Source organism: Nerophis ophidion, linkage group LG06 (assembly GCF_033978795.1).
Source record: "Nerophis ophidion isolate RoL-2023_Sa linkage group LG06, RoL_Noph_v1.0, whole genome shotgun sequence".
Lineage (NCBI taxonomy): Eukaryota > Metazoa > Chordata > Actinopteri > Syngnathiformes > Syngnathidae > Nerophis > Nerophis ophidion.
This window is the reverse complement of record NC_084616.1, coordinates 17,683,670-17,755,758: the sequence shown is the minus strand read 5'-3', so window position 1 is coordinate 17,755,758 and position 72,089 is coordinate 17,683,670. Positions and strand designations below refer to the sequence as shown.

Sequence of the window (72,089 nt, the reverse complement as noted above, 5' to 3'; positions counted from 1 at the left end):
ATGGTAACAATAAAAAAGGTTATAGAACAAATTTCAGAACCTCTGACACATGTCAGAAACCTATCATTTCTAACCGGCAAATTTCCAGACAAAATGAAAATTGCGAAAGTCTTACTAATTTATAAGAATGGAGACATACACCAATTTACGAACTACAGACCGGTTTCACTACTTCCACAATTCTCCAAAATATTGGGAAAACTATTCAATACCCGATTAGGTATATTTATCAACAAAAGTGGATTGCTCGTAGAGAACCAATATGGATTTCGAGCAAATATCTCAACATTGATAGCATTAATCAAAAAAACAGGAAATTACAAATGCAATAGACGGCCACAGTATTCATGGACTTAACGAAGGCATTTGACACAATAAATCATGATATTTGAATAAAAAATGTTTAACGATATGGAATCAAAGGATTGGACTTGAACTTGGTAAGAAGCTATTTAACCAACAGGAAGCAATATCAATCAATCAATCAATGTTGACTTATATAGCCCTAAATCACTAGTGTCTCAAAGAGCTGCACAAACCACAACACAAACCACTACGACATCCTCGGTAGGCCCACATAAGGGCAAGGAAAACTCACACCCAGTGGGACGTCGGTGACAATGATGACTATGAGAACCTTGGAGAGGACGAAAGCAATGGATGTCGAGCGGGTCTAACATGATACTTTGAAAGTTCAATCCATAATGGATCCAACACAGCCGCGAGAGTCCAGTCCAAAGCGGATCCAACACAGCAGCGAGAGTCTCGTTCACAGCGGGGCCAGCAGGAAACCATCCCAAGCGGAAGCGGATCAGCAGCGCAGAGATGTCCCCAACCGATACACAGGCGAGCAGTACATGGCCACCGGATCGGACCGGACCCCCTCCACAAGGGAGAGTGGGACATAGGAGAAAAAGAAAAGAAACGGCAGATCAACTGCTCTAAAAAGGGAGTCTATTTAAAGGCTAGAGTATACAAATGAGTTTTAAGGTGAGACTTAAATGCTTCTACTGAGGTGGCATCTCGAACTGTTACCGGGAGGGCATTCCAGAGTACTGGAGCCCGAATTGAAAACGCTCTATAGCCCGCAGACTTTTTTTGGGCTTTGGGAATCACTAATAATCCGGAGTCCTTTGAACGCAGATTTCTTGCCGGGACATATGGTACAATACAACCGGCAAGATAGGATGGAGCTAGACCGTGTAGTATTTTATACGTAAGTAGTAAAACCTTAAAGTCACATCTTAAGTGCACAGGAAGCCAGTGCAGGTGAGCCAGTACAGGCGTAATGTGATCAAACTTTCTTGTTCTTGTCAAAAGTCTAGCAGCCGCATTTTGTACCAACTGTAATCTTTTAATGCTAGACATGGGGAGACCCGAAAATGATACGTTACAGTAATCGAGGCGAGACGTAACAAACACATGGATAATGATCTCAGCGTCTTTAGTGGACAGAATGGATCGGATTTTAGCGATATTACGGAGATGAAAGAAGGCCGTTTTAGTAACGCTTTTAATGTGTGGCTCAAAGGAGAGAGTTGGGTCGAGGATAATACCCAGATTCTTTACCGAGTCGCCTTGTTTAATTGTTTGGTTGTCAAATGTTAAAGTTGTATTTTTAAATAGAGGTCGGTGTCTAGCAGGACCAATAATCAGCATTTCCGTTTTTTTGGCGTTGAGTTGCAAAAAGTTAGCGGACATCCATTGTTTAATTTCATTAAGACACGCCTCCAGCTGACTACAGTTCGGCATGTTGGTCAGCTTTAGGGGCATGTAGAGTTGGATGTGAAGATGGGTGAAAATATGTCAACACAGCTACATATATCTTGTGGTGTACCCCAGAGATCAATACTGGGACCAAGATTGTTTAATCTTTGTATAAACGACATTTTTAAAGTTACAAAGGACTTTAAAGTTAGTTGTATTTGCAAACGACACAACTGCTTTCTGTTCAGAAGAGAACACACAGAAGCCAATACAAATAATAACAGAAAAAATGAACAAATCAAAAAGATGGTTCGACAAAAACAAACTATCTTTGAACCTCAGTAAAACTAAAAAAACGTTATTCGGTAACAGTAGAAAAGAGCATCGTACACGAATACAAATAGACGGGAGTAGATATTGAAAGGGTAATAGAAACCATTTAATTAACCATTCATTTACCATTAATTAATTAACATGGACCCCGACTTAAACAAGATGAAAAACTTATTCCGGTGTTAACATTTACTGGTCAATTTTACAGAATATGTACTGAACTGTGCAATCTACTAATAAAAGTTTAATCAATCAAAACTACCACATTGCAAAGGACATACACTATTTGATTTCCTATTATGCAGCTCATTCTTATTTGACACTTTTTGAAATATATTGTGTGACATCATGCACTAAAGTGCACTTTATTTGTTTTAAACTAGTGTAGTGGCGTTCTGTACAAAAAGTGCACTTTAATTTAGTGTTGTTTTGATATGTCATCTTAGTGACATGCAGAAAAGTGCACTAAAAGCTTGTTTTAAAGGCCAACTGAAACCTACTACAACTGACCACGCAGTCTGATAGTTTATATATCAATAATGAAATCTTAACATTGCAACACATGCCAATACGGCCGGTTTAGTTTACTAAATTGCAATTTTAAATTTCCTGTTGAAAACGTCGCAGAATGATGACGTGCTTGTGACGTTATTGGTTGGAGCGGACATTTCAGCCCAGCACCACTCACGGCTAAAAGTCGTCTCTTTTCATCGTATTTTTGGAAATCTGTGTTGCTGAGTCTTTTGCAATTTGTTCAATTAATAATGAAGACTATAAAGAAGAATGCTGTTGGTGGAAAACGGTGGATTGCAACTGCCTTTAGCAACCGAAACACAGCCGGTGTTACTTTGTTTGTTGTGAAACTTTAACACAGCGCGGTCAAGCGAACATGTTTCTCTACCACATGTCAACCAATTGTGATATTAAGTCGGCTCTTACCGGAGATTGAGTGGATTATGCAACCTCCTCCTGCAGCTGTCTAAAAGGCAGCTGTGATCTTGGCTCCTTCATTGGCTTCTCTCAGAGACACTGGCGTTCACTGCAGCCCTCCGACTTTCAGGTATGACTTTATAATCTCACTAAAACACTATTAACACAGTAAGCAGATAATGGATTTTCCAAAATTATCCTAGTAAATGTGTCTAATAACATCTGAATCGCTCACACTGCCGCCGCCCGGAGCCGTTGCTTTTTTTTTTTGTGATTCACTCTAACTTTCCTCATCCACAAATCTTTCATCTTTGCTTAAATTAATGGGGAAATCGACGTTTTCACGGTCCGAATAACTCTTGCTGCTGGTGGCTATGATTGTAATCAATGTGAGGATGTGAGGAGCCCTACAACCCGTGACGTCACGCGCACATCGTCTGCTACTTCCGGTAAAGGCAAGGCTTTTTTATTAGCGACCAAAAGTTGCGAACTTTATCGTGGATGTTCTCTACTAAATCCTTTCAGCAAAAATATGGCAATATCGCGAAATGATCAAGTATGACACATAGAATGGACCTGCTATCCCAGTTTAAATAAGAACGTCTCATTTCAGTAGGCCTTTATAATTTCTCTGACAATCTTGCACTTTCTGTTTTGGAAATGACATGAAGCTGAGATAGGCGCCAGCGCCTCCCGCGACCCCAAAAGGTAATAAGCGGTAGAAAATGGATGGATGGATGGATGAATGTTTGTGCCACTGCTTAATAACTGTTTAATAAATACAGTTTTGGTCAAATGACTTAGTTGTTATTTCCCTCTCTGCATGAAAGTTTAAAATGAGCATATATTTTAATGTAGACACCTAGAATCATCATAATGCTGTGATTGTATGTATCAAGTGTTAATTCAAGGCTAATGCAAAATATTGACATATATATCGTGTATCGCGATATGACCTAAAAATATCGACATATTAAAAAAGGCCGTATCGCCCAGCCCTAATATGTATTTGTAAACACTCTGAATTGGGGGTAGGATTAAAAAAAAAGCTTTGTTTCTTCCTACTTCTTTTCAACACATGATGTTAAGTGAAATGACATGAAATTGTGTGGCATGTTATACTGTAAGTGAGTCCATTTCGAAATAAAGTAAAGAATGAAAAGAAAGAATGCTAACTAGCGAATGCTTATGAGCGAATGCTAACGAGCGAATGCTAACGAGCTAATGCGGTTTATGCTGTCAGCCGCAAGAAGAAACAATTTGTATTCTTACGGAACAATTTCTTCAGCTACACGCTGGGAGTCTTCGGCTTCGACATTACCGAACAAGTAGGAACGAAGCTGATCGATTTGGGTGAAGAATAGTGCAGAATTAATCTCCATCTTTAAGCCTTTTTTTCTTCTTCTCTCCGCTAAGGTAGAAGTTTGCCCAGAGTTTTGTCTGTCAGGTAAGCCTACGTCACCTTTTACCTTTTATTTTTCTTTGTGGTTTGGATAGTACAGGAAAATGATAAAGAAACTTTAAAACTTCACAACGAAATGAAGCAAACACGTCTATTATGAACATAGCCGACATTTAGAAGGCATGTGACTCAATACGTTTGTGTGAACTTGCAGCTACTTGCTCAATGTGTTGACTGCTTCTATCTTGTCTCTTTCAGAGGGAGTGACTACTTGTAGGATGTCTGGAGATAAGGAGGATCAAAACATACTTTTATATCTCTTTCTATGTGCTAAAATGGAGCAATTAGACAACCATAAAAAGGTATTTCTGAATTTTAACAAACAACACATCCATCCATCCATTTCCTACTGCTTAAAAACAGAAATTACTCTAACACGTCTTCGCCACGCCATCTTTGTTGTAGTTTTTAACTTCAATATGTAATCTACTGACAGATATAAGTTAGAACTATACGCTACTTTGTATTAGGAATGTTTTAGTTTTTATCTTCCATATGGAGTCTACTGTGTACTTTGTTCGTACACGTATTCTTACTTATATTTAAGTACTTTTGTTCTTACATGTACTCTTCCATCTACTTAAGTACTTTTGTCCTTACACGTATTCTCCCATCTACTTAAGTACTTTTGTTCTTAGATGTATTCTTCCATTTACTAAAGTACTTTTATTGCTACATGTAATTTAACATCTACTTAAGTACTGTTGTTCATACATGTATTCTCCCATCTACTTAAGTACTTTGGTTCTAACACGTATTCTCCCATCTACTTAAGTACTTTTGTTCTTAGATGTATTCTTCCATTTACTAAAGTACTTTTATTGCTACATGTAATTTAACATCTACTTAAGTACTGTTGTTCTTACATGTATTCTCCCATCTACTTAAGTACTTTGGTTCTAACACGTATTCCCCCATTTTCTGAAGTACTTTTATTCCTACATGTACTTCTCCATCTACTTGAGTACTTTTGTTCTTACATGTATTCTTCCATTAGTTAAGTACTTTTGTTCATACACATATTCTTCCACCTACTTAAGTACTTTTGTTCTTACATGTATCCTCCCATCTACTAAAGTACTTTTCTCTAACATGTATTTTTCCAACCAATGAAGTACTTTTGATCTTACATGTATTCTTTCATTCACTTAAGTACTTTTGTTCTTACACCTATTCTCCCATCTACTTAAGTACCTTTGTTCTTACATGTATTCTCCCATCTACTTAAGTACTTTGGTTCTAACACATATTCCCCCATTTTCTGAAGTACTTTTATTCCTACATGTACTTCTCCATCTACTTGAGTACTTTTGTTCTTACATGTATTCTTCCATTAGTTAAGTACTTTTGTTCATACACATATTCTTCCACCTACTTAAGTACTTTTGTTCTTACATGTATCCTCCCATCTACTAAAGTACTTTTCTCTAACATGTATTTTTCCAACCAATGAAGTACTTTTGTTCTTACATGTATTCTTTCATTCACTTAAGTACTTTTGTTCTTACACCTATTCTCCCATCTACTTAAGTACCTTTGTTCTTACATGTATTCTCCCATCTACTTAAGTACTTTGGTTCTAACACGTATTCCCCCATTTTCTGAAGTACTTTTATTCCTACATGTACTTCTCCATCTACTTGAGTACTTTTTTTTCTTACATGTATTCTTTCATTACTTAAGTACTTTTGTTCATACACATATTCTTCCATCTACTTAAGTACTTTTGTTCTTACATGTATCCTCCCATCTACTAAAGTACTTTTCTCTAACATGTATTTTTCCATCCAATGAAGTACTTTTGTTCTTACATGTATTCTTTCATTCACTTAAGTACTTTTGTTCTTACACGTATTCTCCCATTTACTAAAGTACTTTTGTTCTTACACATATTCCCCCATTTACGAAAGTACTTTTATTCCTACATGTACTTTTCCATCTACTTAAGTACTTTTGTTCTTACATGTATTCTCCCATCTACTTAAGTACTTTTGTTCTTACACATATTCTTCCATCTACTAAAGTACTTTTGTTCTTACATGTATCCTCCCATCTGCTAAAGTACTTTTATTCTAAGATGTATTTTTCCATCCTATTAAGTACTTTTGTTCTTACGTGTATTCTTCCTTGCACTTAAGTACTTTTGTTCTTACATGTATTCTCACATCTACTTAAGTACTTTTGTTCTTACACATAGTCTCCCTTTTACTTAAGTACTTTAATTCCTACATGTACTCTTCCATCTACTTAATTACTTTTGTTCGTACACATATTTTTCCGTCTACTTAAGTACTTTTGTTCTTACACACATTTTCCCATCTACTTAAGTACTTTTGTTCGTACACATATTCTCCCACCTAGTAAAGTACTTTTATTCTTACATGTACTCTTCCATCCACTTAATTACTTTTGTTCTTACATGTATTCTTCCACCCACTTAAGTACTTTTGTTCTAACACATATTCCCCATCTACTTAAGTACTTCTGTTACTGTAATAGGGACGGCGTGGCGCAGTGGGAGAGTGACCGTGCGCAACCCGAGGGTCACTGGTTCAAATCCCATCTAGTACCAACCTCGTCACGTCCGTTGTGTCCTGAGCAAGACACTTCACCCTTGCTCCTGATGGGTGCTGGTTGGCGCCTTGCATGGCAGCTCGCTACATCAGTGTGTGAATGTGTGTGTGAATGGGTAAATGTGGAAGTAGTGTCAAAGCGCTTTGAGTACCTTGAAGGTAGAAAAGCGCTATACAAGTACAACCCATTTATCATTTATTTATAACAGGTATTCCCCCATTTACTAAAGTACTTTTATTCCTACATGTACTTTTCCATCTACTTAAGCACATTTGTTCTTACAATTATTCTCCCATCTACTTAAGTACTTTTGTTCGTACACATATTCTTCCATCTACTTAAGTACTTTTGTTCTTACACATATTCTCCCATTTACATAAGTACTTTTATTCCTACATGTACTCTTCCATCTACTTAAGTACTTTGTTCTTACATGTATTCTTCCATCCACTTAAGTACTTGTGTTCTTACATGTATTCTCCCATCTACTTAAGTACTTGTGTTCTTACATGTATCCTCCCATCTACTTAAGCACTTTTGTGTTTACACGCATCCTCACATCACTTAAGTACTTTGTTTTTTGCGCACCTCTGAAGTGGGAATAAATCCAGTGCTTCTGGAAGGTGAAAAAATTATATTGCAATTGAAATTTGAAAGCAGTGTACACCACACGTTAAACAATGGTAGACATCTACCACTTTTTATGGGCATTTTAGAAGCAGTCCAAAGCACCTCTACAGCGAAACACACTTTTCTTTTGCCTTTTTTTTAAATCAATTAGTACTGAACGTGCGCTCACTTACTATTCAGCCCCTTTAAGTCCTCTCGCAGCTATAAATTCTGTTGCTGAATATGTTTTTATTTGTCGCAATCCAAATTGGTGACTCACATGTATGACAGAGGATTGTGGTGTGTCCATGGTGTGTGTGTGATCCCACAGCCGTGTGTGGAACTGTCACTTTGCACGTCCCTCTCACCTGCTAAATAAAACGCAAAATAGTGTTGGCAAAACAGTGATGAGTGTTAATAAATCACAATGCGTGTGCTAAATAATTACATTAGCATCTTCTCCCCCCAGTATTATGGCTGTTTTAATGATCAGCGTATATATTACTGAAGATCAAAAGTAATGGTTTACTGATTGTCTCTGACAAGGAATGAACCTCCATGTGTGAGTATTTGCTATCCGGAAGGGACGAGGAACCATTGGGAAAAAGTGGAAGCGCGGACAGGCTCTAGTTCTCGTGCTGCAGAAAGGCCGGGCGAGACCCCTGCGGTTTTCTTGGCCCAGGAGGGATTTGTGTGGCGTGTGAGGCGCTAACCTGAGGAGACAGAGTGCAACGAGTCATGTGCTTGTCTCGGGACCAGTGTTTGTACTGGGCAGGGGCAGGGGGGCACAGGGGAAGCAGGGGGGCGCAGGGTCAGAGGAAAAGCCAAGAAGGGGGGCTGCAGGTGAGGGGGATTAACTGCGGCTCGAGGCCTGCAGAAACTAAATACAAATCTGTCAAGATAATCCCCACAAATAGAAAACAGAGCTGCCCTCCATTCACAAGCTCCGGAGTTTAGCAGATCTACACCCCCAACGTTGGACTACTCTGGTTCTCACCAGCGTTTGATCAGTTTCATAATGCTAGGAGAACTTGGAGACCCTGATGATTGACAGGCCAGGACACACGGAACACCATGAAAGTTGAGCGATTGTTATCACCTCCATCCTGCACGCTGATACGAAAGTGAGGACACAGGTGTCTGAGTGATGTCATCCCGCCAGGCTAGAGCGAAGGATTAGTGATACCGGGGCTAGAGACTGAGAGCCATGAATCACTCTGGTGCTCCTGCACACCATGTTAGTCTGCAGAGTGATCTAATAGAAGGATCATGTTGTCATGGAACTCATTTGTTACACTCCTTGTGGAAATCCCCTCAGGAAAAGCATCAATTCCATCTCCAAAACTGAAAGTAAGCATTCCAAAAACTCTTAGCAATATGTTTTCATTTAGCCTGGTTGGTGTGTTTGATCCCAGATCTTTACACAGCAAATGAAGGATTAGACCAGCAGATTCAAGGGAAGTGGTTCTGAAAGCTGTATTAGATACTGGAACCACATTTGTTCAAAGCCTAAATGGCATATTAGAAGTGTTTGATAAACTCTTGCAGCCTGCGTCACAGCTGGGTTTCATGTGTTCACCAGGCCCCGGGACTGCAGCACACTGGAGTGGAAACATGTGCCAGGAAGCAGGGTCACAGCACAAACTTAGACACAAACTTCCATCCTTTCCTTTGAATCACCTGGTACCTTTTGAGACTCTCCACTGGAGTGGAAACATGTGCCAGGAAGCTGGGTCACAGCACAGACTCAGACACAAACTTCCATTCCTTCTTTTAAAAACCTTGTACCTTCTAAGACTCTCCATTGAATCCCCTTGTACAATCTGAGACTATCAACTTGTACCTTCTGAGACTCCACTGGAGTACAAACATGTGCTAGGAAGCAACGCCACAGCACAAATTCAGACACAAACTTCCATCCTTTCCTTTGAATCACCTGGTACCTTCTGAGACTCTCCACTGGAGTGGAAACATGTGCCAGGAAGCAGGGTCACAGAACAAACTCAGACACAAACTTCCTTCCATTCCTATGAAAACGTAGACCTTCTGAGACTATCCATTGAATCCCTTTGTACCATCTTGATACTCTCCACTGGAGAAGAAACGTGCCAAGAAGCAATGTCACAGCACAAACTCAGACACAAAGTTCCATCCTTTCCTTTGAATCAACTTGTACCTTCTAAAACTCTCAATTTGATCAACTTGTACCTCCTGAGACTCTCCTTTGAATCAACTTTTACCTTCTGAGACTCTTCATTGGAGTATAAACATGTGCCAGGAAGCAGGGTCACAGGACAAACTCAGACACAAACTTCCATTATTTCCTTTGATTCACCTGGTACCTTCTGAGACTCTCCATTGTATCAATGTGTGCCTTCTGAGACTCTCCACTGGAAAAGAAACATGTGCCAGAAAGCAACGTCAAAGCACAAATTCAGACACAGACGTTTATCCTTTCCTTGGAATCACCTTGTACCTTCTGAGACTTTCCATTGTACCAACTTGTACCTTCTGAGACTCTCCACTGGAGTACAAACATGTATTAGGAAGCAACGCTACAGCACAAACTCAGACACAAACTTCCATCCTTTCCTTTGAATCACCTGGTACCTTCTGAGACTCTCCACTGGAGAAGAATCATGTACCAGAAAGCAGGGTCACAGCACAAACTCAGACACAAACTTCCATTATTTCCTTTGATTGACCTGGTACCTTCTGAGACTCTCCATTGTATAAATGTGTGCCTTCTGAGACTCTCCACTGGAAAAGAAACGTGTGCCAGAAAGCAACGTCAAAGCACAAATTCAGACACAGACGTCCATCGTTTCCTTGGAATCACCTTGTACCTTCTGAGACTTTCCATTGTACCAACTTGTACCTTCTGAGACTCTCCACTGGAGTACAAACGTGTATTAGGAAGCAACGCTACAGCACAAACTCATACACAAACTTCCATCCTTTCCTTTGAATCATCTGGTACCTTCTAATACTCTCCACTGGAAAAGAACCATGTACCAGAAAGCTGGTTCACAGCACAAACTCAGAGACAAACTTCCATTATTTCCTTTGAATCACCTGGTACCTTCTGAGACTCTCCATTGTATCAACTTGCAACTTCTGAGACTCTCCACTGGAAAAGAAACATGTGCCAGGAAGTAATGTCCAAGCACAAATTCAGACACAAACATCCATCCTTTCCTTGGAATCACCTTGTACCTTCTGAGACTCTCCATTGTATGAACTTGTACCTTCTGAGACTCTCCACTGGAGTACAAACATGTACCAGGAAGCAACGCCACAGCACAACTCAGACACAAACGTCCATCCTTTCTTTTGAATCAACTGGTACCTTCTGAGACTCTCCACAGGAGAAGAAGAATGTACCAGAAAGCTGGTTCACAGCGCAAACTCAGACACAAACTTCCATTATTTCCTGTGATTCACCTGGTACCTTCCTAGACTCTCCATTGTATGAACGTGTACCTTCTGAGACTCTCTACTGGAGTACAAACATGTGCCAGGAAGCAACGTCACAGAACAAACTCAGACACAAATGTCCATCTTTTCCCTTGAATCAACTAATACCTTATGAGACTCTCAATTGGATCAACTTGTACCTACGGGGACTTTCCTTTGTATAAATGTGTACCTTCTTAGATACTCCCCTGGAGTACAAACGTGTGCCAGGAAGCAACATCAAAGCACAAACTCAGACCCAAACTTCCATCCTTTCCTTTGAATCCACTTGTTCCATCTGTGACTCTCCATTGCATCAACTTGTACCCTTCTGAGACTCTCCACTGCATCAACTTGTACCTTCTGAGACTCTCCATTGCTTCAACTTGTACCTTCTGAGTCTCTCCATTGCATCAACTTGTACCTTCCCAGACTCTCCACTGGAGTGGAAACGTGCCAGGAAGCAACATCACAGCACAAACTCAAACACAAACCTACATCCTTTCCTTTGAATCACCCTGTACCATCTGAGACTTTCCCCTGGTCCTCTTCAGCCGCTCTGCAGGTCTTCAAAGGACTGCTGCCCACTGCTCTCTGAAGCAACACATTCAACAAATATTACTCTGGCCTCTAAGGCCTTCAATGGGCACCATGAAGGAAATGTTGTTTTTCCAAGAAAGTTCAGGCTTTGGTGCAACATGCAAGTGCAGCGGGCAGGACCAAGTGCAAACATATCGACTTGCGGGAAACGAAAGGCCAAATAAGTGAAAACACACATTCTGGTTTCATGCAGAAACAAGGTCAGCTGTCACTAATCAAGATCAGAAGATGTGTGCTGACTCAGGATCAGTCTCAACTTTGTCTTTTCACTTTGTTGATTCTTTTACTTCTGCTTTGGGTCCACTTGTCAGAGAGTCGCAGTGAGACTCTAATCCGCATTTAGTGCCGAGGTCAGCAGGCTTGGAGAGACACAAACAAAGAGGGCTCTGTTCTTTTTGTCTCCTCCACCATTGTCCTCTCTGGGCCGGCAGAACTAAGCCCAGGACCGATGCGCTCCCAGGTTCCTTGGACGAGCAGACATGGCTGTGACTTTGCAGAAGTACAATCTGTGTACATGTAGTACTTCTAATGGAAGATTACAAGTTGTAAAGTATTCTAGGACTGTGTACATGTAGTACTTCTAATGGAAGATTACGTAGCGTAAAGTATTCTAGGACTGTGTACATGTAGTCTAGGACTGTGTACATGTAGTACTTCTAATTGAAGATTACATGTTGTAACATATTCTAGGACTGTGTACATGTAGTACTTCTAATGGAAGATTACACGTGGTAACGTATTATAGGACTGTCTACATGTAGTACTTCTAATGGAAGAGTACATGTCGTAAAGTAGTATAGGACTGTGTACATGTAGTACTTCTAATGGAGGAGTACATGTCGTAAAGTATTATAGGACTGTGTACATGTAGTACTTCTAATGGAGGATTACATGTCGTAAAGTATTATAGGACTGTGTACATGTAGTACTTCTAATGGAAGATTACACATCGTAAAGTATTACAGGACTGGGTGCATGTAGTACTTCTAATGGAAGATGACATGTCGTAAAGAATTCTAGGACTGCGTACATGGAGTATTACTAAATGATTACATGCCTTAAAATTCACAGTTATAGGAATAAGTACACAGTATGTATCCGCTGCACCTTAAAGTCATGCATCAATGTAGCATCTGCTGTGCCTTCAAGTCATGCATCAGTGTTGCATCTGCTGTGCCTTGAAGTCGTGCATAAATGTTGCATCTGCTGCTTTTTTAAGTCATGCATCCATGTTGCATATGATGCTCCTTTGTGTCATGCATCCATGTTGCATCTGCTGCTCCTTCAAGGCATGCACACATGTTGCATCTGCTGCTCCGTTGTGTCATGCATCCATGTTGTATCTGCTGCTACTTCATGTCATGCTTCTATTTTGCATCTGCTGCGCCTTCAAGTCATGCATCAATCTTGCATCTGCTGCTCCTTTAAGTCATGCTCACATCTTGCATCAGCTGCTTCTTTAAGTCTTGCATCCATGTTGCATCTGCCACTCCTTAGTGTCATGCATCCATGTTGCATCTGCTGCTCATTTGTGTCATGCGTCCGTGTGGCATCTGTTGCTCCTTCATGTCATGCATCTATGTTGCATATGCTATTCCTTCAAGTCATGCATCCATGTTGCATCTGCTGCGTCTTCAAGCCATGCATCGATGTTGCATCTGCTGCTCCTTTGTGTCGTGCATCCATGTTGTATCTGCTGCTACTTTGTCTCATGCATCCATGTTGCATCTGCTGCTCATTTAAGTCATGCATCCATGTTGCATCTGATGCTCCTTTGTGTCATGCATCAATGTTGCATCTGCTGTGCCTTCAAGTCATGCATCAATGTTGCATCTGCTGTTCCTTCAAGTCATGCACACATGTTGCGTCTACTGCTCATTTGTGTCATGCATCCAAGTTGCACCTGCTGCTCCTTTGTGTCGTGCATCCAAGTTGCATCTGCTGCTCCTTTGTGTCATGCATCCAAGTTGCATCTGCTGCTCCTTAAAGTCATGTTCCATCTGCTGCTCCTTCATGTTATGCACACATCTTGCATCTGCTGCTCCTTTTTGTCGTGCATCCATGTTGCATCTGCTGCTCCTTCAAGTCATGCATCCAAGTTGCATCTGCCGCTCCTTCATGTTATGCACACATCTTGCACCTGCTGCTCCTTTGTGTCGTGCATCCATGTTGCATCTGCTGCTCCTTCAAGTCATGCATCCAAGTTGCATCTGCTGCTCCTTCAAGGCATGCATCCATGCTGCATCTGCCATGTCTTCAAGTCATTCATCCATGTTGCATCTGCTGCGCCTTCAAGTCATGCATCCATGTTGCTTCTGCGAATCCGTTGTCATCCACTTCCTGCCACAGCAGAAAAGAGAGTCATAACCTTGTTTACAGCTACCTTTGAAAAGGTAATAAGACAACTTTACTATGTTAATTTTGTATGGCTGTAAACCATATATATGTGTGTGTGTGTGTGTGTGTGTGTGAGTGTGTGTCATCAAACAAAAACAAAATCCCATTTAACTCCATTCCTTCTTCTCTCTCTCTCTCGCTTTCTCTCAGGCTCCCTCTCTCTTTCACTCTCTCACATCCCACCCGCTCTCTCTCTACCCATCCCTCACTCTCTCTCTCACTCTCTCTCTCTGGTTGTCGCTCTCTCTCTCTCTCCCGCTCCTCCCTTCCCAGAGGTTACAGGAGGCAGCATTGAACAGGACTCAAGTTGCGAGTGCGCACCAAGTAAGGGAAGTCGTGCGCAGTAAAGTCGGCAGCAAAGTAAGCGTGTGCACTTGACAGGTGGCGCGAGATCCCTTTGAGAAGAAGTTGATGTTTGGTTGGAGACCCTGCTTCAACAAGATGGCAGCCAGTTGAGGCGAGTGAAGCAAGACCAGGTCTGAAGACATTTGAGTCCGCCATGGCAGGCCTTGCTGAGAAATGTGCTGCAGCTTTGCTCCTGCTGTGGACCTCCTGCGTGGCGGCGGACATGTCCTTCAGTAACTTCTCGCTGGACAACGAATTCCACTCCAGCTTCATCTACCGCCGCTTGAGGAGTCAGGAGCGCAGGGAGATCCAGCGGGAGATCTTGTCCATCCTGGGACTGCCGCACCGGCCTCGACCTCACCTGCTCGGCAAGCACAACTCTGCTCCCATGTTCATGCTGGACTTGTACCGGTCCATGTCCTCGGGGGGGGACCAGGACGGCTTCTCGTATCCTCACAGGCCCGTCTTCACCACGCAGGGCCCGCCCATCGCCAGTTTCCAAGACAACAACTTCCTGAACGACGCTGACATGGTGATGAGCTTTGTCAACCTAGGTAAATACGACTTATCACTTACAGAACCTACACCAGGGGTGTCAAACTCAAATACAGAGTGAACAAACTGAACAAAGCCGCGGGCCAAAGTTGAACAACTTAACCTTTTAATAGGGACCCAAACAAGTTTTGCATTGAATATTGAACAAGCAAGGCTTATATAACTTTATACTGACATGCAAAATCGAGTTTTCTTGGTAGCGGGGGTGTATATTGTAGCGTAGCGGAAGAGTTAGTGCTGCAAGGGGGTGTGGGTATTTGTTCTGTTGTGTTTATGTTGTGTTACGGTGCGGATGGTCTCTCGAAATGTGTTTGTCATTCTTGTTTGGTGTGGGTTCACAGTGTGGTGTAACAGTGTTAAAGTTGTTTATACGGCCATCCTCAGTGTAACTTGTATGGCTGTTGACCAAGTATGCATTGCATTCACTTTTGTGTATGTAGAAGCCACATATATTACGTGACTGGGCCGACACGCTTTTTGTATGGAGGAAAAGCGGACGTGACGACAGGTTGTAGAGGATGCTAAAAGCAGTATCTTTAAGGCACGCCCCCAATATTGTTGTCCGGGTGAAAATTCGGGAGAATGGTTGCTCCGGGAGATTTTCGGGGGGGGCACTGAAATTCGTGATTCTCCTGGAAAGATCGGGAGGGTTGGCAAGTATGAGAATTAGCGTTGAATGCAGTGATACAACGGCACCGCTACTGTATAATACCAGCGGGCCAGCTCTAATGTTAATTTATTATTGCCTCAAGGGCCAAATGAAATTACACGGCGGGCCAAATTTAGCCCGCGGGCCAGAGTTTGACACCAATGACCTTCACGTAAAACCTGCCGGCACACACAACTACGCACTACACAAGTAGAACTTTATCTCCGAGTCGCCCGTTAAAATGCATGCACTCGTTTGTCTAGACCAGTGGTTCTCAAATGGGGGTACACGTACCCCTGGGGGTACTCTAAGGTATGCCAAGGGGTACGTGAGATTTTTTTAAAATATTCTAAAAATAACAACAATTCAAAAATCCTTTATAAATATATCTATTGAATAATACTTTTACAAAATATGAATGTAAGTTCATAAACTGTACAAAAAAATGCAACAATGCAATATTCAGTAATGACAACTAGATTTTTTGTGGACATATTCCATAAATATTGATGTTAAAGATTTCTTTTTTTGTGAAGAAATGTTTAGAATTAAGTTCATGAATCCAGATGGATCTCTATTACAATCCCAAAAGAGGGCACTTTGAGTTGATGATTACTTCTATGTGTGGAAATCTTTATTTATAATTGAATCACTTGTTTATTTTTCAACAAGTTTTTAGTCATTTTTATATCTTTTTTCTAAATAGTTCAAGAAAGACCACTACAAATGAGCAATATTTTGTACTGTTATACAATTTAAAAAATCAGAAACTGATGGCATAGTGCTGTATTTCACTTCATCATCTCTTTTTTTCAACCAAAAATGCTTTGCTCTGATCAGGGGGTACTTGAATTAAAAAAATATTCACATGGGGTACATCACTGAAAAAAAGGTTGAGAACCACTGGTCTAGACTTTTTGAATCCAACTGGAACTTCATTTGATGCAACTTTTTTTTCCACTGCTAAATAACATCATTCAAACATAGACTTACAAACATTACTTCCTCACAATAACATCTGAAAACAACTGAAAAAATTGGTATTAATATTATCTGTGACTGAGCAGGAAGGGGCTGGGATTATGCAAGTTGCTAGGACAGGGGTAGGGAACCTATGGCTCTAGAGCCAGATGTGGTTCTTTTGATGACTGCATCTGGCTTTCTGATAAATCTGAGCCGACGTTGCTTAACGCGATAAGTAATGAATAATTCCACTTGTAATCACAGTGTTAAAAATAATGTTAAAATTATAAAACATTCTCATGCATTTTTAATCCATCCATCCTTTTTTCTACCGCACCTGTTCAAGAAGTTGCGTTAATGATAAGAAGTTATTTTTTTATTATTGGTTAGTGTGGGGCTTGCCCTCCTGGGGGGTTTTCAGACCACCAAACACCGACATGAGAGTCTGTTTCAGGGTTACAATTTTTTTTTTTTTTAATTAAATAAGTCTCTTAGTTGCTTTCCAGCAATAGTATTTCCAGCCCAAACCAGTCTCTTCTCCTGGCTGTTGCTTATAACAGAGCGCAGAGCGACAAGTGATTAGATAACAAGGCCCCGGTGAGCCATCTACGCACCTGTCGCTGCAGGCCCGCAGGCCACACCCTCTCAACAGTTAGCTTCAGAATAACAATGTTATTACAAAGAATAAGAGACCTGTTATACTCTAAAATGTTGTTCTTACTTAAAAATGCACGTGTTTAGTTGTGTTCAGTGTTAAAAACATTTTTTATATGGCCCTTACGGAAATATATTTTAAAATATTTGGCTTTTTGGCTCTCTCAGCCAAAAAGGTTCCCGACCCCTGTGCTAGGAGAAAAAAAAGTCCATTCACTTCCAAGTCACGATTTTTATTCATAGAGATTCTGAACTGATTGATAAACAAAACTAAGTTTGGTATGCCATCTCCACAGCTACAAAACCCCAAAACCAGTGAAGTTGGAACGTTGTGTAAATGGTAAATAAAAACAGAATACAATGATTTGCAAATCCTTTTCAACTTATATTCAATTGAATAGACTGCAAAGACAAGATATGTAATGTTCACACTGAGAACGTTAATATTTTCTTTGCAAATAATCATTAACTTGGAATTTAATGGCAGCAACACATTGCAAAAAAGTTGTCACAGGGGCATTTTTACCACTGTTACATGGCCTTTCCTTTTAACAACACTCAGTAAATGTTTGGGAACCGAGGAGACACAATTTTGATGTAAAATTTTTTCCCATTCTTGCTTGATGTACAGCATAAGTTGTTCAACAGTCCGGAGTCTCCGTTGTGGTATTTTATGCTTCATTTTTTGACACATATTTTTAATGGGAGACAGGTCTGGACTACAGGCAGGCCAGTCAAATATCTGCACTCTTTTACTGTGAAGCCACATTGTTGTTGTGGGTTGGCATTGTCTTGCTAAAATAAGCAGGGGCGTCCATGATAACGTTGCTTGGATGGCAATATATGTTGCTCCAAAACCTGTATGTACCTTCCAGCATTAATGGTGCCTTCACAGACGTGTAAGTTACCCATACCTTGGGCAGTAATACACCCCCATACCGCACAGATGCTGGCTTTTCTACTTTGTGCCTAGAACAATCCGGATGGTTCTTTTCCTCTTTGGTCCGGAGGACACAACGTCCACAATTTCCAAAAACAATTTGAAATGTGGACTCGTCAGACCACAAAATAATTTTACACTTTGCATCAGTCCATCTTAGATGAGCTCAGGCCCAGCAAAGCCGGCGGTGTTTCTGGGTGTTGTTGATAAATGGCTTTTGCTTTGCATAGAATATTTTTAACTTGCACTTACAGATGTAACAACCAACTGCAGTTACTTACAGTGTTTTTTTTAAGTGTTCCTAAGCTCATGTGGTGTTATGCTTTACACACTGATGGCACTTTTTGATGCAGTACCGCCTGAGGGATCAAAGGTCACGGCCTTGCCGCTTACGTGCAGTGATTTCTCCAGATTCTCTGAACCTTTTGATGATATTACGAACCATCCATCCATCCATCCATCCATTTTCTACCGCTTATTCCTCTTTGGGGGCCGAGGGCCTATCTCAGCTACCGTAGATGGTAAATTCCTTGCAATAGCTCATTGAAAAAATGTGGTTCTTATACTGTTGGACAATTTGCTCAGGCATTTGTTCATCCTTGTTTGTGAATGACTGAGCATTTCATGGAAGCTGATTTTATACCCAATCATGGCACCCACCTGTTCCCATTTAGCCTGTTCACCTGTGGGATGTTCCAAATAAGTGTTTGACGAGCATTCCTCGACTCTCTCAGTCTTTTTTGCCACTTGTGCCAGCTTGTTTGAAACATGTTGCAGGAATCAAATTCCAAATGAGCTAATATTAATAAAAAATAACAAAGTTTACCATTTTAAACATTAAGTATCTTGTCTTTGCAGTTTATTCAATTGAATATAAGTTGAAAAGGATTTGCAAATTATTGTATTTTGTTTTCATGTACCATTTACACAACGTGCCAACTTCACTGGTTTTGGGTTTTGTAAAATGAATCTTGCTGTGACGTTTCTGATGATATTAATTTGAAATGTAGCAAACTTCTCCTGGCTGCAGACAAATTTGAGCCGCGAGGCCAGCTTGGTTGACTAAAATGTTACACAACGATTGTGTTTGCACGAAAAATGAGATTGGAGTTTGCAAGATGATTGTTGGAAGGTGTTGGCAGCAGACAGGGAGGTGACACGGTTTCCTGCGCTGTGTAATTAGTGTGGGATCTGCTGCATCGCAACTATTTTGGACGTCACACTCCTGGACTTTACCACAAAGACTCACAAAGTCAAAGTGTTCTGACAAGCAAGAAGGGAAATGTTTGCTTTCTGAGTGATGCTTAAACTAACGTTTCAATCACAATTATTGGTTAGGACTATTTTGGCAGTATGATATGAACTCTATGTTAGTTTAGTTCAGGTTAGCTGCCTCTTGCTGTGCCTGATTTTAAACAATTTTCTTAGTTTAGTCCAGGTTAGCTGCCTCATGTCATGCCTGATTTAAAACTCATTTACGTTAGTTTAGTTCAGGTTAGCTGATTTAAAACTATTTTATGTTAGTTTAGACCAGGTTAGCTGCCTAATGCTGTGTCTGCATAAAAATATTTTATGTTAGTTTAGTCCAGGTTAGCTGCATCATGTCGTGCCTGATTTAAAACTATTTTATGTTAGTTTAGACCAGGTTAGCTGCCTCATGCTGTGTCTGCATAAAAACTATTTTATGTTAGTTTAGTACAGGTTAGCTGCCTCATGCCGTGCCTGATTAAAAGCAATTTTATGATATTTTAGTTCAGGTTAGCTGCCTCATGCCGTGTCTGATTTTAGAGTATTTTTTTAGTTTAGTCCAGGTTAGTTGCCTCATGTCGTGCCGGATTTAAAACTATTTTATGTTAGTTTAGTCCAGCTTAGCTGCCTCATGCCGTGTCTGCATAAAAACTATTTTATGTTAGTTTAGTACAGGTTAGCTACCTCATGCCGTTCCTGATTAAAAGCAATTTTATGTTAGTTTAGTTCAGGTTAGCTGCCTCATGCCGTGCCTGATTTTAGATGTTTTCTTAGTTTAGTCCAGGTTAGTTGCCTTGTGTCGAGCCGGATTTAAAACTATTTTATGTTAGTTTAGTCCAGGTTAGCTGCCTTATGCCGTGTCTGCATAAAAAATATTTTATGTTAGTTAAGTACAGGGTAGCTGCCTCATGCCGTGCCTGATTAAAAACTATTTTATGTTAGTTTAGTTCAGGTTAGGTGCATCTTGCCGTGCCTGATTTAAAACTATATTATATTAGTTTAGTTCATGTTGGATGCCCTAATGCCTTGCCTGATTTATAACTATTTTATCTTAGTTTAGTCCAGGTTAGCTGCCTCATTCTGGGCTGGATTTAAAACTATTTAATGTTAGTTCAGTCCAGGTTAGCTGCATCATGCCGTGCCTGATTTAAAATTATTTTATGTTTATTTAGTCCAGGTTAGCTGCCTCATGTAGTACCTGATTAAAAATAATTGTATGTTAGTTTAGTTCAGGTTAGCTGCCTCATGCCATGCCTGATTAAAAACTATTTTATGTTATTTTTGTCCAGGTTAGCGGCCTCATGCCGTGCCTGATTAAAAACAATTTTGTGTTACTTTAGTTCAGGTTAGATGCTGCATGCCGTGCCTGATTAAAAACAATTTTATGTTACTTTAGTTCAGGTTAGATGCCGCATGCCGTGCCCGATTTAAAACTATTTTTTACGTTAGTTTAGTCCAGGTTAGCTGCCTCATGCCGTGCCTGGTTAAAAACTATTTTGTTAGTTTATTTCAGGTAAGCTGCCTAATACTGTGCCTGATTTAAAACTATTTTATGTTTGTTTAGTCCAGGTTAGTTGTCTCATGCCATGCCTGATTTAAAACATGTTTATCTTATTTTGGTCCAGATTAGCTGCCTCATGTTGTGCTTGATTTAAAACTATCCATCCATCCATTGTCTACCGCTTATTCCCCTTGGGATTGAGGAGGGCGCTGGTGCTTATCTCAGTTACAATTGGGCGGAAGGCGGGGTACATCCTGGACAAGTCGCCACCTATCACTGGGCCAACCCAGATAGACAGACAATAAATATGCCCAATTAAAATATCAATCAATCAATCAATGTTTATTTATGTAGCCCCAAATCACAAATGTCTCAAAGGACTGCACAAATCATTACGACTACAACATCCTCGGAAGAACCCACAAAAGGGCAAGGAAAACTCACACCCAATATGTTCTGTTACTTTAGTGAAGGTCAGGCGCCTTATGTGATGCTTGATTAAAATCTACTACATTACTTTAGTCAAGGTTAGTTGCCTCATGTGATGCCTGATTTAAATATGTTACTTAAATTAAGGTTAGGTGGATTATGTGATGCCTGATTAAAATCTATTACGTGACTTTAGTCAAGGGTAGGTGCCTCATGTGATGCCTGATTAAAATATATTCTGTTACTTTAGTTAAGGTTAGGTGCCTTATGTGATGCCTGATTAAAATCTATTACGTTACTTTAGTTAAGGTTAGGTGCCTCATGTGATGCCTGATTAAAATATATTCTGTTATTTTAGTTAAGGTGCCTCATGCGATGCCGGATTAAAATATATTCTGTTACTTTAGTTAAGGTTAGGTGCCTTATGTGATGCCTGATTAAAATCTATTACATTACTTTAGTCAAGGTTAGTTGCCTCTTGTGATGCTTGATTAAAATATATTATGTTGCTTTAGTCAAGATTAGGTGCCTAATGTGATGCCTGATTAAAATCTGCAGGTCGTTTATTTGCCACTGCTTAGCTGAAAAGACTCAAATGGTTTTACATTTATTCTCAAAATTCCTTTCTTTCCACATTATTGTGGTTGTCTTTTATTTTCGTTTATTTAGGTGGTGTGAGAGCAGAACGAGTGTGGTTTTTATTTCAAAACACTTCCTACAAGTCTGTGCCAATGTGCATTAGCCGCTTGCCGTGCAAGTCTCAACGTGTAAGCTTTTTATAAAGCAAACATGTTTTTTTTACCGGCAGTATCGTCCTCAAAACATCCTTGTAGATTGTTATCAGAGGAAATATTTTTAACGTGTGTGGCCAACTGGGGTGCATTCTGGCTTTGGCGCAGACCTCCATCCAAGACCGACTTTGGCACAGACTCCCATTCAGGACCGTCCTCTCACTGAGTCACCTCAGAATGACAAAATGTCTGACAGCACGCCTTCACAATGCTCACAACACAGCAACACCTTGCATGCTAAACATTAAATAGAAAAAACACATGTTCATAGTTCATGTATCAATAAATATTAAATACACACATCTGGTATTCATAGTTCATGTATCATTAAATATTAACAACACACTTCTAGTATTTATAGTTCGTGTATTAATAAATATTAAATACACACTTCTAGTATTCATAGTTTGTGTATCAATAAATATTGAATATACACTTCTAGTATTTATAGTTCATGTATCAATAAATATCAAATATACACTTCTAGTATTTATAGTTCATGTACCAATAAATATTAAATACACACTTCTAGTATTCATAGTTTGTGTATAAATAAATATTAAATACACACTTCTAGTATTTATAGTTCATGTATCAATAAATATTAAATACACATTTCTAGTATTCATAGTTCATGTATCAATAAATTATTCACGGCATTATTGTGAAGACTTTAAAAGCACAATACTGTAGTATCTATAATAATGTTATTTCCCTACCTATTTTATATTATATTATATTAATGTGATATTTTAATACATTATATTATAATGTATTATATGATATGATATATGATATTACGTTATCTTATATTATATTATGTGGTATTATATTATTTTATAATCTATTATATTTTGTTATAATGTATTATATTATATATTGTATTCTGTGATATTATATTATATGATGTGATATTGTATTATACTATATTATAGTATATTTCATTATATTGTTTGATGTTGTATTATATTATAATGTATTTTATTATATTGTGTGATATTATATTATTTTATATTATACTATATTATAATATATTGTGTAATATGATTTGATATCATAATATATTATGTGATAATATATGATATTATATTATGGGATATTATATTATATAATATTTTGCTATATAATATTATATCACATGATATTGTATTATATTATATTATGTGATATTATATTATATTATTTTATGTGATTTTATACTATTTTATATTATATAATGTGATATTATATGATTATATATTATATTATATTTTATTGTATTATGTGCTATTATATGATTGAGGATTTTATGATGAGTCAAACATTAAATAGGGTTAACTAACCTCACAAACTTAGTCTTGTTTGATTGACTTTTTTTATTTCCATTGTTCTCCTAAAGTTATTGTTGTTGTTGTGGTTGTTGTTGTTGTTGTTGTTGTTGTTGTTGTTGTTGTTGTCAAGGGCACATTTAGCGCAGCGTTGTGATTGACTCCTGTGTTTGCAAGACCTTGGGAAGTTGCAATGAGAACAAATCCGTTGAAGAAGAATCTGCTTTCTTGAATCATTTGGTCAAAGATGATGTCGTCGTTAAGTTGAGTTCCTCATCTTTTGTGTATTTGCTTTCCTTTAAGTCTGAGGTCGTGTCTTTAGTGTCATGGAGTCAGGAACTTTTTTTCTGTTAGGTAATCAGTGCCAGATGTGATTGACTTCACCAAGAAGAACGTCATGCGAAGGAGAGGAGCACCTTTCACAAGCCTGTTGTGACGGAGAGGGAGGAGTCACTTTTACCTGCTGCGTTACCACGGCAACCTACCAGGCCCCGTCTCTCCACCCCAGGAGCCTCCGTGCTCGTTGGTGTTGAATGAAGGAAGATTAAAAACAGTCATGAAGGACTTGTAGTTCTTTTTAGTAGCTTTTCCTTCAGTCCCAGGTAGATCTGCTTTGCCTTCGGCCCCAGGTGGATCTGCTTTTCCTTCAATCCTAGGTGGATCTGCCTTTCCTTCAGTCCCAGGTGGATCTGCTTCTCCTTCAATCCTAGGTGGATCTGCCTTTCCTTCAGTCCCAGGTGGATCTGCTTTCCCTTCAGTCCCAGGTGGCTCTGCTTGTCTTTCAGTCCCAGGTGGATCTGTTTTTCCTTCAGTCCCAGGTGGATCTGCCTTTTTTTTCCGTGCCAGGTGGATCGGCTTTCCCTTCGGTCCCAGGTGGATCTACTTTTCCTTCAGTCGCAGGTGGATCTACTTTTCTTTCGGTTGCAGGTGGACCTGCTTTCCCTTTAGTACAAGGTGGATCTGCTTTTCTTTCAGTCGCAGGTGGTTCTGTTTTTCCTTCAGTCCTAGGTGGATCTGCTTTTTCTTCAGTCCCAGGTGGATCTACTTTTCCTTTAGTTCCAGGTGGATCTTCTTTTCCTTCAGTCCCAGGTAAATCTGCTTTTCCTTCAGTCCCAGGTAAATCTGCTTTTCCTTTAGTGGATTTGATTTTCCTTCCAACCCAGGTGGATCTGCTTTTCCTTCAGTGCCCTTTGGATCTGCTTTTCAATCAGTCCTAGGTGGATCTGCCTTTCATTCGGTCCCAGGTGGATCTGCTTTTCATTCGGTCCCAGGTGGATCTGCTTTTCCTTCGGTCGCAGGTGGATCGGCTTTCCCTTCGGTCCCAGGTGGATCTGCTTTTTCTTCAGTCCCATGTGGATCTGATTTTTCTTCAGTCCCAGGTGGATCTACTTTTCTTTCGGTTGCAGGTGGACCTACTTTCCTTTCAGTCCCAGGTGGATCTACTTTTCCTTCAGTCCCAGGCGGATCCAATTTTTCTTCAGTCCCAGGTGGTTCTGTTTTTCCTTCAGTCCTAGGTGGATCTGCTTTTTCTTCAGTCCCAGGTGGATCTACTTTTCCTTTGGTCCCAGTTGGACTTGCTTTCCTTTCGGTCCCAGGTAGATCTGCTTTTCCTTCAGTCCCAGGTGGATCTTATTTTCCTTCAGTCCCAGGTGGATCTTTTTTTCCTTCAGTCCCAGGTAAATCTGCTTTTCCTTCAGTGGATTTAATTTTCCTTCCGTCCCAGGTGGATCTGCTTTTCCTTCAGTCCTAGGTGGATCTGCCTTTCCTTCGGTCCCAGGTGGATCTGCTTTTCATTCGGTCCCAGGTGGATCTGCTTTTCCTTCAGTCCCAGGTAAATCTGATTTTCCTTCAGTGGATTTGATTTTCCTTCCGTCCCAGGTGGATCTGCTTTTCCCTCAGTGCCAGGTGGATCTGCTTTTCCTTCAGTCCTAGGTGGATCTGCCTTTCCTTCGGTCCCAGGTGGATCTGCGTTCCATTCGGTCCCAGGTAGATTTGCTTTACCTTCGGTCCCAGGTGGATCTGCTTTCCGTTCAGTCCCAGGTGGCTCTACTTTTCTTTGGATCTGCTTTTCTTTCAGTCCCAGGTTGCTCTGATTTTTCTTCAGTCCCAGGTGGATCTACTTTTCTTTCGGTTGCAGGTGGACCTACTTTCCCTTCAGTCCCAGGTGGATCTACTTTTCCTTCAGTCCCAGGCGGATCCTATTTTTCTTCAGTCCCAGGTGGTTCTGTTTTTCCTTCAGTGGATTTAATTTTCCTTCCGTCCCAGGTGGATCTGCTTTTCCTTCGGTCCCAGGTGGATCTACTTTTCCTTCAGTCCCAGGCGGATCCTATTTTTCTTCAGTCCCAGGTGGTTCTGTTTTTCCTTCAGTGGATTTAATTTTCCTTCCGTCCCAGGTGGATCTGCTTTTCCTTCGGTCCCAGGTGGATCTACTTTTCCTTTGGTCCCAGCTGGACTTGCTTTCCCTTCGGTCCCAGGTAGATCTGCTTTTCCTTCAGTCCCAGGTGGATCTTTTTTTCCTTCAGTCCCAGGTAAATCTGCTTTTCCTTCAGTGGATTTAATTTTCCTTCCGTCCCAGGTGGATCTGCTTTTCCTTCAGTGCCAGGTGGATCTGCTTTTCCTTCAGTCCTAGGTGGATCTGCCTTTCCTTCGGTCCCAGGTAGATCTGCTTTCCATTCGGTCCCAGGTGGATCTGCTTTTCCTTCAGTCCCAGGTAAATCTGATTTTCCTTCAGTGGATTTGATTTTCCTTCCGTCCCAGGTGGATCTGCTTTTCCCTCAGTGCCAGGTGGATCTGCTTTTCCTTCAGTCCTAGGTGGATCTGCCTTTCCTTCGGTCCCAGGTAGATTTGCTTTACCTTCGGTCCCAGGTGGATCTGCTTTCCGTTCAGTCCCAGGTGGCTCTACTTTTCTTTGGATCTGCCTTTCTTTCAGTCCCAGGTGGCTCTGCTTTTCCTTCAGTCCCAGGTGGATCCGCTTTTACTTCAGTCCCAGGTTGATCTGCCTTTTTTTCAGTGGCAGGTAGATCGGCTTTCCCTTCGGCCCCAGGTGGATCTACTTTTCCTTCAGTCCCAGATGGAGCTGATTTTCCTTCAGTCCCAGGTGGATCTGCTTTTCCTTCAGTCCCAGGTGGATCTGCTTTTCCTTCAGTGCCAGGTGGATCTGCTTTTCCTTCAGTGCCAGGTGGATCTACTTTTCCTTCAGTGCCAGGTGGATGTACTTTTCATTCAATCCCAGGTGGATCTACTTTTCCTTCAATCCCAGGTGGATCTGCTTTTCCTTCAGTCCCAGGTGGATCTGAGCTGTTTAGTGTCCAACAGCAGCACTCACCCTCCTAAAACTCTTTAACGCATTCTCCATTTCTTCTGTGGCTTCTTGCTCTCCTTACCTCTGGCTCACACGCGTCCACACTTGGTCCGAATGACTCTTTCCCAACCTGCAGAACACAAACATCTTCTCCAAATGTTCCATCTTGTCCTGGACAGCAGGAGTGGGTTCTTCCTGGCTCCTGTGCTGGAAGGAGAGGATGAGCTTGGAGGCAAGCTGCCGGCTCTTTGGGGCCGCTAAGAGGAATGTTCCTGCAGCTAATTAGTGTTGTTGAGGGCAGCTTTTACTGCCTGGGAAGGACCAGGAGCCAGCACAGGCCCAGGAATGTTCCGGCTGCTGGAGAGAGCAGGGCCTTTCTCTCAGCTCATTCCTGTCTCCAAACCATTATCATACAGGAGATTAGATTAGATTATTTGTCGGTGTTAATGGTGTCAAAGGACCATCATCTTCTTTTATTCTCATGAACTGTATTGCTATGAGTACAAGTTGTTGAGAAAGTAACACTCCGAATGTCTGCAAGTCACTGATTTGCTGAAAACTTGGTGGATCGTGAGAACGAAGTGCACTTTTTGAAATCTGCACAATAACCTAGCAAAGTAGCTACAGATGTAGAGCATGGAACGTAAAAGTCCAGATTGCAAATGACGTGCTCACTCGCAAACCAACTGCCGCACTTTCCGTCTTGGGAGGGTCCGCGCTCTGCTGGCACCTGTGTGTGCTTTGGAACGGGGCGTGGGTCATTGCAGTACTGCTGCCTGTGTCTTTGAGACACAAACAAATCTACAATAATACCGGAAAAAGCTGCTAAAGCTGTCGGTAGTAGCTGTTTACAAAAAAAACATCGCTAGATTTGTCGCCAATAGCTGTATACGGAAACAGTTGCTAGATTTGTCGCTAGTGTTCATAAAAAAGGTTTCTAGATTTGTCGCTAGTAGCTGTTTACAAAAACGTTGCTAGTGCTGTCGCTAGTGCTGTCGCTAGTGCTGTCGCTAGTGCTGTCGCTAGTAGCTGTTTACAAAAACGTCACTAGAGCTGTCGCTAGTATCTGTTTACAAAAAAGGTTGCTAGCTCTGTCGCTAATATCTGTTTACAAAAACAATCCCTAGATTTGTCGCTAGTTGCTGCTGTACACAAAAAAAGTTGATTTGTCTGTCGCTAGTTGCTCTTTACAAAGAAGTCGTTGGATTTGTCACTAATAGCTGTTTGCAAAAAAGTTGCTCGATTTGTCACTAGTAACTGTTTACAAAAAATTGCTAGGTTTGTCGCTAAAAGCTGTTTACAAAGAAGTCGTAAGATTTGTCACCAGTAACTGTTTACAAAAAAGTTGCTATATTTGTCGGTAGTAGCTGTTTACAAAAATTTGCTAATCTGTCGCTAAAAGCTGTTTACAAAGAAGTTGTAAGATTAGTCGCCAGTAACTGTTTACAAAAAAGTTGCTATATTTGTCGCTAGTAGCTGTTTAAAAAAGGTTGCTAGCTCTGTCGTTAATAGCTGTTTACAAAAACAATCCCTAGATTTGTCGCTAGTTGCTGTATACAAAAAAGGTTGATAGGTTTGTCGCTAGTAGCTGTTTACAAAGAAGTCGTTGGATTTGTCACTAGTAGCTGTTTGCAAAAGTGTCGCTCAATTTGTCACTAGTAGCTGTTTGCAAAATAGTTGCTCGATTGGTCACAAGTAGCTGTTTACAAAAAAAAATGCAAGATTTGTCGCTAATAGCTGATTACTAAAATTGGTCAGATCTGTCGCTAGAAGCTGGTTACAATGAAGTCGTTAGATTTGTCGCTAGTAGCTGTTTACAAAAAAGTTGCTAGATTTGTCACTAGTAGCTGTTTACAAAAAAGTTGCTAGATTTGCCGCTAGTAGTTGTTTACAAAACAATTGCTAGATTTGTCGTAGTAGCTGTTTACGAAAAAAGTTGCTAGATTTGTCACTAGTAGCTGTTTACAAAAAAATCGCTAGATTTGTCGCTGGTACCTGTTTACAAAAAAAGTTGCTAGATTTGTTGCTAGTAGCTGTTTACAAAAACGTCGCTAGAGCTGTCGCTAGTAGCTGTTCACAAAAAAGTTGCTAGAGCTGTCACTAGTAGCTGCTTACAAAAAAAGTTGCTAGATTTGTCGCTAGTTGCTGTTCAAAAAAAGGTTACTAGTTTTGTCGCTAGTACAGTAGCTGTTTACAAAAACGTAGCTAGAGCTGTTGCTATTAGCCGTTTACAAAAAAAAGTGCTCGATCTGTCGCTAGTATCTGTTTACAAAAAAGGTTGATAGATCTGTCGCTAGTAGCTGTTTACAAAGAAGTTGTTGAATATGTCACTGGTAGCTGTTTACAAAAAAATTGCTAGATTTGTCACTACTAGTTGTTTACAAAAAAAGTTGCTGGATCTGTCGCTAGAAGCTGTTTACAAATAAGTTGCTAGATTTGTCGCTAGTACCTGTTGAAAAAAGTTGCTAGATTTGTCGCTAATAGTTGTTAACATAAAAAAGGTTACTAGATTTGTCGCCAGTTGCTATTTACAAAAAAGTCGCCAGAGCTGTAGCTATTAGCTGTTTAAAAAAAAAGTTTCTTCATTTGTCGCTAGTAGCTGGATACGAAAAAAGTTGCTAGAGTTGCCGCTAGTTGCTGTTCATAAAAAGGTTACTAGATTTGTTGCTAGTAGCTGTTCATAAAAAAGGTTACTAGATTTGTCGCTAATAGCTATTTGCAAAAAAGTCGCCAGAGCTGTCACCATTAGCGGTTTACAAAAAAAGTTGCTAGATTTGTCGCTAGAAGCTGTTTACAAAAAAGTCGTTTGATGTGTCTTTAGTAGCTGTTTACAAAAAAATCGCTAGATTTGTCGCTGGTACCTGTTTACGAAAAAAGTTGCTAGATTTGTCGCTAGCAGCTGTTTACAAAAACCTCGCTAAATCTGTCGCTAGTAGCTGTTTACAAAAAAGTTGCTAAAGCTGTCGCTAGTGGCTGTTTACAAAAAAGTTGCTAAAGCTGTCGCTAGTGGCTGTTTACAAAAAAAGTTGCTAGATTTGTCGCTAGTTGCTGTTCAAAAAAAGGTTACTAGTTTTGTCGTTAGTACAGTAGCTGTTTACAAAAACATAGCTAGAGCTGTTGATATTAGCTGTTTACAAAAAAAAAAAAGATAGATCCGTCGCTAGTATCTGTTTACAAAAAAGGTTGATAGATCTGTCACTAGTAGCTGTTTACAAGGAAGTTATTGAATTTGTCACTGGTACCTGTTTACAAAAAAATTGCTAGATTTGTCACTAGTAGCTGTATACAAAAAAAGTTGCTGTATCTGTCGCTAGGAGCTGTTTACAAATAAGTTGCTAGATTTGTTGCTAGTACCTGTTTGAAAAAAGTTGCTAGATTTGTCGCTAGTAGTTGTTAACATAAAAAAGGTTACTAGATTTGTCGCTAGTTGCTGTTTACAAAAAAGTCGCCAGAGCTGTAGCTATTAGCTGTTTACAAAAAAGGTTTCTGGATTTGTCGCTAGTAGCTGTATACGAAAAAAGTTGCTAGATTTGCCGCTAGTAGCTGTTCAAAAAAAGGTTACTAGGTTTGTTGCTAGTAGCTGTTCATAAAAAAGGTTACTAGATTTGTCGCTAATAGCTGTTTACAAAAAAGTCGCTAGAGCTGTCGCTAGTAGCGGTTTACAAAAAAGTTGCTAGATTTGTCGCTAGAAGCTGTTTACAAAAAGTCGTTAGATTTGTCTCTAGTAGCTGTTTACAAAACAATCGCTAGATTTGACGCTGGTACCTGTTTACGAAAAAAGTTGCTAGATTTGTCGCTAGTAGCTGTCGCTAGTAGCTGTTCACAAAAAAGTTGCTGGAGCTGTCACTCGTAGCTGTTTACAAAAAAAGTTGCTGGATTTGTCGCTAGTAGCTGTTTACCAAAGAAATTGCTAGTTTTGTTGCTAGTAGCTGTTCAAAAAAGGTTACTAGTTTTGTCGCTAGTAGCTGTTTACAAAAAAATTGCTGGATTTGTCACTGGTAGCTGTTTACAAAAAAAGTTGCTGGATTTGTCGCTAGTAGCTGTTTACCAAAAAAATTGCTAGATTTGTTGCTAGTAGCTGTTCAAAAAAAGGTTACTAGATTTGTCTCTATTAGCTGTTTACAAAAAAATCGCTAGATTTGTCGCTGGTACCTGTTTACGAAAAAATTTGCTAGATTTGTCGCCAGTAGCTGTTTACAAAAACGTCGCTAGATCTGTCGCTAGTAGCTGTTTACAAAAAAGTTGCTAGGGCTGTCACTAGTAGCTGTTTACAAAAAAAGTTGCTAGATTTGTCGCTAGTTGCTGTTCAAAAAAAGGTTACTAGTTTTGTCGCTAGTACAGTAGCTGTTTACAAAAACGTAGCTAGAGCTGTTGCTATTAGCTGTTTACAAAAGAAAATTGCTAGATCTGTCGCTGGTATCTTTTTACAAAAAAGGTTGATAGATCTGTCGCTAGTAGCTGTTTACAAAGAAGTTGTTGAATTTGTTACTGGTAGTTGTTTACAAAAAAAATGCTAGATTTTTCACTAGTGGTTGTTTCCAAAAAAAGGTTGCTGTATCTGTCGCTAGGAGCTGTTTACAAATAAGTTGCTAGATTTTTTGCTAGTAGCTGTTTGATAAAAGTTGCTAGATTTGTCGCTAGTAGTTGTTAACATAAAAAAGGTTACTAGATTTGTCGCTAGTTGCTGTTTCCAAAAAAGTCGCCAGAACTGTAGCTATTAGCTATTTACAAAAAAAAATTCTGGATTTGTCGCTAGTAGCTGGATACGAAAAAAGTTGCTAGATTTGCCGCTAGTAGCTGTTCAAAAAAAGGTTACTAGATTTGTTGCTAGTAGCTTTTCATAAAAAAAGTTACTAGATTTATCGCTAATAGCTATTTACAAAAAAGTCGCTAGAGCTGTCGCTAGTGGAATTTACAAAAAAAGTTGCTAGATTTGTCGCTAGAAGCTGTTTACAAAAAGTCGTTAGATTTGTCTTTAGTAGCTTTTTACAAAACAATCGCTAGATTTGTCGCTGGTACCTGTTTACGAAAAAAGTTGCTAGATTTGTCGCTAGTAGCTGTCGCTAGTAGCTGTTCACAAAAAAGTTGCTGGAGCTTTCACTCGTAGCTGTTTACAAAAAAAGTTGCTGGATTTGTCGCTAGTAGCTGTTTACCAAAGAAATTGCTAGTTTTGTTGCTAGTAGCTGTTCAAAAAAAGGTTACTAGTTTTGTCGCTAGTAGCTGTTTACAAAAAAAATTGCTAGATTTGTCGCTGGTACCTGTTTACAAAAAAAGTTGCTGGATTTGTCGCTAGTAGCTGTTTACCAAAAAAATTGCTAGATTTGTTGCTAGTAGCTGTTCAAAAAAAGGTTACTAGATTTGTCTCTAGTAGCTGTTTACAAAAAAATCGCTAGATTTGTCGCTGGTACCTGTTTACGAAAAAATTTGCTAGATTTGTCGCCAGTAGCTGTTTACAAAAACGTCGCTAGATCTGTCGCTAGTAGCTGTTTACAAAAAAGTTGCTAGGGCTGTCACTAGTAGCTGTTTATAAAAAAAGTTGCTAGATTTGTCGCTAGTTGCTGTTCAAAAAAACGTTACTAGTTTTGTCGCTAGTTCAGTAGCTTTTTACCAAAACGTAGCTAGATTTGTTGCTATTAGCTGTTTACAAAAGAAAATTGCTAGATCTGTCGCTGGTATCTTTTTACAAAAAAGGTTGATAGATCTGTCGCTAGTAGCTGTTTACAAAGAAGTTGTTGAATTTGTTACTGGTAGCTGTTTACAAAAAAATTGCTAGATTTTTCACTAGTAGTTGGATACGAAAAAAGTTGCTAGATTTGCCGCTAGTAGCTGTTCAAAAAAAGGTTACTAGATTTGTTGCAAGTAGCTGTTCATAAAAAAGGTTACTAGATTTTTCGCTAATTGCTATTTACAAAAAAGTCGCTAGAGCTGTCGCTAGTAGTGGTTTACAAAAAAAGTTGCTAGATTTGTCGCTAGAAGCTGTTTACAAAGAACTTGTTAGATTTGTCTTTAGTAGCTGGTTACAAAAAAATCGCTAGATTTGTCGCTGGTACCTTTTTACGAAAAAGGTTGATAGATTTGCCGCTAGTAGCTGTTTACAAAAACGTCGCTAGAGCTGTCGCTAGTAGCTGTTCACAAAAAAGTTGCTTGATCTGTCGCTTGTAGCTTTTCACAAAAAAAGTTACTAGATCTGTCGCTGGTAGCTCTTTACTAAAAAATATGCTAGAGATGTCGCTCGTTGCTGTTTATTAAAAAAAGTTTCTAGATCTGTCGCTAGTAGCTGTTCACAAAAAAATGCTAGATTTGTCGCTAGTAACTGTTCACAAAAAAAGTCGGTGGATCTGTTGCTAGTAGCGGTTTACTAAAAAAGTTGCTAGATTTGTCGCTAGTTGCTGTTTACAAAAAAGTCGCCAGAGCTGTAGCTATTAGCTGTTTACAAAAAAAGTTTCTGGATTTGTCGCTAGTAGCTGTATACGAAAAAAGTTGCTAGATTTGCCGCTAGTAGCTGTTCAAAAAATGGTTACTAGGTTTGTTGCTAGTAGCTGTTCATAAAAAAGGTTACTAGATTTGTCGCTAATAGCTGTTTACAAAAAAGTCGCTAGAGCTGTCGCTAGTAGCAGTTTACAAAAAAGTTGCTAGATTTGTCGCTAGAAGCTGTTTACAAAAAGTCGTTAGATTTGTCTTTAGTAGCTTTTTACAAAACAATCGCTAGATTTGTCGCTGGTACCTGTTTACGAAAAAAGTTGCTAGATTTGTCGCTAGTAGCTGTCGCTAGTAGCTGTTCACAAAAAAGTTGCTGGAGCTGTCACTCGTAGCTGTTTACAAAAAAAGTTGCTGGATGTGTCGCAAGTAGCTGTTTACCAAAGAAATTGCTATTTTTGTTGCTAGTAGCTGTTCAAAAAAAGGTTACTAGTTTTGTCGCTAGTAGCTGTTTACAAAAAAATTGCTAGATTTGTCGCTGGTAGCTGTTTACAAAAAAAGTTGCTGGATTTGTCGCCAGTAGCTGTTTACCAAAAAAATTGCTAGATTTGTTGCTAGTAGCTGTTCAAAAAAAGGTTACTAGATTTGTCTCTAGTAGCTGTTTACAAAAAAATCGCTAGATTTGTCGCTGGTACCTGTTTACGAAAAAATTTGCTAGATTTGTCGCCAGTAGCTGTTTACAAAAACGTCGCTAGATCTGTCGCTAGTAGCTGTTTACAAAAAAGTTGCTAGGGCTGTCACTAGTAGCTGTTTATAAAAAAAGTTGCTAGATTTGTCGCTAGTTGCTGTTCAAAAAAACGTTACTAGTTTTGTCGCTAGTTCAGTAGCTTTTTACCAAAACGTAGCTAGATTTGTTGCTATTAGCTGTTTACAAAAGAAAATTGCTAGATCTGTCGCTGGTATCTTTTTACAAAAAAGGTTGATAGATCTGTCGCTAGTAGCTGTTTACAAAGAAGTTGTTGAATTTGTTACTGGTAGCTGTTTACAAAAAAATTGCTAGATTTTTCACTAGTAGTTGGATATGAAAAAAGTTGCTAGATTTGCCGCTAGTAGCTGTTCAAAAAAAGGTTACTAGATTTGTTGCAAGTAGCTGTTCATAAAAAGGGTTACTAGATTTTTCGCTAATTGCTATTTACAAAAAAGTCGCTAGAGCTGTCGCTAGTAGTGGTTTACAAAAAAAGTTGCTAGATTTGTCGCTAGAAGCTGTTTACAAAGAACTTGTTAGATTTGTCTTTAGTAGCTGGTTACAAAAAAATCGCTAGATTTGTCGCTGGTACCTTTTTACGAAAAAGGTTGCTAGATTTGTCGCTAGTAGCTGTTTACAAAAACGTCGCTAGAGCTGTCGCTAGTAGCTGTTCACAAAAAAGTTGCTTGATCTGTCGCTTGTAGCTTTTCAGAAAAAAAGTTACTAGATCTGTCGCTGGTAGCTCTTTACTAAAAAATATGCTAGAGATGTCGCTCGTTGCTGTTTATTAAAAAAAGTTTCTAGATCTGTCGCTAGTAGCTGTTCACAAAAAAATGCTAGATTTGTCGCTAGTAACTGTTCACAAAAAAAGTCGGTGGATCTGTTGCTAGTAGCTGTTTAGAAATAAGTCGTTGGATTTGTCGCTAGTAGCTGTTTACACAAATAAATGCTACATCTGTCGCTAGAGTTCACAAAAAAATGCTAGATTTGTTGCTAAAAGCTGTTCACAAAAAAAGTTACTAGATCTGTCGCTAGTAGCTGTTCACAAAAAAAATGCTAGTTTTGTCGCTAGAAGCTGTTTACAAAAAAAATGCTAGATTTGTCGCTAGAAGCTGTTTGCAAGAAAAGTCGGTAGATCTGTTGCTAGTAGCTGTTCAGAAAGAAGTCGTTGGATTTGTCGCTAGTAGCTGTTTACACAAATAAATGCTAGATCTGTCACTAGTAGCTGTTCACAAAAAAGTTGCTGGATCCGTCGCTTGTAGCTTTTCACAAAAAAAGTTACTAGATCTGTCGCTAGTAGCTCTTTACAAAAAAATATTCTAGATTTATCGCTTGTAGTTTATTGAAAAAGTTTCTAGATCTGTCGCTAGTAGCTGTTCACAAAAAAAAGCTAGATTTGTCGCTAGTAGCTCTTTACTAAAAAATATGCTAGATTTGTCGCTCATTGCAGTTTATTAAAAAAGTTTCTAGATCTGTCGCTATAGTAGCTGTTCACAAAAAAAATGCTACATTTGTCGCTAGTAGCTGTTTACAAAAAAGTTGGTAGATCTGTTGTTAGTAGCTGTTCAGAAAGAAGTCGTTGGATTTGTCACTAGTAGCTGTTTACACAAATAAATGCTAGATCTGTCGCTAGAGTTCATAAAAAAAATGCTAGATTTGTTGCTAAAAGATGTTCACAAAAAAAGTTACTAGATCTGTTGCTAGTCGCTGTTCACAAAAAATGCTAGATTTGTCGCTAGTAGCTGTTTACAAAAAGTCGGTAGATCTGTTGCTAGTAGCTGTTTGGAAAGAAGTCGTTGGATTTGTCGCTAGTAGCTGTTTACACAAATAAATGCTAGATCTGTCGCTAGAGTTCACAAAAAAAATGCTAGATTTGTTGCTAAAAGATGTTCACAAAAAAGTTACTAGATCTGTTGCTGGTAGCTGTTCACAAAAAAATGCTAGATTTGTCGCTAGTAGCTGTTTACAAAAAGTCAGTAGATCTGTTGCTAGTAGCTGTTTAGAAAGAAGTCGTTGGATTTGTCGCTAGTAGCTGTTTACACAAATAAATGCTACATCTGTCGCTAGAGTTCACAAAAAAATGCTAGATTTGTTGCTAAAAGCTGTTCACAAAAAAAGTTACTAGATCTATCCATCAATTATAGGTTTTTTTTTGTTTATGTTTTTTGTTTGTTCGTTTTAGGCCATTCTTTAAAAAAAACAGCTCTGTTTTTTATATGGCAAACACAAAATATCCAAAATTTGCCCCCAAAAATATCTCCAAGTGGAATATTTAATGTGACATAATTGGAGCCTTGAATTGGTCAATAATTCACAATTGATTGTGATTCACTATTTTTTTTTTAAATAAAGAAACACCCTGCATGGCAGCTTTGTGTTATTAGAGTAAACATTGCAACATGTTCTTGTTACTTTTCACCTGTTTGCTCTTTTATACCACTTTTTATGTTTTTAATTTTTTTCCATAGTTTTGTTAAATGTGCCGTGGGGCCGTTAAAAAATGACCTCTGGACCGCAAATGGCCCCAGGGCCGCACTTTGGACACCCCTGGTCTATAAATACATGAATGACAGAATCTGTTGTGGATGAACTTGACTGGCCTGCACAGAGTCCTGACCTGAACCCAATAGAACACCTTTAGAATGAATTAGAATGGAGACTAAGATCCATAAACACACTCCGCAACCTTGTGGACAGCTTTCCCAGAAGAGTTGAAGCTGTAATAGCTGCAAAAGGTGGACCTGCATCATATTGAACCCTATGGGTTAGGAATGGGGTGGCACTCCAAGTTCATATGTGAGTCAAGGCAGGTGGCCAAATACTTTTGGCAATATAGTGTAGATATAAAGAGTGGGCTGGTGAAGAAAGAAAAGAGGAGGAATGTTGAACTTGCAGCTTCCAGGAAAGGTCTGCTTTGCTGCCATCTGGACGTGTGAGACTCACCTGCTTGAGGCCAGGAGAACATCTGGTAGAAGGTAGCAGCTCCGCCATGTTGTCAAGATGCAGGAGGCCGTGTGTGTTCTGGCTGTGCTTTGATGATGGACAGGAATGTTGGCTTCATTCGGGTTCCACTGCTGTCCTGCGGCTCACACTTGTGCAGTAAAATGTTCTCTCTGCAGAACTTCAAACTCGTGTGAGCTCTGACTGTCAGCGGCAAGACGGAGGACATGTTCCTTTCATTCATCTGGGTTGGTCTCTTGGACCGGTGCCAGTGTGTCAAAGTCCCTCACGGCGCCAGGACGAAGTCACAGCTCCACTTCCATGCTAACTGGAACATGTGCAATATCGCTGTGATATTGCTGTTTCAACGCTGTGTTACCCCTGTGATATTGCTGTGATATCGTGGTGATAGCACGGTAGTATCGTTGCTGTATCCCTTCAACTATTTAGTAGAAGTAGTAAGTAAATGTAAACACATGGGTACTTACTACGTCCACTACCTAGTAGAAGTAGTAAGTAAATGTGAACACATGGTTACGTACTATTTCTACTACCTAGTAGAAGAAGTAAGTAAATGTAAACACACGGGTACTTACTATTTCTACTACCTATTAGAAGTAGTAAGTAAATGTAAACACATGGGTACTTACTACGTCTACTACCTAGTAGAAATAGTAAGTAAATGTAAACAAATGGGTATTTACTACCTATACTGTAGAGTAGAAGTAGTAAGTAAATGTAAACACATGCGTACTTACTACGTTTACTACCTAGTATAAGTAGTAAGTAAATGTAAACACATGGGTATTTACTACTTTTACTACAAAGTAGAAGTAGTAAGTAAATGTAAACAAATGGGTACTTACTATTTCTATTACCTAGTAGGAGTAGTAAGTAAATGTAAACACATGGGTACTTACTATTTCTACTACCTATTAGAAGTAGTAAGTAAATGTAAACACATGGGTATTTACTACCTCTACTACCAAATAGAAGTAGTACGTAAATGGAAACACATGGGTATTTACTACTTCTACTACCTAGTAGAAGTAGTTAATAAATGTTAACAAACAGATACTTAATATTCCTACTACCTAGTAGAAGTAGTAAGGGAATGTAAACACATGGGTATATACTACTTCTACTACCTAGTAGAAGGAGTGCATGAATGAAAACACATGGGTACTTACTACTTCTGCTACTTTGTGCTTACTAGTTGTAAACAATAATAAATACTACTTCTACTACCTAGTAGAAGTGGTAAGTAAATGTACATGTAAACACATGGGTATTTACTACCTCTATTACCGAGTAGAAGTAGGAAGTAAATGTAAACACATGGGTATTTACTAATTCCCTAACCTTGTAGATGTAGTACGTAAATGTAAACACATGGGCACTTACGATTTCTACTACCGAGCAGAAGTAGTAAATAAATGTAAACACATGGGTTTTTACTACTCATACTATGTAGTAGAAGCAGTACGTAAATGTAGACACATGCGTACTTACTACTTCTACTACTTAGTAGGAGTAGTAATTAAAATGTAAACAACTGGTATTTACTACTGCTACTACCTAGTAAAAGTAGTAAGTAAATGTAAACACATGCGTACTTACTACTTCTACTATGCAGTAGAAGTAGTAAGTAAATGTAAACACATGGGTATTTACTAATTCCCTAATCTAGTAGAAGTAGTACGTAAATGTAAACACATGGTTACTTACTACTTCTACTACTGAGTAGAAGTAGTAAGTAAATATAAACACATGGGTATTTACTACTTCTACTTCACAGTAGAAGTAGTAAGTAAATGTAAACACATGGGTACTTACTACTTCTACTACACAGTACAAGTAGTAAGTAAATGTAAACACATGGGTATTTACTAATTCCCTAATCTAGTAGAAGTAGTACGTAAATGTAAACACATGGTTACTTACTACTTCTACTACTGAGTAGAAGTAGTAAGTACATGTAAACACATGGTTATTTACTACTTCTACTTCACAGTAGAAGTAGTAAGTAAATGTAAACACATGGGTACTTACTACTTCTACTACCTAGTACTACTACTACTCAGTAGAAGTAGTAAATATATGTAAACACATGGGTATTCACTACTTCTACTGTTAATAGAAGTAGTGAATTTGATGTGTTCTTACTACTACTACGAGGTAGTATAAGTAGTAAATAGTAACAAGTACTTTTGACATTGGAACAATAATACAAACCCCGTTTCCATGTGAATTGGGAAATTGTGTTAGATGTAAATGTAAACGGAATACAATGATTTGCAAATCATTTTCAACCCATATTCAGTTAAATATGCTACAAAGACAACATATTTGATGTTCAAACTGATAAACTTTTTTTTTTTGCAAATAATCATTAACTTTAGAATTTGATGCCAGTAACTTGTGACAAAGACGTTGGGAAAGGTGGCAATAAATACTGATAAAGTTGAGGAATGCTCATCAAACACTTATTTGGAACATCCTATAGGTATGCAGGCTAATTGGGAACAGGTGGGTGCCATGATTGGGTATAAAAACAGCTTGAGTGAAATGCTCAGTCATTCACAAACAAGGACGTGGCGAAGGTCACCACTTTGTGAACAAATGTGTGAGTAAATTGTCAAACAGTTTAAGAACAACGTTTCTCAACAATCTATTGCAAATTTTAGGAATTTCACCATCTACGGTCCGTAATACCATCAAAAGTTTCAGAGAATCTGGAGAAATCACTGAACATAAGCGATGATATAACGGACTTTCATTCCCTCAGGCATCAAAAAGCGACTTCAGTGTGTAAAGGATATCACCACATTGGCACAGGAACACTTCAGAAAACCACTGTCAGTAACTACAGTTTGTCGCTACATCTGTAAGTGCAAGTTAAAACTACTATGCAAAGCCAAAGCCATTTATCAACGACACCCAGAAACGGTGCCGGCTTCTCTGGGCCTAAGCTCAGCTAACATGGACTGATGCAAAGTGGAAAAGTGTTCTGTGGTCTGACAAGTCCGCATTTCTAATTGTTTTTTTGGAAACAATGAACGTCGTGTCATCCGGACCAAAGGGGAAAAGAACCATCAGGACTGTTGTAGGTGCAAAGTTGAAAAGGCAGCATCTGTGATGTTATGGGGTGTATTAGCGCCCAAGGCATGGGTAACTTACACATCTGTGAAGGCACCATTAATGCTGAAAGGTACATACAGGTTTTGGAGCAACATATGTTGTCATCCAGGCAACATTATCATGGACGCCCCTGCTTATTTCAGCAAGACAATGCCAAGGCACGTGTTACAACAGCGTGGCTTTATAGTAAAAGAGTGCGGGTACTAGACTGGCCTGCCTGTAGTCCAGACCTATTTCCCATTGAAAATGTGTGGCTCATTATGAAGCCTAAAATACCACAACGGAGACCCCGGACTGTTGAACAACTTAAGCTCTACATAAAATGGGAAAGAATTCCACCTGAAAAGCTTCAGAAATGTGTCTCCTCAGTTCCCAAAGGTTTATTGAGTGTTGTTAAAAGAAAAGGTGATTAAACACAGTGGTGAACATGCCCTTTCCCAACTACTTTGGCACGTGTTGCAGCCATGAAATTCTAAGTTAATTATTATTTGCAAAAAAAATATTTAAGTTTATGATTTTGAACATCAAATTTCTTGTCTTTGTGGTGCATTCAATTGAATATGGGTTGAAAAGGATTTGAAAATCATTGTATTCCGTTTATATTTACATCCAACACAATTTCCCAACTCATACGGAAACGGGGTTTGTAGATTGTTACCATAATGGCCATGTTGTGCATGTGACGACGGAGCGTGGGAGTGGGGATTAAGACGCTGAGTGTGAGCCCCCGCAGTGCAGCGGAAGCGTTGAAGGTGCGAGTGCAGGTGTGATAATGCTGAGCAGACACTTTAGCTAATGTGAGTGGTCACATGTGTCAGCCGTCGCTGAGGTGTGGGAGAAACGTTACAGCGCAGGGGGAGGGGCTAAAGGCGTCGTAGTGATCCAAACTCATCATGAAAATATTTCAATGTTGAATATTCATGAGAAACATTTACAAAAATAACACATTTATTTTCCCTCAACAGACGATTTGATTAGAAGGACGATTATTAACTGATGGATTAAAATACATTCCACTAACTTGCATTTGAAGAATTACTTTACTTTATTATTTTTATTCTAGAACTATTCTAAAATATTCTTCTCCATGAAATATTGTTGAAAAATGCTGAAATATTTTATTTGTGAAGTATTTTGAAGTATTATTCTTATAACATTTGGAAGTATTTTTATTTAAAGAAAAACTGTAAAACATTTTCTGTTGTATTCCTTTTTTAGTAGGCAATCTTACAATTCACACACTCGATGACAGCAAAAGCACAAACTCAGAACTCATTGTGAAATTACTGTAATGTTTGAAATCGTCAATTATGATAGTCGTAATTATATAAGTATTCCTCATTGTCTGATCTTTGGGCCACAAGTTGCAGACCTTCTCTGCAATTGTTCTACACATTCTGTTATGTCAATATCTAATATATTTCATAATTACTTTTTGTTTTACACTTGAACATATTTTTATGTAAATATCAAATATATTTCATAATCACTGCTTGTTTTACACTTGACAATTCTTTTATGTAAATATCCAATACATCAAATCAATTATAAGTAACAAATCAATAATCAGTAATGAATCAAGAATCAGTGACAAATCAATGATTAATAACAAATCAATATTCAGTTACATATCAATAATCAGTAACAAATCAGGAATCAGTGAGAAATCAATAATCACTAACGAAACAACAATAGTAACAAATCAATATTCAGTAACAAATCAAGAATCAGTAAAATATCAATAATCAGTAACAAATCAATAATTAATAACAAATCAATAATCAGTACCAAATCAAGAATCAAGAACAAATCGAGAACCAGTAACACATCAAGAATAAAAAAAACAAGAATAAGTTACAAATCAATAATTAGTAACAAATCAATAATCAGTAACAAATCAAGAGTGAGTAACACATCAAAAATCCGTAACACATCAATATCCAGTTACAAATCAATATAACACATCAATATCCAGTTACAAATCAATAATCAGTAACAAATCAAGAATCAGTAAGAAATCCAAAATCAGTAACAAATCAAGAATCAGAGAAAAATCAAGACTCAGTAACACATCAAGAATAAGTAACGCATCAAAAATCAGAACCACATCAATATCCAGTTACAAATCAATAATCAGTAACAAATCAAGAATCAGTAAGAAATCCAAAATCAGTAACAAATCAATAATCAATAACAATTCAAGAATCAGTAACAAATCAAGCATCAATTAAAAATAAAGAATCAGTAACAAATCTATAATCAATAACACATAAATATTCAGTTACAAATCAATAATCAGTAACAAATCAATTATCAATAACAAATCAAAAATCAGTAACAAATAAAGAATCGTTGACAAATCAAGAATCATTAACAAATCAATATTCAGTTACAAATTAATAATCAGTAACAATTCAATAATCAGTAACAAATTAATATTCAGTTACACATCAATAATCAGTAACAAATTGATAATCAGTAACAAATCAATAATCAGTAACACATCAATAATTACTAAGACATCCAGAATCAGTAACACATCAAAAATTCGTAACAAATCCGTGATCAGTAACAAATCAAGAATTAGTAACACATCAAGAATCAGTGGCAAATCCAGAATCAGTAACACATCAAAAATCAGTAACACATGAAGAATCAATAACAAATCAATATCCAGTTACAGGATCAATAATCTGAAACAAATCAAGAATGAATAAAGGATCAATATACAGTAACAAATTAATAATGACTAACAAATCAATAATCAGTAACAAATCAAGAATCAATAACAAATCAAGAATCAGTGACAAATCAATAACCAGTAACAAATCAATAATCAGTAACAAATCAATATTCAGTAATAAATCAAGAATCAGTCACAAATTAATATGCAGTAACAAATAATCAGTAACAAATTAAGAATCGGTCACAAATCAATATTATTTAACACGTCAAGAAATAGTAACAAATATGAAGTGAATTATATTTATATAGCGCTTTTTTCTCTAGTGACTCAAAGCGCTTTAGATAGTGAAACCCAATATCTAATTTTTACATTTAAACCAGTGTGGGTGGCACTGCGAGCAGGGGGGTAAAGTGTCTTGCCCAAGGACACAACGGCAGGGACTAGGATGGCGGAGGGGGGTTCGAACCTGCAACCCTCAAGTTGCTGGCACGGCCGCTCTACCAACCGAGCTATAACGCTCAGTAATATGTCAATAATCAATAGCAACTTAATAATCAGCAACATATCAATAATCAGTAACAAATCAATAATCAGTAACAAATCAAGAATCAATAACAAATCAGGAAACAGTAACAAATCAGGAATCAGTTACATATCAATAGTCAGTAACAAATTAATAATCAGTATCAAATCGATAATCAGTAGCAATTCAAATATCAATAACAAATCAATAATCAGTAACATAATTAATCAGTAACAAATCAATAATCAGTAACGAATTATTAATCAGTAACATCAAAAACCAGTAAAAAAATCAATAATCAGTAACATATCAATAATCAATAAAAAATAAATTATCAGTAATAATTCAAGAATCAGTAACATTTTAATAATCAGTAACAAATCAATAATCAGGAACAAACTAAGAATCAGTTAAAGAGCAATAATCAGTAACACATTAAGAATCCGTAACAAATAAAGACTCAGCAACCAAGAGATCCGAGACGTCACCGACTGATGCAAACAGAACAAAACAAAGGTCCATTAGGACATGCCCTATTAATTGAAGTCTTTGAACTGAAGAGAGATTGCCTTGTCCTCCTTTAAACTTCTGTTAAAACAAGTTACTGGAGAAGTTAGAACATCTGTTTATTTTTCTCAAGCTGCTGTCCACCTGTGATGTCGCTAACAACAACACTTGACTTATTTACTGCACAAAAATGAGAAACCTCAAGTTTGGGAACATCTTTTTAAAGTGTGTGTGTTTGCGTGTGTGCATGTGTCTGTCAGTGTGCCTGTGTGTGTATGTATGTGTGTGTGTGCACGTGTGTGTGTGTGTGTGTGTGTGTGTGTGTGTGTGTACGCGTGTACGTGTGTCAGGAGTGTGCGGGGGGACATGAAGCGAGATGATGGTCCTTGACGTCCTGCTGAGATTTAAGAGGAGCGTGGCGGGAAGCGTTGTTTGGTCATGTCTTCAGCTTTTTGGAAAGTTGTGTTGTGGAGAAGATTGGTTCTCCAAACATGGATTCCCTGCTCATGAGAAACAGATGAGGGCAGACTGCATGACTCTCTGGGCCTCAGGGCGGGGAAAAAAGAGAGACGCTCGTAAACTTGTCACAATGTGCTTGCATCTCTATCATGCTGCTTAACACATGTCTGCTTCTACTTCCTCATGAACACAACATTGATTACACAACAATCGCTAAACAACAATCATAGGACAGCAATGATAAAACAACGATCATAAGAAAACAATTATAAGGCAACAATCGTAATAACACAATTAACAGGACAACAATGACTAGACTACAGCCGTTTGACACTACTCTTTTGACAACGATCATGAAAAACAATCACAACATAATAATAATAAGACAACCACATTTACAAAAACAATCATAAGACAAAAATAAAAAGGCAACAGTCATAAAGCAACTAACTTTAAGAAAACAATTATAAGGCAATAATAAAACGATAGCAATCATAAGACAACCATATTTCAGAAAACAATCATAGGACAACAATCAGAAAACAACAATCGGAAGACATTCATAAGACAACAATCTTAAGACAACAGTCATAGGCAACAATCAAAGGACAACAATCATAGGACAGCAATGATAAAACAGCGATAATAAGAAAACAATCATAAGGCTACAGTCGTAAGAAAACAATTAACAGGACAACAATGACTAGACTACAGTCATTTGACACTACTCGTTATAAAACAATAATAAAAAAACAGTCACAACATGATAATAATCAGACAACCATATTTAGGGAAACAATCATAAGACAACAATAAGGCAACAGTCAGAAGACAACTAACTTTAAGAAAACAATCATAGGGCAATGATAAAAAGATAGCAATCATACGACAACCATATTTCAGAAAATAATCTTAGGATAACAATCAAAAGACAACAATCAGAAGACATTCCTAAGACAACAATCTTAAGACAACAGTCATAGGCAACAATCAAAAGACAACAATCATAGGACAGCAATGATAAAACAGAAATCATAAGAAAACAATCTTAAGGCAACAGTCATAAGAAAAAAATTAACTGGACAACAATGACTAGACAACAGTAATTTTACACTACTCTTTAGACAACAATCATAAAAAAACATAATAATAATAAGACAACCGTTTTTAGGAAAACAATCAGAGGACAACAATAATATGGCAACAGTCACAAGACAACTAACTTTAAGAAAACAATCATAAGGTAATAATAAAAAGATAGCAATCATAAGACAACCATATTTCAGAAACAAATCATAGGACAACAATCAGAAGACATTCATAAGACAACAATCTTAAAACAACAGTCATAGGCAACTATCAAAAAACAACCATCACCATAAGACAAAATTTAAAGAAAGAACAATCATAAGAAAACAATTGTGAGACAACAATTACAAGACAACAAATATAAGATAACAATCTTAAGACAACAATTGTGAAGACAGCAATCAAAAGACAATAATCTTCAAGCCAACAGTCACAAGACAACAATTATGAAATGAATCATCATAAGACAACAAGTTTAAGAAACCCATCATAAGACAGCCATCTTTGAGAAGTCATTAATCATGAGACAACCATCTAAAGAAAACAATCGCACAACAACGATAAGGCAACAAACATAACAAAACAATTAATAAGACAACAATGATTAGACAACGATCTTTAGACAACAACCATCAAACAATCACAAGATAACGATCATAAAACAACAATCATAAGAAAAATATCAAGACAGCAATCATAGGACAACAGTCATGAAACATTTAGCGTTAAGAAACCAATTATAAGACAACAATAATAAGACAACAATCACAAGACATCTGTCGTTACGAAAACAATGATAAGACAACAATCATAGAACAACCACATTAAAGAAAACAATCATAAGACAGCAATAATAAGACAAGACTCATGAAACATTTATGGTTAAGAAAACAATTATAAGACAATTATAGAAAGACCATATTTAAGAAAACAATCATAAGTCAACAATAGTAAGACAACAATCACAAAATAAAAATCATAAGACAACAATCATCAGAAAAAATCAAGACAGCGATAATAAGAAAGCAATCATAAGACAACATACATAAGACATTTATTGTTAAGAAAACTATTATAAGACAACAATCAACACATCTATCAATAAGAAAACAATCATAAGACAACAATCATAGGACAACAATCATAATACAACACAATGTATGACAACAATCAATAGACAACAATGTATGACAACAATCAAAAGACAACAATGTATGAGAACAATCATAAGACATCATATGTAAGACAAAAATCACAGGAAAACAATCATAAGACAACAAAATTAAGACAATGTATGACAACAATCATAAGACAAAAATCATGGGACAGCAATCATAAGACTACAAAATTAAGACAACAATGATAAGACAACAATCATAGGACAACAATCATAATACAACACAATGTATGACAACAATCAATAGACAACGATGTAAGACAACAATCATAAGACAACAATCATAATACAACACAATGTATGACACCAATCAATAGACAACAATGTATGACAACAATCAAAAGACAACAATCAATAGACAACAATGTATGACAACAATCAAAAGACAACAAATGTAAGACAACAATCGCAGGACAACAATCATAAGACAACAAAATTAAGACAATGTATGACAACAATCATAATACAACAATCATGGGACAGCAATCATAAGACTACAAAATTAAGACAACAATCATAGGACAACAATAATAATACAACACAATGTATGACAACAATCAATAGACAACAATGTATGCCAACAATCATAAGACAACACATGAATGGCAACAATCATAAGACAACAATCATAGGACAACAAAATTAAGACAACAATCAATAGACAATAATGTATGACAACAATCATAAGACAACAAATGTAAGACAACAATCATAGGACAACAATCATAAGACAACAAAATTAAGACAACAATCAATAGACAACACTGTATAACAACAATCATAAGACAACAAATGTAAGACAACAATCATAGGACAACAATCATAAGACAACTAAATTAAGACAATTAATAGACAAAAATGTATGACAGCAATCATAAGACAACAAATGTAAGACAACAATCATAGGACAACAAAATTAAGACAACAATCATAAGACAACTGAATTAAGACGACAATCATTAGTCAAAAATGTATGACAACAATCATAAGACAACAATCATAGGACAACAATCATAAGACAACAAAATTAAGACAACAATGTAAGACAATCATAGGACAACAAAATTAAGACAACAATCAATAGACAACAATGTATGACAACAATCATAAGACAACAATCAATAGACAACAATGTATGACAACAATCATAAGACAACAAATGTAAGACAACAATCACAGGACAACAATAATAAGACAACACAATTAAGACAATGTATGACAACAATCATAAGACAGCAATCATGGGACAGCAATCATAAGACTACAAAATTAAGACAACAATCATAAGACAACAATCATAGGACAACAATCATAATACAACACAATGTATGACAACAATCAATAGACAACAATCATAATACAACACAATGTATGACAACAATCAATAAACAACAATGTATGACAACAATCAACAGACAACAATGTATTACAACAATCATAAGACAACAATCAAAGGACAACAATCATAAGACAACACAATTAAGACAATGTATGACAACGATGATAAGACAACAATCATGGGACAGCAATCATAAGACTACAAAATTAAGACAATAATCATAAGACAACAATCATAGGACAACAATCATAATACAACACAATGTATGACAACAATCAATAGACAACGATGTATGACAACGATCATAAGACAACAATCATAGGACAACAATCATAATACAACACAATGTATGACAACAATCAATAGACAACGATGTATGACAACAATCAATAGACAACGATGTATGACAACAATCATAAGACAACAATCATGGGAAAGCAATCATAAGACTACAAAATTAAGACAACAATCAATAGACAAGGATGTATGACAACAATCATAAGACAACAATCATAGGACAACAAACATAATACAACACAATGTATGACAACAATCAATAGACAACGATGTATGACAACAATCATAAGACAACAAATGTAAGACAAATGACTATTGTCTCATAGTCTTATATTTTGTTATTCTTTGTTCCCTACATTTAACAAGGAGCCCACCAAGTCAAATTGCTTGCGTGTTAAACATTTTGGTTCAATACATTTGATTCCGAATATGACCTCATTAATTGATCAACTTTTCCTCTTGTTTTTGATTCTGATTGTGACTTTATTAATTGATTATCTCCTCTTCTCCATCGCGACAGTGGAGCGTGACAAAGAATTCCTGCCAGTGCGGCGACATCATCGAGAATTCCGATTCGACGTGTCGCAGATTCCCGAGGGCGAGGCGGTCACAGCCGCTGAGTTTCGTATTTATAAAGACTTTGTCCACGAGCGCTTGGAGAACGAGACCTTTCGAATCAGTGTCTACCAGGTGTTGCAGGAGCACACTGACAGGTACAGGTGTGTGTCTGCTGCATGTGCTGCCTTGGCTTTCAAAGCCTCACCCCCCTGGCTTGTGTCCAGAGAGGCCGACCTGTTCCTCCTGGACTCCCGCGTCATCTGGGCCACAGAAGAGGGCTGGCTGGTGTTCGACGTGACGGCCACCAGCAACCATTGGGTCCTGAACCCGGGAAGGAACTTGGGTCTACAGCTGGCTCTGGAAGCCACAAACGGTAAGAGGGTCACCTGCAGACACACCTGGAGAGGTTTGGGTAGGTAGCAAAGGTACAAGCACAAAGGAGGGAAGCCAGCGCTTTTCTGCTCACACTTTAGTCTTTTCTGCTCACACTTTAGTCTTTTCTGCTCACACCTTAGTCTTCTCTGCTCACACTTTAGTCTTTTCTGCTCACACCTTAGTCTTCTCTGCTCACACCTTAGTCTTCTCTGCTCAAGCTTTAGTCTTTTCTGCTCACACCTAAGTCTTCTCTGCTCACACTTTAGTCTTTTCTGCTCACACCTTAGTCTTCTCTGCTCACACCTTAGTCTTCTCTGCTCACACTTTAGTCTTTTCTGCTCACACCTTAGTCTTCTCTGCTCACACCTTAATCTTCTCTGCTCCCACTTTAGTCTTTTCTGCTCACACTTTAGTCTTTTCTACTCACACCTTAGTCTTCTCTGCTCACACCTTAATCTTTTCTGCTCACACTTTAGTCTTTTCTGCTCACACCTTAGTCTTTTCTGCTCACACTTTAGTCTTTTCTGCTCACACCTTAGTCTTTTCTGCTCACACCTTAGTCTTCTCTGCTCCCACTTTAGTCTTTTCTGCTCACACTTTAGTCTTTTCTGCTCACACCTTAGTCTTCTCTGCTCACACCTTAATCTTTTCTGCTCACACTTTAGTCTTTTCTGCTCACACCTTAGTCTTTTCTGCTCACACTTTAGTCTTTTCTGCTCACACCTTAGTCTTTTCTGCTCACATCTTAGTCTTCTCTGCTCACATCTTTGTCTTTTCTGCTCACACCCAACCTTTTTTGTTCACCTCGGTCTTTTCTGCTCACACCTTAGTCTTTGCTGCTCACACCTTAGTCTTCTCTTTGATTGATTGATTGATACTTTTATTAGTAGATTGCACAGTACAGTACATATTCCGTACAATTGACCACTAAATGGTAACACCCGAATAAGTTTTTCAACTTGTTTAAGTCAGGGTCCACGTTAATCAATTCATGGTACAAATATATACTATCAACATAATACAGTCATCACACAAGTTAATCATCATAGTATGTACATTGAATTATTTACATTATTTACAATCCAGGGGGTGGGATGAGGAGCTTTGGTTGATATCAGAACTTCAGTCATCAACAATTGCATCAACAGAGAAATGTGGACAATGAAACCGTGTAGGTCTTACAGTAGGATATGTACAGCCAGCAGAGAACATAGTGAGTTCAGATAGCATAAGAATAAGTATATACATTAGAAGTACATTTGAGTTGTTTATAATCCGGGGAGATGGGATGTGAATGGAGGAGGGTATTAGTAAAGTGTTGAAGTTGCCTAGAGGTGTTGTTTTAGAGCGGTTATGAAGGAATATAGAGATGCACTTACTTTTACACCTGTTGGGAGTGCATTCCACATTGATGTGGCATAGAAAGAGAATGAGTTAAGACCTTTGTGAGATCGAAATCTGGGTTTAACGTGGTTTGTGGAGCTCCCCCTGGTGTTGTGGTTAGGACGGTCATTTACGTTAAGGAAGTAGTTTGACATGTACTTCGGTATCAAGGCGCACACCTTTGTCTTTTCTGCTCAAACCTAACCTTTTTTGCTCACTTTAGTTTTTTCTGATCACATCTTAGTCTTTGCTGCTCACACTTCCGTCTTTTCAGCGGCCACTTCCCTTCTTTTCTGCTCACGACTTAGTCTTTGCTCCTCACACCGTAGTCTTTTCTGCCCACACTTTCGTCTTTTCTGCCCACACTTTCGTCTTTTCAGCTTAGACTTCGGCATTTTCTGTTCATACTTTATTCTTTTCTGCTCACGCTTTAGTCTTTTCTGCTCACACCTATCCTTTTGTGCTCACACCTTAGTTTTTTCTGCTCACCCCGAACACTTCCCTTCTTTTCAGCTCACAACTTAGTCTTTGCTGCTCTCTCTTTAGTCTTTTTTTGCTCACACTTTAGTCTTATCTGCTCACACTTTAGTGTTTTCTGTTAACAATTAAGTATTTTCTGCTCAGACCATAGTCTTTTTTGCTCACACCTTAGTTTCTGTTCACACTTTAGTCTTTTCCGCTCACACGTTAGTCTTTTCTGCTGACACTTTAGTCTTTTCTGTTCGCACTTTAGTCTTTTCAGCCCACACTTAAGTCTTTTCTGCTCAAACCTTAGTCTTTTCTGCCCACACTTTAGTCTTGATGCTCACATTTGTTTTTTTCTGCTCCCATCCTAGTCTTTTCTGCTCACACTTTAGTCTTTTCAGCTAAGACTTCGCCGCTTTCTAGTTCACAATTTAGTCTTTTCTGCTCACACCGAACCTTTTGTGTTCACACCTTAGTCTTCTCTACTCACACCTTTGTCTTTTCTGCTAACACCTAACCTTTTTTGCTCACCTTAGTTTTTTCTGATCACATCTCAGTCTTTTCTGCTCACACTTTCGTCTTTTCAGCGAACACTTCCGTTCTTTTCTGTTCACAACTTAGTCTTTGCTGCTCTCTCTATAGTCTTTTTTTGCTCACACCTTAATCTTATCTGCTCACACTTTGGTGTTTTCTGTTAACAATTAAGTATTTTCTGCTCAGACCTTAGTATTTTTTGCTCACACCTTAGTCTTTTCGGTCCACACTTGTATTTTCTTCTCACACATTAGTCTTTTCTGCTGACACTTTAGTCTTTGCTGCTCACAACTTAGTCTTTTCTGTTCACACCTTAGTCTTTTCTGCCCACACTTTCGTCTTTTCTGCTCACACTTTAGTCTTTGCTTCTCAGACCTTAGTCTTTTCTGTTCACGCTTTAGCCTTTTCAGCCCACACTTAAGTATTTTCTGCTCAAATCTTAGTCTCTTCTGCCCACACTTTAGTCTTTTTTGCTCAAACCTTAGTCTTTTCTCTTCACATCTTAATCTTTTCTGTTCCCACCTTAGTCTTTTCTGCTCACACTTTAGTGGTTTCTGCTCAAAATGTAGTCTTTTCTGTGAACAATTAAGTATTTTCTGCTCAGAACGTAGTCTTTTTTGCTCACAGCTTAGTCTTGTCTGCTCACACTTTAGTCTTTCCTGCTCACACTTTCGTCTTTGCTCCTCACACCTTAGTCTTTTCTGTTCACACTTTAGCCTTTTCAGCCCACACTTTAGTCTTTTCTGCTGACACTGTAGTCTTTGCTCCTCACACCTTAGTCTTTTCTGTTCACGCTTTAGCCTTTTCAGCCCACACTTAAGTATTTTCTGCTCAAATCTTAGTCTTTACTGCTCACACTTTCGTCTTTGCTCCTCACACCTTAGTCTTTTCTGTTCACGCTTTAGCCTTTTCAGCCCACACTTAAGTATTTTCTGCTCAAATCTTAGTCTCTTCTGCCCACACTTTAGTTTTTTCTGTGAACAATTTAGTATTTTCTACTCAGAATGTATTCTTTTTTGCTCACACCTTAGTCTTGTCTGCTCACACGTTAGTCTTTTATGCTCACACCTTAGTCTTTTCTGCTCACACTTTAGTCTTTACTGCTCACACTTTCGTCTTTGCTCCTCACACCTTAGTCTTTTCTGTTCACGCTTTAGCCTTTTCAGCCCACACTTAAGTATTTTCTGCTCAAATCTTAGTCTCTTCTGCCCACACTTTAGTCTTTTTTGCTCAAACCTTAGTCTTTTCTCTTCACACCTTAATCTTTTCTGTTCCCACCTTAGTCTTTTCTGCTCACACTTTAGTGGTTTCTGCTCAAAATGTAGTCTTTTCTGTGAACAATTAAGTATTTTCTGCTCAGAACGTAGTCTTTTTTGCTCACAGCTTAGTCTTGTCTGCTCACACTTTAGTCTTTCCTGCTCACACTTTCGTCTTTGCTCCTCACACCTTAGTCTTTTCTGTTCACACTTTAGCCTTTTCAGCCCACACTTAAGTCTTTTCTGCTTAAACCTTAGTCTCTTCTGCCCACACTTTGGTCTTTTTTGCTCAAACCTTAGTCTTTTCTGTTCACACCTTCATCTTTTCTGCTCCCACCTTAGTCTTTTCTGCTCACACTTTAGTGTTTCCTGCTCAAAATGTAGTCTTTTCTGTGAACAATTAAGTATTTTCTGCTCTGAACGTGGTCTTTTTTGCTCACATCTTAGTCTTGTCTGCTCACACATTAGTCTTTTCTGCTCACACTTTAGTCTTTTCTGCCCACACTTTTGTCTTTTCTGCTCACACTTTCGTCTTTTCAGCTAACACTTTGGTCTTTTCTGCTCACACTTTAGTCTTTTCTGCACACACCTTAGTCTTTTCTGCTCACACCTAACCTTGTGTGCTCACACCTTAGTCTTTTCTGATGACACCTTTGTCTTTTCTGCTCACACCTAACCCCTTTTTGCTCACCTTAGTTTTTTCTGATCACATCTTAGTCGTTGCTGTTCACACTTTCGTCCTTTCAGCGAACACTTCCGTTCTTTTCTGTTCACAACTTAGTCTTTGCTGCTCTCTCTATAGTCTTTTTTTGCTCACACCTTAATCTTATCTGCTCACACTTTGGTGTTTTCTGTTAACAATTAGGTATTTTCTGCCCAGACCTTAGTGTTTTTTGCTCACACCTTAGTCTTTTCGGTTCACACTTGTATTTTCTTCACACATTAGTCTTTTCTGCTGACACTTCAATCAATCAATCAATGTTTACTTATATAGCCCTAAATCACTAGTGTCTCAAAGGGCTGCACAAACCACCACGACATCCTCGGTAGGCCCACATAAGGGCAAGGAAAACTCACACCCAGTGGGACATCGGTGACAATAATGACCCAGTGGGACGTCGATGACAATGATGACTATGAGAACCTTAGAGAGGAGGAAAGCAATGGATGTCGAGCGGGTCCAACATGATACTGTGAAAGTTCAATCCACAATGGATCCAACACAGTCGCGAGAGTCCAGTCCAAAGCGGATCCAACACAGCAGCGAGAGTCCCGTTCACAGCGGAGCCAGCAGGAAACCATCCCAAGCGGAGGCGGATCAGCATCGCAGAGATGTCCCCAGCCGATACACAGGCAAGCAGTACATGGCCACCGGATCGGACCGGACCCCCTCCACAAGGGAGAGTGGGACATAGAAGAAAAAGATAAGAAACGGCAGATCAACTGGTCTAAAAAGGGAGTCTATTTAAAGGCTAGAGTATACAAATGAGTTTTAAGGTGAGACTTAAATGCTTCTACTGAGGTGGCATCTCGAACTGTTACCGGGAGGGCATTCCAGAGTACTGGAGCCCGAACGGAAAACGCTCTATAGCCCGCAGACTTTTTTTGGGCTTTGGGAATCACTAACAAGCCGGAGTCCTTTGAACGCAGATTTCTTGCCGGGACATATGGTACAATACAATCGGCAAGATAGGATGGAGCTAGACCGTGTAGTATTTTATACGTAAGTAGTAAAACCTTAAAGTCACATCTTAAGTGCACAGGAAGCCAGTGCAGGTGAGCCAGTACAGGCGTAATGTGATCAAACTTTCTTGTTCTTGTCAAAAGTCTAGCAGCCGCATTTTGTACCAACTGTAATCTTTTAATGCTAGACATGGGGAGACCCGAAAATAATACGTTACAGTAGTCGAGGCGAGACGTAACAAACGCATGGATAATGATCTCAGCGTCTTTAGTGGACAGAATGGAGCGAATTTTAGCGATATTACGGAGATGAAAGAAGGCCGTTTTAGTAACGCTTTTAATGTGTGCCTCAAAGGAGAGAGTTGGGTCGAAGATAATACCCAGATTCTTTACCGTGTCGCCTTGTTTAATTGTTTGGTTGTCAAATGTTAGAGTTGTATTATTAAATAGAGTTCTGTGTCTAGCAGGACCGATAATCAGCATTTCCGTTTTTTTGGCGTTGAGTTGCAAAAAGTTAGCGGACATCCATTGTTTAATTTCATTAAGACACGCCTCCAACTGACTACAATCCGGCGTGTTGGTCAGCTTTAGGGGCATGTAGAGTTGGGTGTCATCAGCATAACAGTGAAAGCTAATACCGTATTTGCGTATGACGTCACCTAGCGGCAGCATGTAGATGCTGAAGAGTGCAGGGCCAAGGACCGAACCCTGGGGAACTCCACACGTTACCTTAACGTAGTCCGAGGTCACATTGTTATGGGAGACACACTGCATCCTATCAGTAAGATAAGAGTTAAACCAAGACAGGGCTAAGTCTGACATACCAATTCGTGTTTTGATACGCTCTAATAAAATATTATGATCGACGGTATCGAAAGCAGCGCTAAGATCGAGGAGCAGCAACATAGATGACGCATCAGAATCCATCGTTAGCAATAGATCATTAGTCATTTTTGCGAGGGCTGTCTCCGTGGAGTGATTTGCCCTAAAACCGGATTGAAAGGTTTCACATAGATTGTTAGACGCTAAGTGTTCATTTAACTGCTCCGCAACAATTTTTTCGAGGATTTTTGAAATAAAGGGAAGGTGAGACACCGGTCGGTAGTTTACCATGAGGTCAGGATCGAGGTTAGGTCTTTTAAGAAGAGGATGAATAACCGCTTTTTTGAATGCTAGGGGAACAGTGCCCGAGGAGAGTGATAAGTTTATAATATTTAGCACTGATGGACCTAATAATACAAAGAGCTCCTTGATCAGTTTCCCAGGAAGAGGGTCAAGTAAACATGTTGTCTGTTTTATTCCATTTACACGTTGTAACAATTCCTCTAATGTTATTTCCTCAAAACGAGAGAAACTATTTTGGAGGGCAGTATCCGCCGTGTATACCATCGTATCATCCATCCATCCATTTTCTACCGCTTATTCCCTTTCGGGGTTGCGGGGGGCGCTGGCGCCTATCTCAGCTACAATCGGGCGGAAGGCGGGGTACACCCTGGACAAGTCGCCACCTCATCGCAGGGCCAACACAGATAGACAGACAACATTCACACTCACATTCACACACTAGGGCCAATTTAGTGTTGCCAATCAACCTATCCCCAGGTGCATGTCTTTGGAAGTGGGAGGAAGCCGGAGTACCCGGAGGGAACCCACGCATTCACGGGGAGAACATGCAAACTCCACACAGAAAGATCCCGAGCCTGGATTTGAACCCAGGACTGCAGGAACTTCGTATTGTGAGGCAGACGCACTAACCCCTCTGCCACCGTGAAGCCCACCACCATCGTATCAGTGTTAATAAAACCCCGTTGTAGCTGGGACGCATTGTCTTTAATCTCCTTTCTAATGACTTCAATTTTCTTACTAAAGAATTGCATAAAGTCATCAGCTGAGTGGGTTGAGCTACTGGAAGGGGTCCCTTGTTGGGTTAGCGATGCTACCGTACTAAACAAAAATTTAGGATCGTTTTTATTACACTTTAGTCTTTGCTGCTCACAACTTAGTATTTTCTGTTCACACCTTAGTCTTTTCTGCCCCCACTTTTGTCTTTTCTGCTCACATTTTAGTCTTTGCTTCTCAGACCTTAGTCTTTTCTGTTCACGCTGTAGCCTTTTCAGCCCACACTTAAGTCTTTTCTGCTCAAATCTTAGTCTCTTCTGCCCACACTTTGGTGTTTTTTGCTCAAACCTTAGTCTTTTCTGTTCACACCTTCATCTTTTCTGCTCCTACCTTAGTCTTTTCTGCTCACACTTTTGTGTTTCCTGCTCAAAATGTAGTCTTTTCTGTGAACAATTAAGTATTTTCTGCTCTGAACGTAGTCTTTTTTGCTCACACTTTAGTCTTGTCTGCTCACACGTTAGTCTTTACTGCTCACACTTTCGTCTTTACAGCTAACATTTCGGTCTTTTCTGCTCACACTTTAGCCTTTTCTGCTCACGCCTTAGTCTTTTCTGCTGACACTGTAGTCTTTGCTCCCCACACCTTAGTCTTTTCTGTTCACGGTTTAGCCTTTTCAGCCCACACTTAAGTGTTTTCTGCTCAAATCTTAGTCTCTTCTGCCCACACTTTAGTGTTTTCTGCTCAAAATGTAGTCTTTTCTGTGAACAATTAAGTATTTTCTGCTCAGAACGCAGTCTTTTTTGCTCACACCTTAGTCTTTTCTGCTCACACTTTAGTCTTTTCTGCTTACACTTTTGTTTTTTCAACTAACACTTCGGTCTTTTCTGCTCCCACCTTAGTCTTTTCTTCTCATACTTTAGTGTTTTCTGCTGAAGATGTAGTCTTTTTTGTGAACAATTAAGTATTTTCTGCTCACACTTTAGTCTTTTCTGCTCACGCCTTAGTCTTTTCTGCTGACACTGTAGTCTTTGCTCCCCACACCTTAGTCTTTTCTCTTCACGCTTTAGCCTTTTCAGCCCACACTTAAGTGTTTTCTGCTCAAATCTTAGTCTCTTCTGCCCACACTTAAGTCTTTTTTGCTCAAACCTTAGTCTTTTCTGCTCACACTTTAGTCTTTTCTGCTTACACTTTTGTTTTTTCAACTAACACTTCGGTCTTTTCTGCTCCCACCTTAGTCTTTTCTTCTCACACTTTAGTGTTTTCTGCTGAAAATGTAGTCTTTTTTGTGAACAATTAAGTATTTTCTGCTCACACTTTAGTCTTTTCTGCTCACGCCTTAGTCTTTTCTGCTGACACTGTAGTCTTTGCTCCCCACACCTTAGTCTTTTCTGTTCACGCTTTAGCCTTTTCAGCCCACACTTAAGTGTTTTCTGCTCAAATCTTAGTCTCTTCTGCCCACACTTAAGTCTTTTTTGCTCAAACCTTAGTCTTTTCTGCTCACACTTTAGTGTTTTCTGCTCAAAATGTAGTCTTTTCTGTGAACAATTAAGTATTTTCTGCTCAGAACGCAGTCTTTTTTGCTCACACTTTAGTATTTTCTGCTCACACTTTAGTCTTTTCTGCTCACACTTTTGTTTTTTCAACTAACACTTCGGTCTTTTCTGCTCCCACCTTAGTCTTTTCTTCTCACACTTTAGTGTTTTCTGCTGAAAATGTAGTCTTTTTTGTGAACAATTAAGTATTTTCTGCTCAGAACGTAGTCTTTTCTGCTCACATGTTAGTCTTTTCTGCTCACAATTTGGTCTTTTCTGCTCACACTTTAGTCTTTTCTGCTCACACTTTAGTGTTTTCAGCTAACACTTTGGTCTTTTCTGCTCACGCTTTATTCTTTTCTGCTCACACATTAGTCTTTTCTCCCCAAACTTTAGTCTTCTCTGCTCACAAATTAGTCTTTTCTCCCCAAACTTTAGTCTTTTCTGCTCACACCTTAGTCTTTCTTTCTAAACTTTTTTGCTCATACTTTTTGTGTGTGTTGCGGTTGGGACAATGCAAAAAAGTGTGTGTTGATGTTTCATGAGAGTTGAGCGTGTGCAGACAAGCCAAAAGGCCCTGGCGGCCACCAGGAGAATTTATGTCCTGTCAAACGGTGATCAGATGCACAATTTTGCGTGGCAGCAAACACACACACACGCACACACACGCACACACACGCACACACACACACACACACACACACACACACACACACACACACACACACACACACACACACACACACACACACACAAGGCAAATGAAAACATTTGATTGTTGGCTTTAACTCCCTCTCCTTGTGGCCCTCCCCAGGAGAAAGCATTAACCCTCGCATGGCCGGGCTGATTGGGCGGAGTGGCCCTCTGAACAAACAGCCCTTCATGGTGGCCTTCTTCAAAGCCACCGAGGTGCACCTGCGAAGCATTCGCTCGGCACAAGGGGGCGCTAAACAGCGCAACACCAACCGCTCCAAAGGGAGTAAGAGCCAGGAGGCGCTCAGAGTGGCAAACATTGCAGGTGAGGGAACACACCGTGTCGATACGGCCGGTCGAACATCATTGACGTACTGGTGATGTGGCATTGAGGTTGACAATATTTACTTTTTCACTGATATCAGTAATGATGTTTCTGGACAAGAGGACGTGTGATATCGTTGATAATGTTTCTGGACAAGAGGACATGAGTGATATCACTAATAATTCTGTACAAGAGGACATGTTTGATATCAATGATGATGTTTCTGCAGAATTGGACATGTTTGATATCAGTGATTAAGTTTCTGGATAAGAGGACATGTTTGATATCAGTGATGATTTTTCTGGAGAAGGTACTAACGAGATATAATCATCTTCTTGTGAGAAATGATCAGGAATAGTGTCTCAGTACATGTTGGAAAAAGAAGCTGATTGAAGATCACATGAGAAGGTTCTAGCAAGGTGCGTTGTCAACAGTACTGAACATCTCCATCCCACACTTGGATTGTTATCAGCAATTATGTTTCTGGGGATTGGACATACTTGATATCAGTGATGATGTTTCTGGAGAATAGGGCATGTTTGATATCGGTGATGATGTTTCTGGAGAATTGGACATGTTTGATATCAGTAATGATGTTTCTGGAGAATTGGACATCTTTGATATCAGTAATGGTGCTTGTGGGGAATTAGACATGTGTGATATCAGTGATATTTTCTTCAGATTTGGACATGTTTGATATCAGTCATGTTGTTTCTGGAGAATTGGACATGTTTGATATCAATGATTATGTTTCTGGACAAGAGGATGTGTGATATCAGTGATGATGTTTGTGGACAAGAGGACATGTGCGATATCAGTGATGATGTTTCTGGACAACAGGACATACTTGATATCAGTGATGATGTTTCTGGACAACAGGACATACTTGGTATCAGTGATGATGTTTCTGGGGAATTGGACATGTTTGATATCAGTGATGCTGTTTCTGGGGAATTGGACATGTTTGATATCTGTGATGATGTTTGCTGGACTAGAGGACATGTTTGATATCAGTAATGATGTTTGTGGAGAATTGGACATGTGTGATATCAGTGATGATGTCTCTGGACAAAAGAACATGTTTGATATCATTGATGACGTTTCTGCAGAATTGGAATGGATGGATGGATGATTTCAGTGATGATGTTTCTGGGGAATTAGACGTGTGATTTTAGTGATGATGTTTCTGGACAAGAGGACATGTTTGATATCAGTGATGATGTTTCTGGACAAGAGGACATCTTTGATATCAGTGATGATGTTTCTGGACAAGAGGACATGTTTGCTCGCAGTGATGATGTTTCTGGGCAAGAGGACATGTGTGATATCATTGATGATGTTTCTGGACAAGAAGACATGTTTGATATCAGTGATGATGTTTCTGGACAAGAGGACATCTTTGATATCAGTGATGATGTTTCTGGACAAGAGGACATGTTTGCTCGCAGTGATGATGTTTCTGGGCAAGATGACATGTGTGACATCAATGATGATGTTTCTGGACAATAGGACATGTTTGATATCAGTGATATTGTTTATGGACAAGAGGCCTTGTTTGATATCAGTGATGTTTCTGGATAAGAGGACATGTTTGATATCAGTGATGATGTTTCTGGACAAGAGGACATGTGTGATATCAGTGATGATGTTTCTGGAGAATTGGACATGTTTGATATCGGTGATGATGTTTCTGGACAAGAGGACATGTTTGATATCAGTAAAGTAATGATGTTTGTGGAGAATTGAAGTGAAGTGAAGTGAAGTGAATTATATTTATATATATATTGGACATGTGTGACATCAGTGATGATGTCTCTGGACAAAAGAACATGTTTGATATCGGTGATGATGTTTCTGGACACGAGGAGATGTTTTATATCGGTGATGACGTTCCTGGAGAATTGGAATGGATGGATGGATGATATCAGTGATGATGTTTCTGTGGAATTGGACATGTGTGATTTTAGTGATGATGTATTCTGGACAAGAGGACATGTTTCTGGACAATAGGACATGTTTGATATCAGTGATAATGTTTCTGGACAAGAGGACATGTTTGATATCAGTGGTGTTGTTTCTGGATAAGAGGACATGTTTTATATCAGTGATGATGTTTCTGGACAAGAGGACATGTGTGATATCAGTGATGATGTTTCTGGAGAATTGGACATGTTTGATATCAGTGATTATGTTTCTGGATAAGAGGACATGTTTGGTATCAGTGATGATTTTTCTGGAGAAGGGACTAACGAGATATAATCATCTTCTTGTGAGAAATGATCAGGAATAGTGTCTCAGTACATGTTGGAAAAAGAAGCTGATTGAAGATCACATGAGAAGGCTCTAGCAAGGTGCGTTGTCAGCAGTACTGAACATCTCCATCCCACACTTGGATTGTTCTTCTGCACGTTGTGAGAGGATGACATCATAGCAGCCATTTGGAAGAACAAACATGCCAACTTTAACACCACTTTCATGGGAGCTGTGAGAGCGAGTGTTTACATCAAGCCTTTCATCGTCCTCTTTGTTTACACGAGAGCAGGAAGTCCGAGGCTTTCACCACGCAGCACATGTCCACCAAACACAGGGACTTGGTGCACTCCGAGGAGGACCAGGAGATGCAGAACTTGGTGATCATGTGGACATGGTGGTCATGTGATCATGTGATCATTAGATCATGTGGACATGGTGGTCATGTGATCATGTGGACATGGTGGTCATGTGATCATGTGGACATGGTGGTCATGTGATCATATGGACATGGTGGTCATGTGATCATGTGGACATGGTGTTCATGTGATGATATGGACATTGTGTTCATGTGGACATGGTGGTCATGTGATAATGTGGACATGGTGGTCATGTGGACATGGTGGTCATGTGATCATATGGACATGGTGGTCATGTGATCATGTGGACATGGTGGTCATGTGATCATGTGGACATGGTAGTCATGTGATCATGTGGACATGGTGGTCATGTGATCCTGTGGACATGGTGGTCATGTGATCATGTGGACATGGTGGTCATGTGATCATGTGGACATGGTGGTCATGTGATGATATGGACATGGTGGTCATGTGATCATGTGGACATGGTGGTCATGTGATCATGTGGACATGGTGGTCATGTGATCATGTGGACATGGTGGTCATGTGATCATGTGGACATGGTGGTCATGTGATCATGTGGACATGGTGGTCATGTGATCACGTGGACATGGTGGTCATGTGATCATGTGGACATGGTGGTCATGTGGACATGGTGGTCATGTGATCATATGGACATGGTGGTCATGTGATCATGTGGACATGGTGGTCATGTGATCATGTGGACATGGTAGTCATGTGATCATATGGACATGGTGGTCATGTGATCATGTGGACATGGTGGTCATGTGATCATGTGGACATGGTGGTCATGTGATCATGTGGACATGGTGGTCACGTGATGATATGGACATGGTGGTAATGTGATTATGTGGACATGGTGGTCATGTGATCATGTGGACATGGTGGTCATGTGATCATGTGGACATGGTGGTCATGTGATCATGTGGACATGGTGGTCATGTGATCATATGGACATGGTGGTCATGTGGACATAGTGGTCATGTGATCATTAGATCATGTGGACATGATGGTCATGTGGACATGGTGTTAATGTGATCATGTGGACATGGTGGTCATGTGATCATATGGACATGGTGTTCATGTGGACATGGTGGTCATGTGATCATATGGACATGGTGATCATGTGGACATGGTGGTCATGTGATCATGTGGACATGGTGATCATGTGGACATGGTGGCCAAGTGATCATGTGGACATGGTGATCATGTGGACATGGTGGTCATGTGATCATGTGGATATGGTGATCATATGGACATGGTGGCCAAGTGATCATGTGGACATGGTGGTCATGTGATCATGTGGACATGGTGGTCATGTGATCATATGGACATGGTGTTCATGTGGACATGGTGGTCATGTGATCATATGGACATGGTGATCATGTGGACATGGTGGTCATGTGATCATATGGACATGGTGATCATGTGGACATGGTGGTCATGTGATCATGTGGACATGGTGATCATGTGGACATGGTGGCCAAGTGATCATGTGGATATGGTGATCATATGGACATGGTGGTCATGTGATCATGTGGACATGGTGGTCATGTGATCATGTGGACATGGTGGTCATGTGATCATATGGACATGGTGTTCATGTGGACATGGTGGTCATGTGATCATATGGACATGGTGATCATGTGGACATGGTGGTCATGTGATCATATGGACATGGTGATCATGTGGACATGGTGGTCATGTGATCATGTGGACATGGTGGTCATGTGGACATGGTGGTCATGGTGATCATGTGGACATGGTGATCATATGGACATGGTGGTCATGTGATCATGTGGACATGGTGGTCATGTGATCATGTGGACATGGTGGTCATGTGATCATGTGGACATGGTGGTCATGTGATCATGTGGACATGGTGGTCATGTGATCATGTGGACATGGTGGTCATGTGATCATGTGGACATGGTGGTCATGTGATCATATGGACATGGTGTTCATGTGATCATATTGACATGGTGGTCATGCGGACATGGTGGTCATGTGACCATGTGGACATGGTGATCATGTGAAAATGGTGATCATGTGGACATGTGGGCATGGTGATCATGTGAAAATGGTGATCATGTGGACATGGTGGTCATGTGATCATGTGGACATGGTGGTCATGTGATCATGTGGACATGGTAGTCATGTGATCATATGGACATGGTGGTCATGTGATCATGTGGACATGGTGGTCATGTGATCATGTGGACATGGTGGTCATGTGATCATATGGACATGGTGTTCATGTGATCATATTGACATGGTGGTCATGCGGACATGGTGGTCATGTGACCATGTGGACATGGTGATCATGTGAAAATGGTGATCATGTGGACATGTGGGCATGGTGATCATGTGAAAATGGTGATCATGTGGACATGGTGGTCATGTGATCATGTGGACATGGTGGTCATGTGATCATGTGGACATGGTAGTCATGTGATCATATGGACATGGTGGTCATGTGGACATGGTGGTCTTGTGATCCTGTGGACATGGTGGTCATGTGATCATGTGGACATGGTGGTCATGTGATCATGTGGACATGGTGGTCACGTGATGATATGGACATGGTGGTCATGTGATCATGTGGACATGGTGGTCATGTGATCATATGGACATGGTGGTCATGTGATCACGTGGACATGGTGGTCATGTGATCATGTGGACATGGTGGTCATGTGGACATGGTGGTCATGTGATCATATGGACATGGTGGTCATGTGATCATGTGGACATGGTGGTCATGTGATCATGTGGACATGGTAGTCATGTGATCATATGGACATGGTGGTCATGTGGACATGGTGGTCATGTGATCATGTGGACATGGTGGTCATGTGATCATGTGGACATGGTGGTCATGTGATGATATGGACATGGTGGTCATGTGATCATGTGGACATGGTGGTCATGTGATCATGTGGACATGGTGGTCATGTGATCATGTGGACATGGTGGTCATGTGATCATGTGGACATGGTGGTCATGTGATCATATGGACATGGTGGTCATGTGGACATAGTGGTCATGTGATCATTAGATCATGTGGACATGATGGTCATGTGGACATGGTGGTCATGTGATCATGTGGACATGGTGTTAATGTGATCATGTGGACATGGTGGTCATGTGATCATATGGACATGGTGTTCATGTGGACATGGTGGTCATGTGATCATATGGACATGGTGATCATGTGGACATGGTGGTCATGTGATCATGTGGACATGGTGGTCAAGTGATCATGTGGACATGGTGATCATATGGACATGGTGGTCATGTGATCATGTGGACATGGTGGTCATGTGATCATGTGGACATGGTGGTCATGTGATCATGTGGACATGGTGGTCATGTGATCATATGGACATGGTGTTCATGTGATCATATTGACATGGTCGTCATGCGGACATGGTGGTCATGTGACCATGTGGACATGGTGATCATGTGAAAATGGTGATCATGTGGACATGGTGGTCATGTGATCATATGGACATGGTGTTCATGTGATCAAATGGACATGGTGGTCATGCGGACATGGTGGTCATGTGACCATGTGGACATGGTGATCATGTGAAAATGGTGATCATGTGGACATGTGGGCATGGTGATCATGTGGACATGGTGGTCATGTGATCATGTGGACATGGTGGTCATGTGATCATGTGGACATGGTGGTCATGTGACCATGTGGACATGGTGATCATGTGAAAATGGTGATCATGTGGACATGTGGGCATGGTGATCATGTGGACATGGTGGTCATGTGATCATGTGGACATGGTGATCATGTGAAAATGCTGATCATGTGGACATGGTGGTCATGGTGATCATGTGGACATGGTGGTCATGTGATCATGTGGAGATGCAATCGTGTGATCATGTGGAGGGTTAAATCACCAAAAATGATCCCCTCACCTCCCAGGGGGTGATCAAGGGTGATAGGTCAAATGCAGAAAATAATTTCGCCACACGTAGTGTGTGTGTGACAATTATTGGTACTTAACTTTAACTTTAACATGGTGGTCACGTGATCATGTGGACTTGTGATCATGTGGACATGGTGGACGTGTCATGTTGTCCATGTCTATGAAGCACACGAGACCTGCAGATAGCAATCAGAAAAAGTGTGCGTAAGTTTGTGTGAGATGAACGCCAAAGCTGTGACCTCTGACCTGGTGCCCTTGACCCTTGACTGTTGAGATGTTTGCACTTAGTCCGACAGTCTGATTGTTGTGGACGTTGTCTTCGTGCACAGAGAACAGCAGCACGGATCTGAAGCAGGCCTGCAAGAAGCACGAGCTCTACGTCAGCTTCCGAGACCTCGGGTGGCAGGTACGATTCCTTCACAGCCAGGAAGAAACTCAATGTTACCTTTCAGCCTCCATGTGTTACAGTTATGAATATTTACATCATGGTACTCAAAGTAATGAATATTTACATCATGATACTCAAAGTAATGAATATTTACATCATTATACTCAGAGTTATGAATATTTACATCATGATACTCACAGTTATGAATATTTACATCATGGTACTCACAATTATATGAAAATGTACATCATGGTATTCACAGTTATGAATATTTACATCATAGTACTCACAGTCATAAATAATTACATCATGGTACTCACAGTTATTAATATTTACATCATGGTACTTATAGTTATGAATATTTACATCATAGTACTAACTTGTATGATATGAATATTTACATCATGTTACTCACAGCTGTGAATATTTACATCATGGCACTCACAATTATATGAATATTTACATCATGGTACTCACAGTTATAAATATTAACGTCATAGTACTCACAATTATATGAATATTTACTTAATGGTACTCACAGTTATAAATATATTTACATCATTGTACTTATAGTTATGAATTTTTACATCATGGCACTCACAATTATATGATCATTTCCATCATAGTACTCACAGTCATGATTATTTGCATCATGATACTCACAATTATATGAACATTTACATCATAGTACCCACAATCATGAATATTTACATCCTAGTACTCACAGTCATGATTATTTACATCATGGTACTCACAGTTTTATGAATATTCACATCATGGTACTCACAGTTATAAATATATTTACGTCATTGTACTTATAGTTATGAATATTTACATCATGGTACTCACAATTATATGAACATTTACATCATAGCAGTCATCATTATTTGCATCATGGTACTCACAATTATATGAACATTTACATCATAGTACTCACAATCATATGAATATTTACAACTTAGTACTCACAGTCATGATTATTTACATCATAGTACTCACAATCATATGAATATTTACATCTTAGTACTCACAGTCATGATTATTTACATCATGGTACTCACAGTTTTATGAATATTCACATCATGGTACTCACAGTTATGACTATTTTCATCATGGTACTCACAGTTGTGAATAATTACTTCATAATACTTACGATTATAAATATATTTACATCCTAACACTTACAATTATTCATACATTTACATTATAGTACTTACAGTTATGAATATTTACATCATGGTACTCACAATGATATGAATATTTACATCATGGTACTCACAATTATATGAATATTTACATCTTAGTACTCACTGTTATCAATAATTACATCACGGTATTCAAAGTTATGCATATTAACATCATAGTAATAACTTATATGAATATTTACATCATGGTACTCACAGTTATGAATATTTACATCATGGTACTCACAATTATATGAATATTTACATTGTGGTACTAACAGTTATGAATATTTTGTCACGGTGGGGGGGTCACAACTTGTTGCGGGGTCGTTCTCCCAGGAAGGCAGACGGACTACTCGGGTCATGGCATGTAGGTAAAAACATGATTTAATCTTCACTAAAAAAAGGTACAAACGAAAGGCGCGCACACGGCGGAGGCAAAAACAACTTGGCACATGAAACACGAACTAAACAACGCACTAAACTGTGGTTTGAATAACAAAAGAACTTACTTGACATTGCATAAAACAAGCAAGACTTACTGTGGCAATAACAGAACATGAAACGAACACAATGACGCCAGGACGACCAACAGAAAATGACAGGCTTAAATAGTGATGTGGTGATTGAAAACAGGTGCGTGAGTTCAACTGAATCAGGTGCGTGAGTCGTGAGGACAGGTGAACTGATTGGTCGTCATGGTGACAAAACAGGAAGTGAAAAAACATGAACTTAAGGAGTCCAAAGGTCAACAGAACATAGCCAAAAAAGACCTGATCAAGAAGACATGACATATTTACATCATGGTACTCACAGTTATACGAATATTCACATGATGGTACTCACAGTTATGAATATTTTCATCATGGTACTCACAGTTATTATATTAACATAATGGTGCTAACAATTATAGGAATATTTACATCATCGTAGCTACAGTTATGAATTTTTACATCATGCTACTCACATTTAAATACATATTTGCATAATGGTACTCAAAATTATGAATATGTCCATTATGGTACTAACAGTTATGAATAATTACATCATAGTACACACAGTTGTGAATATTTACATCATGGTACTCACAGTCATGAATTTTTACATCATAGTACTCACAGTTATATGAATATTTACATCATGGTGCTCTCAATTATATGAATATTTACATCTTAGCACTCACAGTTACGAATATTTACATTATGGTACTTACAGTTGTGAATTTTTACAACATATTACTCACAGTAATGTATATTTACATTATGGTACTCACAGTCATGAATATTTACATCATTGAACTCAGAGTTATGAATATATTTACATCATGGTACTCACAGTCATGAATATTTACATCATGGTACTCCCCGTTATGAATATTTACATCATAGTACTCACAGTTATGAATTTTTCCATCATAGTAGCCACACTTATGAATATTTACATCATGGTACTCACAGTTATGAATATTTACATCATAGTACTCACAGTTATGAATATTTACATCATAGTAACCACACTTATGAATATTTACATCATAGTACTCACAGTTGTAAATATATACATCATAGTAACCACACTTATGAATATTTACATCATAGTACTCACAGTTGTAAATATATACATCATAGTAACCACACTTATGAATATTTACATCATTGTACTCACAGTTGGGAATATTTACATCATAGTAACCACACTTATGAACATTTACATCATAGTACTCATAGTTGTGAATATTTACATCATAGTAACCACACTTATGAACATTTACATCATAGTAACCACACTTGTGAATATTTACATCAAGGGAATCACAGTTATGAATATTTACATCATGGTACCCACAGTTATATGAATATTTGCATCTTAGTACTCACAATTATGAATATTTACTACTTATATGAATATTCACATCATGGTACTCCTAATTATGAATATTTCCATCATGGTACTCTCAATCATTAATATTTCCATCATGGTACTCATTGTTATGAATATTTACATCATGGTACTCACAGTTGTGAATATTTACGTCATAGTAACCACACTTATGAATATTTACATCATGGTAATCACAGTCATGAATATTTACATCATGGTACTCACAGTTATGAATATTTACATCATAGTAACCACACTTATGAATGCTTGCATCATGGTACTCACAGCCATGAACATTTACATCATAGTACTCACAGTTATGAATATTTACATCATAGTAACCACACTTATGAATATTTATATCATAGTAACCACACTTATGAATATTTACATCATGGTACTCACAGTCATGAATATTTACATCATGGTATTCACACTTATGAATATTTACATATTGTGTGCCCAGGACTGGATCATCGCCCCTGAAGGTTACGCCGCGTACTACTGCGAGGGCGAGTGCGCCTTCCCGCTCAACTCCTACATGAACGCCACCAACCACGCCATCGTGCAGACTCTGGTCAGTCCAGTTTGTCTGGTGACCATCCCAACATGATGAGTCACCATGGTCACCTCCTTCTTCTTCTTCTTCTTCTTCTCCTCCTGCAGGTTCACTTCATCAACCCCGACACCGTTCCAAAACCTTGCTGCGCTCCCACGCAGCTCCACGCCATGTCCGTGCTTTACTACGACGACAGCTCCAACGTCATCCTCAAAAAGTACCGCAACATGGTGGTCAGAGCTTGTGGATGCCACTAGACCACTGACACACGCACACACACACACACACACACACACACACACACACACACACACACACACACACACACACACACACACACACACACACTCTTTTGTGCTTTCTACTGTGTACACAAGACATTTGAAGACATTTTCTATTCACGTGTACAATAGTGTGTAAATAATGTTGTCAAATGTGTATTTATTAGGCTTTTATGTCGCTAAATGTCGCAGGTAGAAGTTTTGTGTTGACATTTGGTCACTTTTTTTCTTCCCCAGCTGTAATAAAATATGTCGGTGAATTTATTTGGTTAAAAAAAAAAAAAAAACATTTGTTAAGATTTTCGCTACCCTTGGTGTTTGGATTGTGGGGCTGGACCCCAGGATGCAGAGACTGGAGATCATTGGCAGGTAAGAAGAAGCCCTTTTATTAAGGAAAAGACAGGAAGTAGTACAAAACCCCAAACAGTGAAGTTGGCACGTTGTCCATCCATCCATCCATTTTCTACCTTTTTGGGGTGATGGAGCCTATCTCAACTGCATTCGGGCGGAAGGCGGAGTACACCCTGGACAAGTCGCCACCTCATCGCAGGTTGGCACGTTGTGTGAATGGTAAATAAAAACAGAATACAATAATTTGCAAGATATTTAACGTTCCATCCATCCATCTTCTTCCGCTTATCCGAGGTTGGGTCGCGGGGGCAGCAGCCTAAGCAGGGAACCCCAGACCTCCCTCTCCCCAGCCACTTTGTCCAGCTCTTCCCAAACAGGTAAAAAAATAAATTTTTCGCTCATTTGGAATTGGATGCCTGCCACATTTTTCAAAAAAGCTGGCACAAGTGGCAAAAAAGACTGAGAAAGTTGAGGAATGGTCGTCAAACGCTTATTTGGAACATCCTACAGGTGAACAGGGTAATTGGGAACAGGTGATTGGGTATAAAAGCAGCTTACGTGAAATGCTCCGAATACCTAGCACTAATAATAGTACTGCAACACTACTCCCAGATATATTATTACAGTACTACTACTAGTAGTAGTATTAAAATATTAATACTGGTACTGTGATTCTACCCACAAATGTACAATTAGAGTACTATTAGTATTATTACAGTAAAAGTAAAAGTAGGACGGTAACATAACCCAGAGGTATTATTACAGTAGTACTGTGATTTTACTCCCAGATGTACTATTACATTTTTCTAATAGTAGTGATAGAATTGTAGTAATAATAATAATACTGTAACATTATTCCCAGATATATTATTACAATACCACTAGTAGTAATAGTATCAAATTACTAATAGTGGTACTGTAATAATACCACTAGATGTACTATTACAGTACTGCTAGCATTATTACAGTACTAATAGTAGTAGAATACCATTGCTCCCAGATATGCTATTTCAGTAGTACTACTAGTAGTAGTAGTGTTACAGTACTAATAGTAGTACTGTAATACTACCCCTTGTTCTAGTATTACAGTACAAGTATTAGTATTGCAGTACTAATAGTAGTACTGCAACAATAGTCCCAGATATTCTATTGCAGTACTGTAGTACTATAACACTGCTAGTAGTACTGAACAATTACAGTACTACTAGTAGCAGTTGTAGTAGTAGTACAGTATTAATAGCAGTACTGTAACACTACCCATGGATTAACTATTACAGTACTAGTATTAGTGATAGGATTACAGTATTAATAGTAGTACTGTAATACTACCCCAAGATGAACTATTACAGTACTAGTAGTAGTAGTATTACAGTATTAATAGTAGCACTACCCCTTAATGAACTATTACAGTAATAGTAGTAGGATTAGAGTATTAATAGTAGTACTGTAATACTGCCCCTACATGAACTTTTACAAAAGTAGTATTATTGCAGTAGTGTTAGTAGTACTGTAATACTACCCCTAGATTAACTATCACAATACTATTAATAGTAGTATTAGTGTAGTGGCATTACATTATTTTTCATTAGTACTGTAATACTACCTCTCGATGAACTATTACAGTACTACTTGTAGTGGTAGTATTACAGTATTATTATCGGTACTGTACTACTATTATTATGAACTATTACACATTTTAATATTAGTAGTAGTATTGCAGTATTAATTGAAGTACTGTAATACTACCGCTAGATTAACTATTGCAGTACTAGTAGTAGTATTAAAGTATTATTAGTAGTACTATAATACTACCCCTAGATGAACTATTACAGTCCTAGTAGTAGTATTCATTAGTAGTACTGTGATATTACCCCTAGATTAACTATTATAGTATTACTTGATGTCGTAGCATTACAAGAGTGTTAGTAATAATGTAATACTACCCCTGGAGGAACTATTACGGTACTAGTAGTAGTAGTATTACAGTATTAATAGTAGTACTATATTACTATCCCTAGATGAACTATTACAGTCCTAGTAGTAGCAGCAGTAGTAGTAGTAGTAATAGTAGTAGTTTTACAGTATTATCAGAAGTGCAGTAATTCTACCCCAAGATGAATTATTACAGTACTACTAGTAATAGTAGTCTTACAGTAT

At 38.9% G+C, this 72,089-nt stretch overlaps 2 protein-coding genes across 3 annotated transcripts in view; one reads left to right on the top strand and one right to left on the bottom strand.

Annotated features, from left to right (window-relative positions):
* The window catches only part of spo11 (SPO11 initiator of meiotic double stranded breaks), a 19,622-nt gene extending 15,235 nt beyond the window's left edge, over nucleotides 1-4,387 (bottom strand). Inside the window, exon 1 of the mRNA XM_061902230.1 lies at nucleotides 4,243-4,387. Coding sequence (XP_061758214.1) covers nucleotides 4,243-4,352 — 110 coding nt within the window. The 5' untranslated portion in view covers nucleotides 4,353-4,387. The remainder of the gene's footprint in view (nucleotides 1-4,242) is intronic.
* A 9,942-nt stretch (nucleotides 4,388-14,329) lies between these two features.
* Nucleotides 14,330-69,845, top strand: LOC133554311 (bone morphogenetic protein 7-like). Of its 2 annotated transcripts, none has more exons than XM_061902892.1 (7): nucleotides 14,330-14,967; nucleotides 48,592-48,784; nucleotides 48,854-49,002; nucleotides 58,511-58,714; nucleotides 65,618-65,694; nucleotides 69,208-69,318; nucleotides 69,408-69,845. In XM_061902892.1, exons 1-7 carry the CDS (start codon nucleotides 14,568-14,570, stop codon nucleotides 69,555-69,557), a joined length of 1,284 nt encoding a protein of 427 aa, XP_061758876.1. In that variant the 5' UTR covers nucleotides 14,330-14,567; the 3' UTR covers nucleotides 69,558-69,845. The 2 variants fall into 2 exon arrangements, with proteins under 2 accessions (XP_061758876.1, XP_061758875.1); XM_061902891.1 differs by having other exon boundaries at nucleotides 48,592-48,790.
* Nucleotides 69,846-72,089: the final 2,244 nt, after the last annotated feature.

What these genes read in the sequence shown, in the direction of transcription:
- LOC133554311 (XM_061902891.1), top strand. Translation starts at nt 14,568, where the DNA reads ATGGCAGGCCTTGCTGAGAAATGTGCTGCAGCTTTGCTCCTGCTGTGG. An exon ending in TCCGAGACCTCGGGTGGCAG is followed by an intron (nt 65,695 to 69,207) that starts GTACGATTCCTT and finishes TTGTGTGCCCAG; the next exon opens with GACTGGATCATCGCCCCTGA. An exon ending in ACGCCATCGTGCAGACTCTG is followed by an intron (nt 69,319 to 69,407) that starts GTCAGTCCAGTT and finishes CTCCTCCTGCAG; the next exon opens with GTTCACTTCATCAACCCCGA.